The sequence below is a fragment of the Lates calcarifer genome, linkage group LG2, assembly GCF_001640805.2.
Source record: "Lates calcarifer isolate ASB-BC8 linkage group LG2, TLL_Latcal_v3, whole genome shotgun sequence".
Classification (NCBI taxonomy): domain Eukaryota; kingdom Metazoa; phylum Chordata; class Actinopteri; family Centropomidae; genus Lates; species Lates calcarifer.
The window spans coordinates 1,140,600-1,211,068 of NC_066834.1; the positions used below are offsets into that span (position 1 = coordinate 1,140,600).

Consider the following 70,469-nt stretch of genomic DNA (forward strand, 5'->3'; position numbering starts at 1 on the left):
AACCTCTATATGTTTGTTATTGATTTGTGCTGAGGCCTCAGAACAGGAGAGACTATCAGATATTATCCATGTCCTCCAGTACTGTCACTGCTCTTTCTGCATGTGAACACTTGTGCTTGATAATGTTGTGCTTTTCTGAAACTGTGGATTCTGCAGGAATAATTCCTTCTGATTTTTTTGCATCATTGAGTAGATCCAGCTATTTTTTTGCCAGATGGCAGAAATTCGATGGTGCACTGATTCCCTTTGATGGCAGGACATAAAGCTCTGCTCTAAAAACATGCATCTGTGTGATATCACAAAATCCTCAGCCTCAGATACAATCTGCCTGCACATCTGGTCATAATCACATTTTAAACACTGGTTATACAATAATCTGTCTTTAATGTCTGTGTCCTTCTGGCAGAACCTTCCACTGAACAGGAGAGTGAGCTGCCAAAGTGATAAAGAGATTTGTCGACAACTCGCAGGTATGCAAACTGTTAAATACAGTGAGAAAAACAAAGGACTGCAGCAGCGTATTGAAACATGAAACTGTATTTGTGAGGATTTTGTTAAAATTCATTTCTCTCATATCGTCCTTCATTATCTCCACGTACACTTGTGCTGAGTGTATAGTAAAGTGTGGATGTAGTTTATGTAACATACAGTATTTTCTGCGTCTGGACTCGTCACTGGAGCTTCACAGCCTGTCACGATGCAACGGGTAATTTCACTTGATGTCCTATGAGTAACACATAATGTCAGTTGTCCCAAAATAAAATGATGATGAATACCTTTTCATTTCGTTGCAAGTAAAGTAATCCCACACAGACACACGCTGGAGCCCAAACAGCTTCTTATGGCATCTGTAAAAACAAACCAATTACCTGCAACAACAGCAGATTTGAATAAGGTGTAAACATGTAATAATTAATTGGAAAAGATGAGAATCCAAATTTCTATATTCACATTTTAGAAATGAAACTTATCACTGATAGGTCAGTTCCTCTGCTGTGACAAACACAGCAGCAACATGTCATTTCATTATTGTGTCGTGTTCAACAGGTGTGCAGTGATTGGCCACAATGACCAGTCACTCATGTTCACTCTGCAACAGCCATTTTCATCCATTAGGACTATTGATGGTCAACTACAGACCTACTGCTATTTAATGGAGTCCTGTTTAATGGCCAGAGTGGCTGCAGCGATTTATTTTATCTTATGGTGAAATAAATAATCATGGGCAGAGGAGTGACGCTCTGAAAGCCTGGCATCCTGCCAACAAGCTTCCAGTCTATTAATTCTGTTTTAGCTCACCTCGCTCATTACTCTTCACTTGGATTTGAAGGCAGCCATTTTGTCCGTATTAGGGCCGTGAAGGAATGGTTGTTTAATATTTCCAGAGATGGCTGGTTTGGACGTTTCCATCGAGAGCAAAGTGAAGCAGCTTCATGAGACCAGGAAAAGTTGGTGCGCTCCAACATCTCTCTGAAAAAGTTTAATCAGCAACACAGAGCTCTGACTGTCAGAGGCAGCCTCAGTTTGACCGGTGTGGATCACCATGGTAACCTTCACTGGGTGGTTAGCCTGCTTCAGAGCCTGTGTAGAGCATCAGATAAAAAACTGCCTGCATCCAAACCAGGCTCTCTGCAAAACCAGTTCGAATTTCATCCAACAGGTGACTGTGGTCACGGAGCTTTAGAAGAACTTTATTTTCCACTGCTACGTATTATAAAAGTCTGAACAAAGACCTGCTGAACACTGGCAAAAACTGGACTCAGATTTCTGCTCTATGATAATTGAACTTAATTTCCTTCATGGGACAACAATTTGTTCAAAGTCTGCTGTTTCCTAAAGACTATCAGGACCTGGCACTATGTGTGAAGAGCAGACCAAATATGAAAGGTGTATAATAATAATAAAGTGTTGAAGAGGTGTAAATGTGTCACTTTTAACTGTAATAATGTCCTGGTTGTTGTATTGTTTTTTTTAGATCTCAAATATGTTGTCAGTTGGTTATAGAGGTAAAGATCCATATCCATATCATTCCTTTTACATCAAAGAGGCTTTAGTTTACAGACAGAATACAAAGACTGCACGTGGTTCAGATCAGTGAGACAGCGATGAAAAAAGACCCAAACATGGACAAGAAATGAGCTGTTGTGTCCCTGTGGGCCTGTTCAGACGCCCTCAGGTGAAACAGAAAACAGGTTTTGAAGTTGCCACAAGGGGGCCTCCCCAGACTCCTCTGTTTTCATCAGTTCCTAAATGACCTTTAATTTAACTGTGGCAAACTGACAGGGTGGCTCCATGTTAGAACATACAGGAAATCCAGACTACTGCAGTTTACTTCCTTGATATTTGTTCATTCAGGAAGATAAATTCCTCAGGCTGTGCTGAATCACGTCGTGTTGTAAAGTGAAACACAAACATGGATATGAAATAATCAGAAGCTCTGCTGATTGGGATGTGGGCTCCTCCACTCCTATTCATTTAAACAGTAAGTGGCCCTCACTAGTCCTTCTCTTATCTCTGAATAAAGTGAATCAGTGAGGCCAGCTGAGCAGTCAGAGCACAGAGCCATGGAAGCACCTGGCTTTACACAGCTATCTGATTAGAGGACGTTGCAGGTCATGCTGAACCAGGCCAGGCCAGGCCAGGCCAGGCAGCAGGGCAGATCTGGAGTAAAATGAACTAATCCAGGCTAATTCTATTGCACCATGGTCTCCCTTAGAGGCTTAGAGCAGCAGGTTCAAATCAAAGCAATGCCGTAGCACAGACCAACCTTATCAAGTCGGGAGTCAGGACTGAGGACTGCAGCGAAGAAACTACAGCTTCACTGGTTCAGAACAGCTGATTGGTGTTCTCTGAAGCATGCATTTAATGATTAAGCTGTTATTATCTACGGTGTCCCTGAGCTACCAAATTGGCTTATGAAAAAGAGTCCTCTGAATGTTGAGAGCGACACAGTAGAGTGAAGGCATTAGTGAGAGAGTTGTGCACACAAAAAATAAAGATTACGAAAGGGTTTGGAATTTGTTCTGCTTTTAGCTGTTTTCATTTTTCAAACAGGATGGACCATACACACCTGTAAACACTGCACACACTGCATGATAGTTAAAAATTGTTTGGTAACACACAGGAATTGGCATGCAGCTGTTATTGAAACACCAGTACAGGTGATCTTTGCTGAGGTTTGGATGCAGACTACTTGGAAGCAGCAACATGGATCGTAAATCACTCGTCAGGGAATGTAACCCAGTGAACCAGTTTGACTAGGAATGGAAGAAATATGTGCAGACACATACTGTAGGCTGTCACTAATAGAGAAATGAGCATGACCTGGTGTTGGGCCCTTCGTACTCATTAGTTATTTATAGTAAAGGACAGGTACAAAAAGGCCTGAGAACTGCAGCCTGTTGTGCAGATACAAAGTGTTTTACTGTGAGGCTGTTTCGTGACAGGGTCAGTCCCATTAGCCTGTTTTTGTTCCGTTTTTTGGGGGAAAATTGACCATTTCTGGGCAGAGTGAACACACAGCAGAATGAGTGCAGTACAGGAGAGTGCAGGTCACAGTAATGTGGGAGCAGTCTGAGCATGCGTGGCCTAGGTTTCACTTTTACTTTGGTATGAAAGCCATGGCAAAATAACCACATCATAGTTGTCATTTTTCACCTCCAACTATTAGTAAAACTGATTGAGTGCAGGGAAACAGTTAGGTGAAGAATGTATTCAGGTTCTTTTTAGATAAAACAGGTAATACTTGGAGTTTTTTCACTTAACAAGTTTAGAGAAAGTGTCTGAACTATGTTTAACGGACGTTTGGCCTTGAAGTTCAGTAGAGGACAAAGTCTAAAAGGCAGGCCCTGCGGTCAGGCCTTTCAGATTTGCACTGTGTCGAGTAGTCTTTTAAAAAGATAATAGTAATAATCCAAGTGAAAACCTTCCTGTTAGGAAACATCTTCTGTTTGATTTCTGGACTGACTGTATATTTTGTGTATTCTTGAATGAATTTGTTTAATCAGTGATGCACAGTAAATCAAGGAGCAGCTGGTGTTCCTGCAGACAAAATCTGTCCTTACTGTACTGAGAGCAGGAGGTATAAAGGTTAACAAATGCTTCAAACTCAACCCCTGACCTGGGACACAGTAGAACAGTAGACTTCAAATATTCAAGTGGATTCATGGCTACAAAATGAAGTTAATGTGATAAAATTAATTATATGTATTTTTTGACAAGACCTGGGCAAAGTTTCAAAGTGACACGGTGTCTCTTTTGCTTTGTATCAAGGTAAAAAGCTCAGTCTCCGATTCATTCGTTTATTCTCAGCTGACACATATATCACCACCTACCACCACCTGTCCTGGAGCCTGCTCACGTGGCCCCACCCCGTTACTGTACACAAGTGGTGCTGTGTTAATAGGAGACTGTCCTGTAAGAAACGAGCCCATAGCGTCTTTTTACGACCCACAGTTACGTTTTACTGTTAGGCCCTGTGTGGCGGCAGCAAACAAACAAGTCAAGTGGAGACTGTCCTGTAAAAAACGACCATACATGTCGTTTGTAACACAACGTAACGTCTCTTTGTTAAACCTCAGTTATTGTTGTTTCTTTGCTAAGCTGTCTTAGCCATAGCCACGATCTTTTCCTTATCCTAACCACGTACTTTTATGCCTAAACCTAATCAAACAGAGACCGTTTAATAAACATGTTTATTACTGTTACCATGGCGACGGAGCTCCGGTACGCCTGTCGCCTCAGCTGGCATGCTGCCACACTGCAATACGTCCTGCCGCCGGTAGGGGCGGAGCTTCAGGAAACGGTCTTATCAGTCGTATTTTACCTTGACTGTCTATTTATTATCGTAACCATGACGACGAAGGTCCTCAAACCGTATTTAAACCTAACCAAGTAGTTTTTGTGCCTAAACCTAACCAAAGGTGACCACGTGTTTATTAATGTTACCATGACGACGGAGGTCTGGCATGCTCTTTGTATGGTTGTTGAGTGGACTTGTTGTTGAATGGTGGTGGTGTAGGTTTGGCTCAGTGGTTGAGCTGTTTGTTTGGGCATTAACAGTTTCTCCTTCACCACAGGCAGCACTGATGAAATACAATAACTGCACAAAGACAAGGACATCAGGACTTAGATATCTATACCATATATTATGTCATATATCTCTAATAATAATAATAATAACCAAGATCATGTTTAACAAAGACATCCTGCTGCCTTTTGATGGTTACTCATTTGTTATAGAGGCAACAGAACAATCAGAAAAATAGACATCTGCTTTGAAAGTGGTGACTGGTAAATATATATATATATGATCCTGTATGAAGCACATTTAAATCTCACACTCCCTGTGTTTCTCTCTGAGCTGAGCGTGTACAGACAGGTGTTAAAAGGTGTTGATGGATGTCCTCAGAGGGGCAGTCGTTCATCTTCATAGATCCCTCTTCTTTTGAAGGATCGGTGTCAAAACACTGGTGTGTAATGGATGACTTGTTCAGACAGGACCACAGTTGTGTCTTTGGGTTTTCTGTCTATAACTGTTTGAACTCGCACTCGTACGTCTGGCCAACTCTATATGTGTGTGTGTATGAAAATATAACACGGAGCTCAGGAGATTTAGACTTTTAAAGTGAAAAACACAAAAACAAAATAATGTAAAATCTGTTTATATCTGTGTGCTCACACAGTTTGTTTAGGCTGGTGATTTTAACTGCACAAGTTTCTCCACACCCAATCTGCATGAGGGCCTGCCTTCAACACTCCCCTCCTCTCTCCTGTTTGAATTCGGCCAGTCCCGTGAAGTCAACTGCTGCCTTTAAGTCCTGTAGGAAATACTGCCCCTCTGGACTGAGCAATAATGAATGAACTGAGGATGTGAGTAAGAACAAAGTCACATGGTTCTACATGAAGTGTCTGTTGAGTGTGAATGGCCTTTGTCAAATTAAACGCACACCATGTCGCTCCATGGTAACTCATTCATCTGAGTTTTAAGGTAGAATTGATTAAATCTTTCCAGTCACTGCCTCTGTCACAGGTGATGCAAATGTGCCAGTAGTGTGTGTTTATTTAAAACACAACTGTGGTCATTTACTGTCTCTATATGGTAGTTTTTCATATCTTTGCTGTAGTTTTGTGTCTCTTTAAAGTTGTTTTATATGTATTTAAGATACATTTTGTATCTTTGTTGGAATTTTCCATCTTTGTGGTGATTTTGTGTTACATTGTGGATATTTTGTGTCTTCTTGTGTCTCTTTGAAGACATTTTCAGTCTATTTGTAGTAATTTTGTGTCTTTGCAGTCTATTTGTTGTAGTTTTGCGTCTGTTTTAGTCACTTTGCATCTCTTCCTTGTCATTTTGTGTCACTTTAAAGTCGTCGTGTATGTATTTAAGGTAAGTTTTGTATCTTTATTGGAATTTTGCATCTTTAACGATATTTTGTGTCTCTATATGGTAATTTTAGTTGTTTTTTTTGTCTGTGAAGTCTCTTTGTTGTAGTTTTGCTCCTCTTTGTTGTCATTTTGTGTCTCTCTTCAGTCACTTTGCTTCCCTTTGTGTTTGCTTTGCCTCTCCTTGTGGTCGTTTTGTGACTTTCAAACCAGAAATATTAACAATAATCCACGCGGGCTTGACGAGGTGATCTGAGGGGGACTTTGTTCCTGTATCGATAGCTGTAGTCGGATCGATACTGTCAGAGGGAGGCTTCACGGCTGCGGAGCTGTAAATTCTGAGGTTGTTGGTGGCCCTGAAGGCGTCAGTTCCCGGGATGTTTAGTACCCTCCCAGTCCCCGCCGCTGCCTGCTCTCTGCTGCCCAGGCTGGCTGCTGGGGCTCGGGATGACGCCACCTCTCGCTCCGCCCCGGCGCAAACTCGCTCTTTGCGTTCATTTCATTCCTCTTCTCATTCCGAGCATTCTTCGCATCTCTGTCAGTGCGCGAAGCGATTCACCTACACCTTCCTGGCTGGCTCAGAAACACCAGAATAACTTGACATAGTATTAAAAATACCCAGTAACATCACATTACCAAAAGAAAGGGACATTTTATATGAGATATCAATAACGAGGTAAGTTTCATTGGTAGTTGCAGGTATTCAAACTGGTTGTAGACTTCTGCTCGTGGGGGTTTAGTTTACGTGTTTGGGGAAATTCTGTGCAATTGATAAAATGTCGCCTTAATCCAGGTGTTTACTATGTATCCCATGGCGTGAAGTAACGTTAGGTCGTGTGTTTGCAGCGCTCAGATAGATGGCCGATTCTGGTCGCTGTTGCAACAGGATGCTCACTTTGAACACTCACTGTTGTAGCCTATGGCTTTGACATAGCAGCGAAAAATCTTTGACATTTTTCACATTTTTTTGAAAAGAAGCCCGATCATACGCCCCTATAAAAGCCTCAGATGCCGTTTGCCCGGTGTCAGATCCTCAGAAACTCCCGGTGGGATTCGGGATGAAGTGAAAATGTTGCACTGAACGAATAGCCTAACAATTTTTGGACAAGATGACGGTTGAAAACGTTGCTGTTTTCCTCTCCGTAGTTGGCTCAGCCGGGAGTTGTTGGAGGTTTCACCGGAGCATTTTTCGGACCACCTCGAAGAAGAAAACACTGGAGAGACTTGTTGCTTCAACACGTTTGACGGTGCTTTTTTTCAATCGACATCGAAGTTTTGTGTAAGTATAAAGATTTTTTTTTCATGTTAGTTGTTACTTGTTCTCTCAGCAGCCTGTCTCCATGTTGTTACTGTAACTCTACCGACACCGACTGAACCGGAGGGAAAGGTTAGATCAAACTCCTTTTATTGTTTCATGTTGCGGGGAGGATTAAAGCTCCTCTCTGTCCCTCCCTGAACAACTTTAGTCCAAAAAACTACCAGTTTGACAAAGGCAGAGCTCTAGATTGTAAAGATTTGCAGGTTCTTGTGTTACTTTGGAGGTTTTAAACAGCGTTAAAGGGGCCTATCGTGATCCTCTGGTTGTCGTTGAGGAGGAAAACGAGCTCAAATTCATGTTGCGATTCTCTAGTTTTTAAAATCGATTATCCCGCATTAAATGGAAATGTAGCCGGTAATGTAACAGGACAGCGCGCTCGTTTATATAAATTAAGAGCTGCTTGGTGGAGTTTGTGGAGCTTTTCTTTGGGGGGTTTCCTTCATTGTTTTCCTTTTCCTCCCTCCACTTTGGGAAATGCCTGCTCAGCTAAAAAAACTCTAGTCCCCCAACTGTAGGCCAGCAGGAGCAGCACTGTGTGAGTGTCAGAGTTTTACTCCTTACAACCACCTCACCCACACACCTTTTTGTGGAGTTTAAATTACACGGGCTTTTATGCAAAGGGAGGGATGAGAAGAGGCCAAAGGCTTTCATTAGCTTCAGTAAAGTTAGCTTTAAAAAGTGGGTGTAAACCCTGTTGCTCCAAACACTCAGAGATTTCCCCCTTTGTGTCAGACTTTGGTTTCTCTCTGTTTTTCTGCCCCTCTCCTTCTCTGACTCTTCGCTGGATGTTTGCTGCATTAAAATTTTTTTGGTTTGCTTTGAACAAACAGCCCAGTCAGGTCATCAGGCCACAGTTTGCACAGCTCAGATACGCTGCTGTGATTCAATCAAACTGTCTATATACCTCCATTTTTTTAGCCAAGCATTATAAAATACACGTCCACGTCTCTGGATTTATTAAGTTCTGTCTCTCCATTCACACTCATCTGTCATCACCAGCTTCAGGAAAAGAACTAATTGCCTCTCCACAATCTGATTTTTGTGAAAGTTGCTGTTTTGCATTATAATAAACTGGAGCAGAAGAAACACAGTGGGCTGAAAAAAGACCTGTGCAAGCTTTAAACAGAGGTTCTTGAACAAAATCCACTTTTCTGTCTCTACTACTACCAGAAGTTTTTGCCCCCCCCCCCCCCCCACACACCCCTGTATGTTTTTAATGTGAAAGCTGCTGCTTCTCTGCACTCCTCTGTCTTCACAGCATTAAAATATGCTCTTTCTTACACTTAGAAAATAAAGAGACAAAAAGAAAATGCAAAAACCTTTTAATTTAATTAATGTGAAGGAGCTTTTATCATTTCCAGGAAACAGTGTGAATGCAGTCAGGCGTAACTCCAGACATGTCACAGTGTAAATCTGCTTGCTTGGAAGGGGAAAAAAAAGTAGGGGTAGAAATAGATGCTTTGTTTTCGGCTTATGCAACCAGTGGACCTGTTGGACGGAAGCCTGCATAACATTTGTGCAAGAATAGGATGTTGTCTTTGTTTGACCGAATGAGACTTTACTCCTGAAATTAGGAGTTTCCAAACTCCCCCTGTTTCTTAACGCAGCATATTCAGCATTACCTATTGTCGTCATAATTAGTCTGTTTCTTTACATAATGTAAAATAAGTAATGAGCAAAAAAAGAACTCAGATTCTGATAAATATGTGAGTGACAGAGGGCCGTGCTGTTGTGGGTACAGAAGCTACACAGGCAATGTGTAACTTTAATGCGCTGTTGGTTCAGGTTTTGTTCCTTTATGTTCCCTGGTTGAGGTCTGAGGGCAGGACTACACAGAGTGCAGTCTATCTGTTGTGAAGTGTGGACAGAATAATGTGCTTTTGTGAAGCCCTCAGTGGACTGTGTTACTTCTTAGAGTAAAATGAGACTGTTCTTTTCTTTGGCCGTCCACGCTGAATATTGTTTGAGGGTTGTTTTGTGTAGCGGTTGTCATGTATTTGCTGGTTTTGTGCTTTTCAAAGACACATGGCATCAAGAATTGCTTTCTCCTGCCAGGGACGGGGTCTCGTGAGCCTGGCTTTATGTGAACATACACACATCAGTCCTTACCAGAATCATTTTCAGCAATTTAAAACAGACAGAATATGACCATTTACCTTTGGCACTTGCAGATAAACTTCCTCATTTCGTATTGTACAGGGATGATTTCTGGGCCTTACCTGGACTGTCAGGGAAACACTCAGAGATGCTAAAATCTCAGAATGAAGACACCTTTTTATCTCCCAAAGAAGGAATTCAGACTGCGCATTTAACCACTCATATTATCGTCATTAGTTTAGATTTTAGACAAACCTCTAATGGTTCCTGACCGGTTTGATTAATAGCACATTTAGAGGTTCAGTCTCCAGCAGGAAGCACCTGCGTACTCTGCGCTCCATGCAACAGGTGCCATAGAGCAGTGATGTGTTTATTTTCTCAGGATTAAATCTCATTAAAAAAAAAGCTTTTTAATTCCACTAGTATTAGTTTGATGCTGAGTTTGGGCTTCAGGTTTTATTTAAGTGTAGATTTTATACAAATGTCTTGTGAGATAGAAATCACACTGTCAGTCGTCGTTTGTGTTAAAGGCTTTGTGTGCACAGCAGAGGAGAGATGTGCTGATTCAAACGGAGAAAGTCTGTTTATGTCTTGGTTTTTGGTTTGTGGGTTGCACCTTTGTTAAAACACACTGTAGATTCTTCAAGGCTCAGCTTTGATATTTTTGGACGCTAATCCAAATCATACATGAATGATCAGACAAGTGATGTTAGAAATAAAGGTTTGTCCGGACTGAAAATACAAATGCATGTGTAGCAAAAGCATGTGCTCTATTAATAGTAAGGGCCTGTTAAATTCCTCATGGGAATGTGAACACATTATGTCCCACATTTTAATTGAAATGATAATACACGATATTATTATTTTTGTTCTGAAAATTTCAGGCTAGAAAAAGATCTGTGATGTGTAATTGAATCTGGACAGCGAGTCATTAATTGTGTAATTAGATGTGATGTGTGGCAGGAGCAGAATCACATCAAAACATCAGTGTTCTCCACGGTCAAAGCGAGCTTTAAAAAAGAGGACACTCCTGCAGGCTTCCAGACTGTGTGTGCCCTGAGGTAAACCCTGGTCTAGAAAGGGAATTTTAGAGTATGCGCTGCTGCTCAGCAGTTTGAGCAGGGCCCACTGAGGCCAGCGGAGAGTGCCACCAAAAAGGAAAAGCTGGCTCAAAGCCACTGACGTCATCTAAGTAAATCTGCTTCAGTACTGCAGCCATAAAATGACTGCCAGCTACCGAATGCACTTTGGCCCTGTCAACCACCTTAGTGGTGCAACACAGTTTTTTCTCTGTGTGCATACTTATGGAAGACAGCCTGTGTTTGAGTCCAGTCCATAGTAGTAGCACACTTTTCCTTTTCATTCAGAAGGAACCAGTCATGTTTGAGCCTCTCCAGGTTTACATAAAGCACCGAATGATTGAGCTTCTCTCACCCTTTGAAGTCATACCACTTTAATATTACAGTCTTATAATTTTTACCATATGGCAGCCTCAATCATTTGCACTGGAAAAAAGAGCATTTCATACATAATGTCCTGACCGCTTATTATTGACGTGCCTGAGAAGTTATTTAGACGCTGTGTACGCGGTTCTTCCTATTTTTATTTGAACAAAAAGACAAAGAAATGAGCTGCCTCATGATCACTCACAGATGAAAAGCAATACGGACTCCATGAATCATTAGATGAGTCAGTTTCTGAAACCACTATAAACATTTTGAGTTCTTAACCACAATGAAAGCAGGAAATCTCGGCTTCAACAACTTCCTGTCTCAGTGGTGGCCATAGTAGCGGTGGTGGTGTTCAGCTTCCCACTAGTGAAAAGAAACCCATGAACAAAGGCACACAGTCACTTCATTTGCTGAAACTGTGTATAATTTGCGGCTTGTATTCAAATGTGGGTTATTCAGTCTCCCTGGCACCGTATTCCCCAGTCCTTGCTTGTAATAAATTCCCACAAGACCTTTCATCAATGGTTGTTGTGTTGTTATCATGGCTGACACAGATCAGGCCGGCTCTCTCTGCCCTGAAGGTGCCCTGGATTCAGAGGAGGCACAGTTAGACTGGAGGGTAAGCTCCCAACATTAATATGCAGGCTGTGCCCGGTAAATTAGTTTGGAATCCGAGCCGGGACTCGGCAGTGGAGAGCGGTATTGTCCAAACTTTTTTTTTCTCTCTCTCTCTGTTTAGTCTGTTTAATAGACCCAGACTGTAGACATTTACAACGAAGAGTCTTGTCATTATCTTTTGTTTTCTCATACGTCGTCAGTTATTCTCGATTAATCTACTGACTCCAGATGTGTCGTCACGTCTTGCTTTCCAAAACCCAAACATGATCAGTTTAAAATCATAGAAGATTCTGTTCACACTGGAGAAGCTGGGTCAGGACAGTTTGGTGTGTTTTCTGGAAAAAAAAAAGAAATGATTGATTTCTGTCAATTGACTAATTGATCGACCGACTGTTGCAGCAGTTGTGCGAGTGTTACACTTTCTGCTGCTTGAGTACGCTACGCTCCGAGGGTTTACATAAGGCTGTGTGTGGATCTGTGTACCCTGCAATCTGTTGTGATGGTGTGGGCTTCACTACAGGGGAACCAACTGTGATCCAGACCAGAACTAACTGTATGTGTGTGTGTGCATCTACAGGGAAACAAAAACTGCATCTTATAGTTTCTGACCTCAGCGTCTTCATCCCTGCTGTAGACGCAAATGTCTAAATACAGATGTATTTTTCAGCCAAACTGAATACAGTGCATTTGTTGGTCTATCTTCAGCTGTGGGTTAATATTCATTTGGTAATCCTGGGAGTATTTTAGGCGGCAGGCCGTTGAATGTTGGACTGACTCAGAGCCACAGTGTGTGTGTTCAGCAGTGCGACTCTTTGAAGTGTTTTTGATTTTGTCCAATATTAGAGGTCAGTGGCACAGAGGAGGAAGATATCAGAGGCTGGCCACGCAGACAGAACTATAGATTTGGTGAAGTATTATCATCATCATGTTGATATTTTATTACAAATCATAGTGATTGACTTTTCAGTTTCTCAGTTTTCAGTGTTGGCCACAGTGAGGACCGAGCGTAGCGTCTTAGTAGAGTCTAACGTAATAACAACTCACTCAGTGTCTCACAGAATTATCAGCCTTGGATCTTTATTTCTCATTACCCAACGAATGTCCCAAAAATTCCAATTACAGTAAGCTATACAAGTCAAGAGAACTGTTTGTGTTTGGTTTGTGCACTGATCTCAGAATTGATTTTTTTTTTTTAGATTAACTAGAAGAAGTCATAAAAATAGAAAATTCATTTTTTGCAGTTCTGTAACTGTTGTGGGAATCTTGTGTCCTGCTCCCACGTGGAGAGGAATTTGGAAAAATATCTTTGTTGCTACATTAAACAAAAGATTTTCATTTAGTTTTAGCTTCGCTCATGGTTTACTGATCATGTCAATACTGTGGTGTAGTAAACAGGACAGCTGTAATACAAGCAAGTCACAGGTTTTCATTCAATAGTTTGAGCACAGAATTGTTGTTTGTTTTGGACAAAAACACATTTAATATTTTCACTTTGTTCACTTTCTTTAGTCACCAGTAACACTTATTATTAAAGAGTTTAAATAGTCTTTTTAGGAAGATTTATGTTGTAACTTGGTCTGTACTGAACAAGATTAATGAGGACTTTTCTCAACAGTAACCAGATTTTTTTTTTGTGCGGTCGACCTTTTACCTAAAACTAAATGAATAAATGATAATAAGAAACTGCTCCTCTTCTCAGAGCTAGGTGCAGTATGTTGGTATAAAATCAAACCTTCATATCTCAGAAATATTTGTATGTAAATATGTTCTCAGTGCACCCACAGTCAAAGCCAAAATAATGTCACATTATACATAATTAGTAAATAAGAAAAAAGATGTATTTGCTTTAGTTAATTTCACCTGGCTGCACAGCATCAGGAGGCTGTTTTATGGCAGATGAGTCCAGTGTGAAATGCAGGAGTAGCCAGGGGAAAAAAGAAAGGAGAGGAAAAAGAAGAATGAGACGAGACCAGAAAGAAAGAAGTATATAAGAGGATAAATGACGGCAGCAGAAGCAGAAGAACAGAGATGGAAGTCGGTGTGAATTGGCAGAGCCAAATGCAAATGGTGGCCTTCATGCTCATCACTGTGATTTGTTTTTTCATGCCCATCCGCACGCGTCCTGAATGAGCCAGTGGCCAGCCCTCGGCCTGCTCTGCTCTCATAACTGTCAGGAGATCCTTTATCTGACGGACCTTTATTTACAGCTTTAATTTCCTGAGCTTTATGTGTTCCGCTCGCACTCCACGCCACCGTGACATGGGCGTATGCTGTCTGGAATGCACTGCAAATTTTTTGATAGGCAAATGTCCTCTGAGCTTTCATTACATTTCATGTTTGAATGGTAAATTGTATTTTTTTTCTATATATTTTGGTGCTGCTGGCAGGGCAGGGATGTATCCTGATGGAGAGATTTTTGTCTCTCATATTTACAGTCAGTTTTCCCTCTCAGACCTTCAGCTGCTGCTGACAGATCTGATGTTGTCCAGGTCATGTTGTTGCTACCTGTTTCTCAGTCTCAGGCAGGTAGAAAGGGCTGCTTTGACAGAACCTGTAAATCAATCCCATTCTCTGGCAAACAAAGATTGATCCCACGGTGGCCTGATGGTTGCTGGGTGGTGGGATCCAGGCCTCTCGGATTTGAGTGGGATGATATCAGACAGATTCATGGCACCTAAGCCTCCTGGCTCAAAGAGGCATGAAATAAACACTAGACCTCTGCCAATAAAAGAAACAGCATAAGCAAGCTTTCTAGCCTCTGCAGTGGGCCTTCGGAAATTGGTATTGAAAATCTTGTTTATTCATTCATCTGTGCTCCAAAGCTGTAGATTTATTCATGAAACTTAAAGGAAAAATCCAATACAGAATCAATAGTTTTTTCCAGAAATTCTTGCGTAGTTCAGTGACATACTGTAGTCTGCCTGTAAATGTTTTTGACGTGACAGGTAATTCAGATTTCCCCTGCTATCCACCGTATTTTCTTTTCTTAAATGAAACTGTGGCAGTTTAAGTGTGTTCTTCAGGTTTTTTTAATTAAAGGCTGTGATTCACGCTCAGTTCTCGTTCCTGTTTTGTTGATTTTAATTTATTTTAAACCGAGGCTGCATGCCTCAGCTTTACCTTGAGTGGTAAAGCTTTCTAAATAAACTAATTTCTTTTTTTTTTTGTATTCACTGTAACTGCATTACAAGGTCCTCAGAGACCTGCTGTCAAAGACTTCATTCCATAAACATGCTTTTCCTGAGGTAATTAATTTGTTTTAATGACAGGAACTAAATGGAATTTCAGAAATGTCTGTCATTGTGAATGTTCATAGTTGGTTATGTGTTGCTCAAAATGGAATACTTTTGACATTGCTGTTACAATTATGCAGGGGCCAGGATATGTCTTTATAACACGCAGAAAATGTTGAGTTTTGAAATCACATGGTAATTATAGTTTTACACACTGTGGCCTTAACTACTGTGGGCCATTATGGGGTGCACAAAAGTCAGTCACAGAATCATTATTGCACCCTCTGAGATAACGGCACAAAAGAACTCCACATGGAAAATTACATTTGAGACCTCTCATCTGCTGTTTCATTACCTTGCTCTGTCTGATGGGTGAAATGGGTTCTCTTAATTTAAGGAGCTGGATTCCAGCTTGGTGAGTGGTTTATGTAATCTCACGGTAAGTGTAATTTCCCATAATGCCATGTCACAGCTACTACTCTGCTTGGCGACCACATTCACTTATTGCTTTGCGGGCGTCTTTACCCCGCATCTCACAAATAAGACCATTTCTATGGTGTACACCCTACAAAGACAGAAGTATGCAATTATCTGTAAGCCACAAGTGTTTCTGTGGGTGACATTCGTTCCTTCTTTTGACAGAAATAATTAGTCCGCAGATTCTAAGGCACTAAGAGACCGTCTTCATTGACAACTCTGCTCGGTTATTCACACGTTGCACATGGCAAAAGCATCCAATTGATGTCATGGGATACAAAGAAACTAATCTATTGAGGACTGGGATGACTTTTACCTTGAGGACAAGTCAACAAACACCATCTTCAGGTGATAAAGGATATTGATAACAGTGTTATCTGTTCAACAGATCAATGCATACGTTGAATTTCTGTTTACTCATACTGGTGTTTAAAAGCAGAGCTATGCACTCTCTTTGTCTGAGCACACATGAACAGCCCACATCCTTTTCTTTCTCCAGTGCAGACACTCATTTCCTTCAATATTCCACCACATCCCTCATTAGATGTTGCTAATAGTTTAGCATTTTCTACACAACACTGACAATGAAGGAGAGCTGCATGAGATAGTTTCTCTCTAAAATATATTGGATTTCTTGCAGTTTTCATTCAGTGTAATGGAATTCTACAGATGTATTAAAGACCGTTTCTATAGGTTTAATTTGGGCGTTTTAATAGATTCCTCTGGTGACTTTTATTGGTTAATGGTGCATTTAATGGCAATAAAAAGAATCCTTCATCTACTTCAGTGATTCATTGTTGGTAAAGACATTTGCTTTGTTGTCAAATTCTATGAAGGAGTATCTTTCATTGATCATCTAATGCGAACACATACTACAACCTGTTAACACATAATGTTTCTATCTGTCGCTGATGATATCTGGATTCACTGAGAGTGTTTTCCCAAAGAGATTAAGATCAGGATGCAGTGGAACAATAGATGTGAACGAGCGTGACAGACAGTTTGATTAAATCATAAGAAAAGACAAACAAACACATTAAAACCAGTAAAATCAAACATGCTTGTTAGGAACAAACTAAACCAGAAGCATGCGTTACGTCTTCTGAGGTTTTGGAGCTCCAGGAGTTGATGCAGAGTTTACAGTGGTTGATTCAGAGGCTTTGTGTTTCCTGTAGGCTCCGTGTAACTTTCACTACTTCACATGTGAGTTAAACTAAACTGGAAACTCTGATTCCCTCAGGAGTTGTGCAGTGATACCTCATCATCTCGACTGCTCTGACTGTCATGGATAATTATGAGAAATGATGTGATGGTGCACAACATTTCTTTAAAGATCGTTGACTTGGTTGATCTTTGCACAGATAACTGATTTCTGATCAGAGAAAAAGCCTCTGCAGAAACATAGTTTATGGAGTAAAAGATGTAGAGGAGAAGTTTTGATGTTGACCTGTTGCAGAGTGATGTGAGATGTTCTCAGTGATCTACTTCAGTTTCAGTTTTACATCGAGTAAACACTGTATCTGTCTTTTCAGACTCTCAGCAGTGTGTTTCAGCAGCAGTTATTTAACACTGATGTAGTTCTTGCGTGTTTGTTGTCAGATAGGACAGTGAGTGGAGTTGAGGTTTATATAATTCATTGCATATTTTCCTGGTGTGGGAGGAAGCACCTGCAGACAGACTAAGTCACTGAGGGCGACTTCAGGTATCACTTTATCAACTTTAACAAACCATAACAAGAAAACTGAGCCAGTGCTCCTGGAAAATAGAAAGCTGATAGAAATGAGATCATTTTTAGAAGAAGTTTAGAAGGACTTAAAAAAGTATCTGTGCATTTTTAAACATAAGCTTTTACACTCCACTGTGAGTCAGTGTTTGGACCTGATGAGGACAGAAACAAATATTTTCTTCAGAACCTCATCATGCCGTGGAAATGTAAGCTGGAAGTGATTACCAGCTCCATCGTTTGGTTGGGATGAGAGGAGCACGTCTAGAAAGAGTCCCAGGCTTTTAGTGGTTGAAATGGGAATTTTTTTCCCCTCCCTCATCAGTTTGTGAGTTCGTTCTGCAGTGTCAGCAGTCAGCACACAAAAACGGAATTCAGTAAAGGCTCCCTCTGCTCTCTGGGAGCTTTTTTTCCCCCAACAGCTTGCTCCCATCCCCCCCTTTCCCCCTCATGAACTGACATGCTGGAAGAAACATATGCTACTATTCCCACTTCCTGACAGCTTGTGCTGCTTGAATAGGATCTTGCTCAGGGAGGAAGCAGTTGTCTGGAAAGAGTGGAGAGATTAAGAAGACAGAAAAACCTCAGTGATTTTTTTTTCTCTCTAAAGGAAGTAAAACATTAAAGTATGTTAAATAGTGAGTTAAGGGGAGCAGCTTTAAAGTCCAGTCTGTTTCTGGGTTTGGTCCAGAGCTGACAGACCAAACGTCCTACACTGTGGACGTGTTACTCAGTGAAATAAAACTAATAATGATGAATAATTTTACACCAGAGGAGCAGTGAAGTCGTCTTTCATCTTGTGTTTGCGGTGACGGCAGCAGCACATCAGCAACAGCTGGAGTCCTCCGTCAGTGTAGATACATTCAGCCACCGTACAGTCGTGCACGCTGAAATGTTTGACAGAGCTCACAACCCAAACCTACAATCATGTTCTTACTTTGTTCATGTGAAAGAAATAAACCCAACAGAGCACATGTGAGGGAGCAGTTACAGCCGACACATAAAAACAAGTCCAGTTTAAACAGCCCATCAGTGTATTTCCTCTTCAGCGCCTCATGGGTTTCTTCACCACTTGTTACCTTGAGTATCCTCTCTGGGAACTTGCTTTTGAGAAGATGTGTCTCTGCTCTGTGTATCGTTGCTGTGCTTTGCAGCAAGGTCAGGACAGTTCTGTGTTTTGACTTTACCTGTTTGTCTGAGCTGTGTTTGCCTCCTTTGACACTCTTTCTATTTTTATGGTATTTTTTCCTTGTAAAGGTCAATTAATAGTTTCTCTCTCTGCCTGGTTGTGAGGTTCAAAGACCTGTCTGATTGAAGTCTTGTCACCTGTACGTTCTCCTGAGGCTCTGCACAGCCCAAAAACACGTCCATTGTTTTCCGTACAGATCATAAACGACCTATGGTCTCAACACAGAATCTACAAAGCCAGTTCTTATGTAATTTAACCACGTTAATAAAAGTCTCTTGAAGTCCTGGGTTGGACTCTGTGGCTGCTCATGCTACTACATGCAGAATGCTCTCCATTCATGAAGACCACACAGTGTATACTGACCGCAGCGCTGCTCAGTCTCATTTTACCACACACATGCTTCACTGGTGCCCAGTAAAATGCAATGATTAGTCTCATCTGTACATTCATGAAGTTGCATTGTGTAACAGTCATTTCCCATTTTATGTGGGATAATTTGCTGGTTTATGTTGTTGGACATGCTGCGCTCTCTGCTCCCGATGCCGTCACTGCATAATGATACAGTCCTCAGTTTATTAGCTGCAGATTCACCCAGGAGCTGGTTGGTCTTGTCAGCAGCTGCTGGTGAGATGAGACTTTCTCCAGTTGTGTGAGCAGCTCGGTACGGCACACAAAGTGGGGCTGGTCCTTGGATTGTGCCGCAGCCTGTAAACGTCTGTCTTCTTTCTCCAGCCCTCTTTAAAAACCCTCCTGGCTTCTCAGTGTGGTTTGAGTGTGTGATGTCTGTATACCATCACATGGTGACGGCTGTGGCCGACTGATGACGTGACCTCCACAGATTAGTGGCCACAGTTGCAGCAGAAAACATTTTTCTCTACTTTCATTTTGCAGCATTGTTTTATTTAAGTCTTTGCTCAAGGGCACCTCAGCAGTGGTGGTAATGAACGAGTGCCAGATACTGCTCTCTCATTTCCTGTCCCAGATTTATCGATCCAAGAATCAAAGTAGCACATTTATGGTGTGGTTCTTGTTGCAGCTTGTAAAAATGCAGAATGACATTAGAAGAATGCGTTTCAAAAACAAGTCAGACGAAGCTTTATTCACGTTTTATTTAAAAGTTATAGTGGACCATCTGGTAATCACCACATGACCTTTTAAAACTGTGTAGTGTTTTCATTTTTCAGGCATCTTTCCATCATGGTCTGAGGCATTTATCTGAGCCCTAACCATGTTTTAACCTCTGTGTCCTGTCATTTAGTAAGAAGGAAGTGCTAGAAGTCTACCAGAGAAACTGTTTCAATTGTTTAAACCCATAACATCCATTGTAAATCCAGTCAACAACATTCTTGCTGATGTCCAAGTTTGTTTGGCTGCTTCTGCTCCATATTGTGCTCTCGGCTAACAGCGTGCGCTGTGCTGTTTTATTTAGAAGCAGATGTCTGCTGTTCTGTTGTGGAGAGTGACAGTTTGGTTGTGTTTGTTTATTTGGGAATTCCAGGTCTCTCCCTAGTCTGCTCCAGGCTTCAGCTTGGAGAGCCCAACCGCCACGATTGATCCCAGCAGCTGGAGCGGCAGCGAGAGCCCTGCCGAGGACCTGGAGAGGATGAGCGACTCGGCAGACAAGCCTGTAGACAATGATGCCGAGGGGGTGTGGAGTCCTGACATTGAACAGAGCTTCCAGGAGGCCCTGGCCATCTATCCTCCATGTGGACGCAGGAAGATCATCCTCTCTGATGAGGGGAAGATGTATGGTGAGTACAGATGTGTGTGTGTGTGTGTGTGTGTGTGTGTGAGTTATCTGTGTCGCATAATTTTCTAATAAGTGAGAACCGAAGGAGCTTAAAGGAGTAGTTTGACATTTGGTGGAATATTTGCTTTCTCACTATGAGCTACATGATGTCTGTTCTCAAATATGAACCTACAGGCAGCAGCTGGTTAGCTTAGCGTAGCATAAAGACTGGAAACAGAGCTAGTCTGGCTCTGTCCAGAGCTGACAACGGTGACCTGTGAAGCTCACTAACTGACTTTTTACATCTTGTTTGTTTAATCTGTACAAAAAAAAGTGTAAAAATTTCAACTCTCAGTTTTACAGGTGTAATTTCTTGGCCTCCAGGAAGTAACTGTGCCTGGCCAGGAAATATACTCCCCCCGTCACCTCCGCCTGTGAAGACCACAGCCTGCCATTTCTCTTCTCTTAGGCATTTGCACAGATTCACTGCTGGCTGTAGTTTCATATGAAATAAACAGACATGACAGTGGTGTTCAGTGAATAAACAGATTTTCCAAAATGAAGAAGATGAATCAGCTCATGGTTGTAACATTGTACGACTGTCAGACTTAGAGTTATCTGTGATGTGTGATGGTGGCCGTACAGCCACTACTCTGGTTCACAGAAGTGCAAGTTTATAAGTAAAGCAGCATGAACTATTAGTCAGTAGCAGATGGTACTGCGGCTGCCACCAGCTGTGCCCCCGCTCCTCCCTCCACTTCCCCCCCATTCCTGGCTGGGTGATGTCATGGAAAGAGGGAATATTTTCTCTCTGTGGTGTTGGACCGTCTCGCAGCCTGTCAGTGTCAAGTGAAAGCAGAAAGCCCCTCGGAGCATTCGCTTGCAGCTGTCATGTGACCCCTCTGGCCAAACAAAATGTAAATTCTAGGAGTTGCAGTGAAACCCCTCAGCTGCCACTACAAAGATGTGGGCTCAGACAACAGGACCCTCCCCACCGTCTCTTCCTCCAATTCCCCCCGTCCCCATACAGAGCGAAGCTGCCAGAGAAGCTGCCCCTCTGCTGTGGATTAAAGCATGACAATTCGGTTTTTCTACAGCTATAAATGAGCAGTGCTAAATGCAGGCCTCGCTGTTGGTCAGCGGACATTCTCCGAATGATGCAAATCCTCCATTTCCTGGTAGATTTTAACATTAAACATGTTAGATATTCTCACGGAGCAAGTAGAAATACTTGTTGATTTACATTTACTGCAGACACCAAAATGTACGACCTTAAACGCAGGTTGTAGATGCTTCTCTTTAAAATCTTACAGCCAAATTAGATAAGCAGGTAACAATTATTGTCACTGGAATAAGCTGAAGCAAAAGGCAAACCACCATACCCTGCCTCCTGAAAATGGCCTCTAAACAGAAAGATATAACTCACAGATTGAAAAATGTCTTTCACGTTTTCTCTCTCTCTCTACTCTGAAAAGATTATTATTTTAGAGAAATTCAAAACCCTAATAACAAACCCAAAGAAATGTTTTGTTTCTGTGGTGTTGAATCCACCTCAAAATCTGCTGAAGAGACGACTGCGGACGTTCGTCCTGCCAGATGTGCTCTGTATCTGGTTACACGTCGTCTCTTCAGTAGCAGAATCCTTCGTCTGTGTGTCCTTGTCTCACTGAATCAGAGCTGTAAGATATGGGGTGAATAGTAAATTGATTTTCATACATTTTCAAGTGTAGAAACTGAACATATACAGCAGAGAAAGCTCATATGTGGTTACATGTTGTGGCAGAGCACAGAGAGCTGTGGATGTGTTTTTTTTTTTTCCTTGATATTTTTTGGAGATTAAAGGCAGAGTCGTGGATGCACTCCTCGTCCTGAACATGTGAGAGTTTGGTGGGACTGGACTGCGATCAGTCTCATGTACGAGTGCTTTTTCTGGTTACAGCACTCGTTGTTCAGCCCTGCAACTGTTGCTGCATCCCAGTGCCAGTTCCATCGTGCCATGAACTGTGACAATCCCCCAGAGCCGGGAAGGTGCCATGGGCCCTTCTTAGAGGAAAAAGAGCAGCCATGCTTTATTTTTGATAAATGTAAACGGTTTAAATGGAAATGTTATTTGTGTACAGTTCCACAGTATGCACAGTGTGGACACTGATAGAGGCGCGGCTTGGTCATTTTATCTCTAGAAATAATGGCATTTATAAGCAACAGGATGATGTTGACGCCTGCATTCAAACTGAGGCTGATTTTTGAATTTTGTAGCCATATCCAAAGAACAATAGACAATAAGACCATAGCTGAAGGAGACAGCCAGTTTGATCACCTCAGCGTTGAAACGGACAATGAACTCAGTGTGTGAATCTTTTGAGGAATGCTTGGAATGTGAATCAATTTGTTTTTTTCCCTCATTCCTCAGACATTTTTACAGTTTTTGTGCTTACTGATGTTGCTTTTGACTCTTGTGTACAAATGGTTTTTGTTTGTCCTGTTTAACCCGAAGCCACCTCCCTGTGACGATGACAAGTGTGATCGATCGACTGTGAAATACTAATATTATAAAAATCCGTATTTAGTTGCAGTATACATTTTAGCAGTTTGACATAAATCCTATCCTGCAGGAGTATAAGATACATACAGGCAGTTTTACTATTCATCTGGAAAAATAGTAAATGAAATGCAAACCCCATTAAAAACAAAGATGCTCTCTTTGCCATGTGAATGTTTGTAGGATGCCTCAGATTTCCATTTGTGTTAGCAGTGCACTTCTTTGAAATGCCATCAGAGATAAGTAACAAATGAAGTGGTCCTCCACGCTGCTACAGGGGATGGATTCATCTGAAACATCCACTGATTTGTCTTTTTAAGAGGAGAGGGGTTCATCTAAAATGGTGAGGCTGTGGTGCTGCGACACAGACAGACAGCACACAAAACCTCTCATGGCATCTGAGATGAAAGTTGGCCACAAGGAGACAGGTATTTTGTAGTTGAGAGACCCTGGGGACGGCATAGTGTTCCATACACAGAGCTCATCACAAGAGGAGCCGCCCTGAGTGCCCTTAAGCCCTTTGTTATCCTGGGGTAGAGTGCAGTTAATTAGCAACAGTCTCTATAGCAACTGTGTTGCGGTACAAAACAATTTCTAATTTCTGCTTCTTAGCTTATTGTGGTGTTTACCTGAAGTGGTTCGGATGTGCTGAGACCAGTGCTGGCTGGCGCTGTGCCCATTCTCTGAGGCTAATTGTGACTGCAACGGAAGATACTACATCTGCATATACCGTATCACCAGGCACTCACTTTGGCCCCGGAGTTTACTTAGGAGAATATTTTAAAAAGTAAAGGGAAATGGAGGGCACTGGCCCCTAGCCAAAGGCCTAAGATTCTGCACTTGCATAATTCACCTGCTGTGCTAGGCTGCATTCATTTATCCCAGAAATAGAGTTGATAAATGAAACAACACGCTTCACTCAAATTGTATGTTTATTCATTGAGTTATGTATTTGCACTTGCCCTGCAAGCTAAATGACAGTGGTGAATTTTTCGCAGTTACTGTTTAAAAAAAAAGGAAGAACAGGTTTTTATTCCATCCACTGACAAATAAATATGTAAATACCCACTGTACTTAGGCTCCACCACACCCATATCATGTTTTTGTTGTTTTTGCAGTTGTATTTGAATCCTGAGCTTGGAAGTCTTTTCGAAGGTGCTTTTTTTAATTCCTGTGTCAGTTCATCAGTCAGTCTGCTGCTGATCACACCATTCATCCCACATATTTAACCTGAAAATATCAAACGTTAGAATATTCCTGTGGCCTTTGTCCACACGTGACTTTTGATGTAAAGCTCTTCCTGTTACCATTCTGCTGTTTGCTCTGCCATCTCGTCAGTGATCCAGCCCAGACCCCTCCTGTGGGAACTAAGTGGCACTTGGTTTGCAGAGATGCCAAGGATGAGTTAGATATAATGAGCAGACCTGGCTTGCCCCCGATGGCCCAGCACTGTGCTCCTCTGGGTCTCGTCTCACCGGGCCGAGCATGCTCGGAGACAGAGCGAGCGGATCTGATCCTCCCTGCTGGGCGGATAATGAGGAATTCTGGGATCAGCTCAGGCTCCCCGAGTCACCTGCATTCACTCAGAATGGAGTGTGAGGAACTTCATTGCAGGAGAGGCATCACACACCTCCAGAATAATCCCTCATTTGTTCCCTCGCCATTGTCAGTGTAAGGCTACCGTGTTTTCACACACGTGGTAGTGAAAAAAGTCCAATTATTTTATGTCTTCCTCAAAAGGTGGAACTGTTAAAAGTGTTGTATTGATGCAGGTATGATGAGGGAAGGAAGAATCCATTTTGAGTTAAGATTTTAAGGCTGGTTTTTTATTCATCACAGGTCGCTATGGAGATGCCGTGCACGTCTTTCTGTTTGATACAGGGATCAAACGAACGGGTCAACAAGCACGAATCGACCTGGTTCTGTGACTCCTCTCCCGAACATGGCGGACCACGTGTCACACACTGCTCCACTCAGGGGTTTCTATTACAAAAAGAAGTTTTGGTCAGTGTTGTTGATTTAATACAGTATTTATTATGGGCTGTTGGAAATAATCGTTTCTACGATGCAGGCGAGTTTATTTACTTTGGTTTATAATGTAAAGACATTTCATAGACAGTTCATATTTATCTGACTGCTTTTATTTCGTGATGAAAAAGTAGCCTTATATCATGCATCGTGATGTCGAATCAAATCGTTGACAGGATAATCGAATCAAATCATCAGATCAATAAAGGTGCACAGCACCAGTGTTTATGTAACCGACTACCTGGCTAATCTAAAAATGAGACCAAGCAGGTGTGAGTAAGAGAACAAGAGAGAGATGGAAACATAGACTGCAGACGTCCAGAGATTAGCCTGTGACAGCAGTCGCATGTAACTGGACCAGTAGAGAGCGTCATATACGAGTTATGGAAGGTGATGCACAGGCTCAGAGGCATGTGCACATGCATAATTAGCAAATGGTATATGTTTTAATGTGATCTCTTCGTGTGTGTTGAACAGCCTGATGGTCTTTCTGCACCTGTTGTTTTGTTCTGCGATGAGACGCACCCGCGGGACTAATATGCCCAGTAGACTCCAGTCAGACAAAAACATCCAGATAACAGACGAGATCAAGTAGATTTCACTGCGCTGGTTTTCCATCATCCAGTTCCTACATATCTTAAGCTTTATCATCCATGTGTGTTTCTGTGGCTCCGAGAACGAGCAATTAATGAGACTCAGCCCCAAAATGGATCTACATTTAGAGCTCCCCCGTTGCTGAGCAGCAGAATTGATTTTGAAGTGCATATTATTTCATGGCGGTCTGTTCAGGGGGCCAGATTTCAGCTCTAACTCTCGTCCATGTTGGGGTGACCAAGCATAACGTGTTGTGGCTCGTGTGAGATTCCAGCCTCGTGTTGTCGGGGGTTCATGGCTCACAGGGCTGAACCGTGAGCAGCACTGATGCTGACCAGACTGAAGAGATGTTACAGAGTCTGTTTTTACCTTAAATACTGGATATATTTAGATTTATCAAATGAGTCAAACTACAACAAGTGGCAAGTTCCCAGAGTCAACAGAGCACCTAATGGTGGATTCAGTTTTTAGATCAGAGGTGGTGAAAATGCTGCTGAACGCTCTGTTTGTGTTTCATTCTCAGCAGATGTCTGATTTTTACTGCTTGTATTTCCAGATCTGAGGCTAAACAAACTGATGTGTGAGTCTGTGTTTGTCATTTCCAGGCTGTGTGGAAGTGTGTGCACTGAATGGTTGGACAGCAGGCCGTGGTTCTCTGCCTGCCTGAATCAGGAGCACACGGGGTGTGTCCCTGCTCTGAGGACTGTGTGAGGCCCTCTGAGCCGGGCTTCTGGTTTCAGGTTGCATGTTCCCAATTGGCTGCTTTTGTTTGACTAAAACACAGGGAGACTCTGGGCTTCTTAAAGATGCAGTGTCACTTTTCGTGCTCTCTTCAGGAAAAAGATGGTTCGGTTTCGTGCTGATTACATCATATTCCATTGATGAAACACTTTTATTCTGACGAGATCATCTCGCACTGATGGGACCATTTTGTGTAATCAACATATGAATGGAATCTGAATGCCAGTGTTATTCTCTCATCCAGAGCACAGGGACTACACTCCAGCGTTAACACAGACTCATCTCTTTCTGTGCTGTTTGTGGAAAAGAGAAAGGCCTCTCAGCACCGAGCAGCATTACCTGGGAACAAAGGAAGACTGTACCCGTGGCCATAAAATGATCATACTCAAGGCTGTGGTCTGACCCTAATATGCTATGTATATGATAGTGCCTATTATTATCCTTGTAATCTAACAGGAAGTGCATGTTTATTATGTCCTGGCTGTTCGGTGTATTTCCATGAACATCTGGGGCGCTGCCTCTCTCCAAAAACTTGGATTCAGTTACAACTTTGAGTCCAGACTCCCTCAGCTTGTGCTCATGATTATAAAAGATGGCGAGACAGAGGCGCCCATCAGGACCACAAAGTTTGACTTTTCATTTATACATATTGGTCACAGCCAACATGTCTTCCTTTGTGCTCAGATGCTGAATTGATCCTGAGAGATTGAAAATATTGATTTGACTCAGTGTCTTACTTTGTTGTGGAGAAGGGGGGCAGTGCACCTTCCTGACTGTTAGCGCCATGTTCACACATTGGACTCGCCGTGCAGCCAGTTCCTCGGGAGACTCATAATTACAGCCGTCCTTTCAGATTAGTCCAGCAGCCTGTCCAACTGTGGCTTCACTCCCTGGTCATTTATTTCATCCGTTTCCCTCTCCTGAGAGGCACACCTCAGCACAATGACCAGGCCAGCCTCTACAATAATGTATGTGATGATAAACACAGTGGCTCCTAATTGATAGAGTGATTCAGACAAGGGCTGGCTGTGCAAATTGGTCCCCTGTGAGTGTGCTGCACAGAGTCGGGACTAACGGGTTTCAGCTCTGGCCCTGTTTGAGACACGTCGAGTGGGGAGAGAGGAAATAGAATGGGCTGGACCTGCTGAGTGATAAAGAGGCTGTCTTTGCCTCCTCAGCCCCGTCTGAATACAGGCACAGTTCAGCAGAGGTTGGCTGCTGTAATCCTCTCAGTGTCTCCAGGAAGGCTCAGGTTAGTGACCTGCTGCTTTGTGATGTCTTGTAAGATTTTGAGAGAACACCTCACCTTTAATCCCCCACTGTTCAACTAACACATTAGCTCAACCGCTCCTGACCCAGCCCCTGCGATAAAGCCTTTTATCCAGCTCAATAAGGTCATTTGAAGTTAAGTATTGATTTCTTTTGGTGTCCAGAGAAAAAATGGATTTTTAAAGAGCTGTTAATTACAGTTGTCCACTGCATTATATAGAGAACTTAATTTTGCCAGGGCTGGATTTTTAAACCTTGACTGATACCTACATTCAGAGCTTAGCAGAGCTTCAGTCGACTCGGTCATATATTTGGTTTATATGTGTATATATTTGAGATGTACACTGTGTATCTATGCTGCGTAGTGTTTCTGCAGGTCACAGGAAATGCACTGTCATTTTCAATTTGTGCACAAAAAATGAGCAGAAATTGAAATAAAAAAGATTGTACACTTGGTTTAGGTGGAAAATAAGGAGAGATAAAAAGTGCAGGTTGATGTGGAGCGATGAGGAGACTGGAAACAGAAACAGAACTGTCAGTGTTTGTTCTGAATTTCATGGAAAATAGTTGAAATGAGATTTGTGTTAAATCTGGATGGAAACTGATCAGATTTGTGTTGTATTGAATAGTTTTGAGTTTGAGCACAAATATAAACCGATGCAATTAAAATGGCTGGTTGGTCACCAGAAACATGTTGCTCTCTTCAACAGTTTAGTGCCATTAAACCCACAGACGTCGGCCTTCTGTGTGAATACACACTCTTATGACAAAGAATAAAAACCCTAAGCTGTGCTGTCGTCAGCATAAAATAGATCCATGTTTTACAAAATAGATTCACACCAAACAGAAACCAGTCTGTGCTCAGCTCAGAAACTCTCAGGCTTTGAAATAAATGAACTGCTCTTAATTGCAGGCCTTCTTGTTTTTATGTCCCTGCTTTTCTTGTCTAAATGAGGACTGAATAGAGCTGTTTCCTGTGGATATGGGAGGAACACCCATGTTCATGTGAGGCCAGAGCTGAAAGAGCCTGTGAGAATTTAACGAGACATTAAAAGACCTGCTGAATGTAAATGTTCCCCTGAATTAAACAAGTTAAAAATCTGACACACATCAGAACTACGTCACCACACTCAGCGATGAAAAGTTCTGTTTCTGTGTGTGCAGAACACTTTCTGTTTATTATTATTATTGTTGTCAAACACGAACACAGAGCCGGTTTAATGACAAGATACATGAGCTGGAACTTTTCCGTTTTAGCCTGCAGGCATCGGGATGGCATGTGTGTGTCTGTGTGTAGGAGTGTGTAGGAGGAGGAGGGATTTCTATTGTGTGGCAGAGAATAGCTTTAGTGTTTGTGATCATCGTGGCGTCACGCACACGCCGTCTGGCCTTGAAGTCTTTCTTATGGACCCACGCTCCCAGTGCGAGGGCTAAACAATACAGGAAGTCAAAGGCACTTGTAACAAGCAGCTGGTGGACTGGAGTCAGATGTTACGATCAGCAGATATTATCTTCTGACTTCCACAAGAGATTTCACTGCTGAAGGGGCCTGAGCGCCGAGCGTCTCTGACGGAGAGAAAAGGCTCGTAAATGTTGGAGCTGCACCTTCCTCGGGAAACACCTGCCGGCTCTGGCCAGCTGCAGACCTTTTATATTTAGTTGTAATTGTTTAAGCTTACATAACTGACATATTGTGTTCTGGCCCCAGCGGTCGTGCATGATTTTAGTCCTGTGAAATTATTCGTCACACAGGAACCCAGTCATCAGCACAGTCCTCGGCCTCTCAGCCAGAGCTAGCATAACGCTGCACTGATAGCGCGGCGTTTTCCTTCCACTGTCAGTTTTCTTTCAAGTCACAAGTCACACAGCTTCTCCTCCACTTGGCAAGCAGTGGTTTCCCATTGATATTGCAAGTAAAAGGCTTCCTGCCCCTGCCTGCTATTCCCAAAACCTGGGACGAATGCCTTCATATTGTTGGTTTAGCCCATTGTGATGCTAATGTCTGCCTGAGACCCTTGAGTCATCTATCACGGATGACAGGAAAGCTGGGGCCATTGTGTTGGCCTGCTACACACACACACACACACACAGAGAGAGAGAAACAAACACACAATGGGCTGTGGTCTACACAACTTTAAAGTTAGAGACAGGTTTACACCAACAGACTGGATCAAATATGTGTTTAAAAAATGTAGAAATGATCTTAGAAGCAGAAATATTCTTTGTGTTGTTACAAACATTTAGAGGTGATTTGATTTAGACTGCAACTATTTTCATTATTGAAAAATTTGGTGCTTATTTTTTGATAAATTGATTAATTTAATCTATAAATAAAAGTGAAAAACAGCTATCACACGTTTGGAAGGCTCAAGGTAACATTTTCAGATTGCCTCTTTTGTCCGACCAACAGTCTAAAACTGGAAAACATTCAATTTACAATGATATAAAAGAAACTATGCCAAAAAAATCACATTGGAGAAGCTTGAGCCAACAAATATTTTCCTGTCGAAATTGTTGAATTTTCTGTCAATTGACTGAAGCATTGATTGATTGTTTCAGCAGCGTATCAGATATGAGCTGCTTACTTTAGAAGTGAGTGCTAATTGCGACGTAGCGATGTCAACAAGGGCTGCAACTAATGACTTCTTACATAATTGATTAATGTGCTATTCATCCTCTTGATTAATTGCTTTGTCTATAAAATGTTAGAAAACAATGAAATATCCTCGACGCAGTTTCTGAGATTCTCGTTTTGTCAAGTCAGTCGTCTGAAACCCAAAGACGCTCAGTTTTCAGCATCACAGAGGGAGAAGCTGCAAACTGCCACATTTGAAGCAGGAACCATGAAATGTTTGGCTTTTCTGCCTGAAAAAGGACTTAAACGATTAACTTATGTTAATTTCCAGCCTGTTTAACCACAGTTTAATCACGGTGTAATGTGTCCATTAAACAATAAAGAATGAAGGGTTAATGATAGATCTGTCCTAATGTGCTGGGCAGCGCCACATGTGTGCTCTCACTTCTCTCAGGCCCTGCACACACACACACACACACACACACACACACACACACACACACACACACACACACACACACACACAGGCAATCTGCCGACTGATTCTTGGCCAGGCCCGGCGCTGTCTCATGGCAGAGTGCTGGGCCAGATGTGACTGTGGTCGTGCCTGCATTAGAAAAAAGTGCTGTTACAGGAAATGGATGCTTTTAAAAAGAGGAAAACGGGAAAAAAAAAAACCCGAGCAGAGCAGTAAAGTATTGTTGTTGCTGCTCAAAGGACGTAACCAAAGCCATTTAAATAGTTTAATATGCCATTACTTAAATTAGCCTCAGTGTTTATGTTACACAGGTGCATAAAGGCTTCGGTAGTGAAGTCAGTGATGCTGAAGCGCTGCTCTATTTAGCATTTCCTCTGTGGCATGGAAATGAAAAAGATGATCCCATGTAAAGTTTATTTGTGGTGTTACTGTCTGGTGTAACCCTCTTCTATTTTATATTATATTGATTTTGAAAAACTCGTTTGAATGTCCTCGCTAGATTAAAACACAGTTCTAAGGACGACGTGTGGACGCTCACTAAAGATCTGATCAGATTATCTTTTTAATCTCTTTTTATTCATTTCAGCACATTTGAGATGTCAGAAGCCAGGAGATGTTAAAAAACTGTGTCACTTAAATCAAATTACAGATAAATTATCGATTTCAATAATCAGTTAAACCGGTGAGCTCAGACAAACAGCTCATGTTGAACCACACTACTGACAGAGACGGGTTTTCAGGACATTTCTACAGTTCCAGCTCAGCTCCAGTTTGATAACAGAGCGTTTCTCGGCAGTCTAAATCATGAACTGTAAAGGTCAGGTTTGGGTGTCCGTCCCTCAGAACTGAAGAACAAAGGCTTCTGTCCTCACTCAGCATTTAAACTGATGTTCATACAGGGTGTAATCCATCATCAGTCATCATCAATCATCAGGATATACCAGTTTATCCACTGGGAGAAGCTTTAAAAACCAGAATGCAATAAAATATGTTGTGTTCATTTAACAAGGAGCCCTGTATTTGCTCTTCTTCTTCTTTAGGCATGAAAAGAAAACTTTTTCAAAGATAGAATCAGTACTTTAACAGTAGTATTACTCCGTAGATGTTACTTGATGTCACCTGCAGGGGTCTCCTTCTACAGAAAGATATTCCTGAGCTGCTCAGCATTTCTGGCCATCTGTCGGCCATCTTGGTTTTGAGAAATTAGACTTACATCTTCATACTTTGTGTGGACTTACATCGACTGGTCAGTGGGTGGAAGTGTATGGAACAACAGTCTAGCGTCTAGCGATGTGCAACTATACCATCAAAACCCATGCATATACAAGAGAACAGCTGTTTAATAGCTGTCCACTGCACTGACCACTGTGCTTGAAAGGGTTAATTTATCAGCAGAGTCTAATTTTTGTGTTTTGGATGGCTGTGAACCAACTCCATAAAACACAGACAGAAAATTCATCCGCAACCATTTTTGATCAATTAATCTTTTAAGTCATTTTTAAAGCAGAAATATCAAGAGATACCAAGAATTTGCAGCTTTCACTTGTCTTTTTTGTAAAGTGAGTATCGTTGGGTTTTAGACCCGACCGGTCCTTTGGTTCCAGCCTCTCATTAATTCAGTATGTTTGGATCTTTCTTAAATCTTGGGCCTTAAGAAAGTGTAGCTGGTGCTATTTTCTGACAGTTCATAGACCAGATGATTGATAAATTAAGAAAATAATCACAAGCCTAACTGATGAAGAAGTTACATGTTAGCTCAGCTGCCAACACATATTTGAATATTGACTTTGTTTGGCTTTTGCAAGTTGAAGAAGCCGAATTGAAGGAACAGGAGCTGTGCAAAATACATGCAAATGTCTATGCTATGTGTTTTTATGGCTGCAGAGTTCAGGTCTTCAGATGATGATTTAGACACTGAAGGTCTTACGGGAGGTTTGGGGAAGTTATTTCTGGGTGTGGTGTCTCTGAGGTTGGTCCACACTGAAGTGTGACAATACACTCCATTGTTATTCACAACAGAGGGAGCCTGTCCCAGGTTCCTGGGAGAAAGGATGCTGAGGGCCAAATTGGATTTCTGACTGAATGAGGAATCGGCTTCTCGGGGATGGTCTAGAGAAAGCTGAGCCACCGTCTCTTTGTGGGGCTGCTGCTGGAGTGCCATTCATACGTCGCAGATCCTCCAGAGTCATTGAGATTCAGAGGAGAGGTCACTCTGGCCAGGTGGAGGGTTCCTCCAGCTGCTGAACAGCACAAATCTGCTCAGGGGTCACACTATAAATATTTAATCCTTTTCCTGCTGCTTTGAGTGACAGGAACACCCCATAAAGAGTTAATTTTCTCCACCCCCTCCCAGCCCTCGCTACAACTGCACCACTTCATTTAACACAGTTGTAGAAGCACAGATCTCCTGAAATGTTTTCAGTGGTATAAACTGCATTTCCTCTGTTTCAGGTGTGAAAATGTTTCTATTTCTTTCTATTTTACTATTTCTTTTTCTACAGTGATATGTGTAAGTTAACAAACTGGCTTTAGATTGTACAGAAGCTCATAGATCTCATCAGGAACTAAACTAAAATCTCCCAGAATGTCCAAGAGCTGCATTTTTAAACTTGTAAACACAGAACTTTGTGTTGATGTTATTGTCCTTGTGGTTTTTACTTTGTGTGTTTGTTGTGTTGTTGACATTAAAATGTTGGAGAACTTTCGCTACCGGCACGTTTTTGTTCAAACGTCAGAGGTTTAATATCGCGGTGAAAGCAAACTCTTCAAGGTTAAAAGGTTAATTACGTTTTGTGTCACATCAGGGCTCAGTATGATCTGATGGTCTCCCTCTGGGATGATGGTCTTGGTTCCTGTTGTTTGCCTCCTAACGAGGAGAGTGTGAGATGTTAAATGAGTTTCAAACGTCAGCAGCAGCTCACACTTCTGTTACAGTGGCTTTATTGAAAGTATCTTCATGAGAAGCTTTCACAGTTACAGTACAGTATGTGCCTCCTGCGCTGCACCTTCAAGGAGGAATCTGGAGGATTTGATAGATAATGAACGTGATCTCTCTTTAATGATGAATGAACATCGTTGTAAAAAAAATCAGCATATCATGACTTTTTATTTGCCACAAAGACAAACAGTATCTGCTGCATATTGTTTGTGGCAGAGTTGTATCTGCAGCATTTTTAGTCCTGAATGTGGACAGTCACATTTTTTTCAGCGATTGTTGTTTTGCAGTGCAAACACAGGCAAGAAAAAAAAAGAATGCAGGCCAGCCAGGACCCACTGAGCTTTTTTTCCAGCCTGGTGAAAAGAATGAATTATTCAACAGTAAGCAAGCTTTCAGCTGGCCATTTGTGTGCTTTGATCTACGAATCAGGAGTTTGCATGAATGCCTGTATTGTCATGTTATGTTTCCACAGTGGTTGAATTATTGAAAATAGTGCAGGCTCCCGCTTCATCTGGTAAAGTTTACACTGCAGGCGCACTGGATGGGCTGGTTGGAATTGTAAATCCCCAGATGTTGTTTATTTGTCCAGCGAGGTCACATGACCGAGTTCACTGGGGCTGGCCTCGCCTAAATGTTCAGTGTGAAAAGAGCTCCGGGGGCAACCTTCAGCAAACCTGACGTCAAACCCCTCCCCTCCCCCCTCTGCTCCGCTCAGTGGAACAACAAAATGTGTAGGTGTGGCACGCAGCCAGGTGCTACAGGTATCAAAGATCTCATGTTGCTGACAGATGTACACTCTGTATTTTTATTTAGACTCACAGAGAAAAAATCTGACCATCAGTGGCAGAGTGTTTTCGTATTCTGTGACATCTGAAGTCATGGTGGACGCTGTCACTGTCTGATATGTGATGTTTTATGGAATTAATCAGGAGGTCAGTCAGTGGGTTTTAAAGGTTGTAAATGAAGCTGCTCACAAGATGAAGCTTCATGCTTCCAGCTACTTTTTGTTTCTGTCATTTAAACAACACATCTATGGATCCATCCAAACCTCTGTTCTTTATAGTCACAGTGTGTGATCTCTGACGCGCAACTATAGAAAATGCCTTTTCTCCTAATTACCTGAGATACAGCTTATTAGCACATGTGCGTTGCGTTGTGGTCCCTTTGTGTCTCAATGGAAGTAAGACCTTTAATTGATAATGATGTGAATGTAGAAAAATGTTTCATTATATTGAGGGTTTGTTGCATTTCATAGAGGACGAGAGCAGATCCATGGCATTGGTTGGCTACAGCTGGACACATAATTAGAGTGCCTCCTTACCTATAATTTGTGTAATAGTTTTGGTTGGCGGCATGTTATTACCATATGAAAGGGCTAAGCAGGGGTCATGTGCATTGCTACAGCAATTAGAGCAGAGCTGAGGGCAGAAGAATGTTTGGAGCCGTTGTTAATTGGAAATCTCTACAAAGCTATGCTTTAATTATAATTTAGTCAGAGCTGCACTGTTTTAAACCCAATATATTCAGTTGCCATTATTTTCTGTAATAGTATGAACAGCTAGGTCTGTTTCCTTTCAAAGCGTCAGGCTTTGAAGAGAATGAGATTGAATTAGATTAATTTGAAAGGCTGTGCTGCTGCTGCCAGTTTTTTTTTTCATGTTAATGTCACATGGTGTTTTCACAGGAAAATTGGATCTGGTTTGTTTAGGAGATGTACATACCTTCTGTTTACAAGGTTACAGACCTTATGGTTGAGAATCAAGCTGCACGTTAGCTTTACATGTTCATACGGTCAAAAGTATTGGACAGTTTCTAACTTTATTATTACTTAACTGTGGCTAATTTTCTACATTTGACTTTGAATGGAGCTCAGCAGCGTTAATGAACTATCAGAATTTGATTTGGATGTTAAAGTCCAGTCAAATACTCAACATCCACAAAACACTGACTAACTGATGGACATACACCTGTAAACCTGCTCCCAGGATGTGCCTCCTCTGTATGTCTGATATCTGAGTCTGTCTCTAAATGTTATTTGCTGGATATATTTATTTCTTCAAACACACTTCCCTCCACGTTCTTGTTCCACGCAGGTCGGAATGAGCTGATAGCGAGATACATCAAGCTGCGCACCGGGAAGACGAGGACTCGGAAGCAGGTAAGACGAGAGGGGGGGAAGTCTCTGTTGCACGAGTGTCAGAGGGCTGTCAGTTCTGGATGTGTGCAGGCTCTTGCCTTTGTTTCTGCAGGAGGGAAACAAAGCTAAGCAGAGAATAACACAATGCTGAGCTGTCGAGGGGACTTCTGAGGCTGACACGTCCCCCGTCACTGCTCTGCTGCACGAACACGTCCTGGATTATGACATTTCTAAAATTATCCATCTTACTTGTACATTTATGAGAACTGTAGTTTCAGTAGGATTGTACAGGAGACATTTATTCTACAATGTCCCCTTCTAAAAGCTTCTAAATCCAGCACATCAGCCTTGTGTTTAAAGTGCAGCCTTTCATTTTCCACATTAAAACAGCTACTGTACATACAACAGACTACACTGTTGTCATTTAAAAAGAGAGCAGCCACTGTGGCTCATTAATGCAAGTATTCCTCCTGATGACTCCATCATGGAGGTTGTGCAGTAAAGGCCTTTATTAATAGGAAGGTCGAAACCTTTAATATTGTATTATTGTATTTACTGTATTTATATTATTTGATATTATTTGAAGTCATAAGATCAAAAGTCCGTCTAGTTAATAGATCGGTACCGTCTCTGATCAAAGAGCCTGTTTGCTGTAGTTAGTGTTGGAGAGTGCATCCTGCCTCCTGTGGACTCACCGGTCATACCACAGATAAATCAGCGCTGTAATATGTAAAAGAAATAAGATGTAAATAAAACAGAGTTCTTCTTCGTTCTGTTGATTCTGAATGAGCCGAGCAACGAGCAGCTGTGCTGCTGCTTCAGTAACAGACTGAAACTGACTGATCGTCCCTCTGAACAGGAAACTCCCTGTATGACCGCTGAGTTGAATGATCATGATAAACAAGCCGGTGTCTACAGTGACATTCGATCAGTGTGTGTGTGAATTGATCAGTCTGGACCAGAAAGGCCGTGTGGTTTCTCTCTCTGTGACAGAGTCAGGATCAGAGGGAGAGTTGTTTACCTGCAGCTACAAACACACGTGTTTCTACTGTTTTAATGTATGATGCCTGTGAAATGCTTTTTATGTTGAGGCTGCAGCTATCAGTTGTTTTCATTAGAGCTGAAGTTAAATTTATCTGCACTGTTGATAATTGAATATGTTTACTGATGTTTACCGTCTACAATCGGTTCATGGGAGATGAAACTGTCCATTTAATCTAAAATGAAAGTAACTGATAGTAGCAGCCTTAAGTTTTATTATGTAGATTATTTCCTTGATTGTTTTGTCTTTAAAAAGTCAGAACGTGCTTCAAATTTAAAGTATAATTTCTTTAAATGTCCTGAAATATCAGCAGTCCAAAGCGAAAGAAACTTGATTATTTATTGATTATTTAAATAGCCCCTGATTATTTTTCTGTTGATCAATTAAGCAGTCGTTTATTTTTGAGTAGATCATGTGGCCATCCCTCCATCACCTCAGGTGTGAGTCAGAGGAGAAACTACAAACCCGTCATCGACACACATTACTTCCACTCGCACTGCTGAATGTTACATGTGAGAATATTAGATCGTTTTGAACTGTGAACGTCAGGGGTAAACTTGGCCGGTGAAATGTCTCGCCCAGCTCCCGAAAGAATACTAGACCAGCCGATTCTCATTCAGCACACAGCAGATCACATCTGTGTGCTGGTAATGTGTGTAAAGGGGCCTGCATCCTCCTTAATCAGCTCACTTAAGTGACGACAACACACAGGATAAGGCTTTATTGGCTGTTAGCTTTGTGTGTGGTTTGGACATGCTTCTGTTATGCACCTCAGAGAAATGTGTAATCCACTTTGTATTTTTTTGGTTTTTCTTGTTTTTTATTTTCCCCTCTTCTCTTTTTTTAATGGAGGTGTCTAGTCACATACAGGTCTTAGCAAGAAAGAAAGTTCGAGAAATCCAAGCTGCCATTAAGGTACGTCTGGCTTTGCCCAGTTGTAGGGGGCTTTTCATTGCCATGGTTACAGGCTCTTCCTTTGTTTTCCTCCCCTCCCCTACCCCGCAGGTGTCTAGTCACATTCAGGTTCTTGCCAGAAGGAAATCTCGTGAGTTTCATTCCAAGCTAAAGGTATGCGCTTTTCTGCTTTTGGGCTTGTTGGTTGCTGTGCGTCTTAACTTCCTGTTTCCCGTGGTGACAGAGTGAATGCCTGGTGCTCTGATTCCCCCCCCCCAACCCTAATCCTCTCCTGACTGTAGTCTGTCAGATTTCCTAACCCCCTCCACCCTCTCACTCCATCTCTCACCCATACTCACCGTCTCCGTCCTGTCTCCTCCGTTTCATCCACATTTATTCACTTTTCTTTACGGGCCTTTGCTTTGAGAGCGGCTGCTCCTCATATCCATCACTTCCTGTCAAAATAGAGAAGACATTTAGTTTTTTATTTCCATAAACAAAAACAACACATTTGATTAACAGCAAACACTCCAAAGCAAATGGTTCAGTTCTTGATTATACGAGAGCCTGACCAACACTGAGACAGTAACACAGAGCTTCCTTTACATCTGTTTGTGACCAACACACAGTCAAACAGCAGTAAGGCTTTACAGCCATGCTAGCATCCCTGTGAGGGTTTTGACCTGATGGTGGCGCTAAATGAAAAGTCAGGGGAGTAAATACAGTTGAAATGTATGGATAAATATAAGCATAAAATATGTTGAGTCTGAACTAGGCATGGGCCAGTGTATTTTTAAACAACGCAGAATGTTTGGATCAACAGTAAAAATGTTAATAAAATAAATGAATTTCTTTTTAAATAGATGCAGTCACTCAGAACATAAATCAAAGTCAAATAATCAAATAAGCCTGTAGTATTTATTTCACTGATGCTAGACATGACCTATACCACAGGACTCTTTCAAACCGAGGTGTACTTTGAAACCGGTAACTGGCCCAGGCCTGGTCTGAACCACAGTGGTGGACAGACTGATGCTAGCATGGCTATAAAAAAGCTAAACCTGGAGAAAAAGCAATAATAACAATTTCTCATTTCATATCACCTGACATATATTCACCTGCACTGGTCATAATAAGGTTTATTAACTGGTCAGACTCGAGTTTATCTCTCCACATAAACAGTGAGTAAAACCATTTCTAAAGGGAAAGCATGCTGGCATTGGCTGCTGGTGAGTGGCTGAGAGCTGAACGTCAGAGGAAGTCGGTCTGCTTACATCTCTTACTAAGCAGAGTTCATAAAAAAGGGGTGGGGTGGGGTGGGGCATGGGGGTCTGTGTTTAAAAGATGAAGAGGCGATTACACCTCGACCTCCTTTGACAATGTGACCCAACTTTTCCCCGCTGTCAAAGGCTCAGTGGTGCACATTCAGAGCGGAGAATGGCCGTGGAGCTGCCTGTTTCTGAAATGCCCTCTCTGCTTTCTTGTTCTCCCTTCAATCTGTTGATAACTCCAGGCTCTCACAATGCCGTGGCTGTCAGTCGCTTTCCTTCTTCCCGGTTCAGATGTCGTCATTTCAGAGCGTTCCTGTCAGTTATTTCAGCAATACTGAAATCTGTTCAAATCACTGAGGAAAGCTTTTCAGAATGGCTTATTAAAATGGGAGAAAAGCATTGTGAAAGAAGTAATCTGGAATAATTTAAGGTATTTCATGAAGTAGTGCTTGTATATCAAAGCACACTCCACCCATTTACCATTTTCTTCTTTTCTTGGGGAGCCTGCTATACGTTTTGACTTTCACACTTTTCTCCACTCCCAGTATTCAACACGAATTAATGACCCCCTCATTAATCTGTGTGTGTGTGTGTGTGTGTGTGTGTGTGTGTGTGTGTGTGTGTGTGTGTGTGTGTGAGAGACAGTCAGTCAGACAGGCAGCTAGCCACATGAATGCCTGGTCTTTCAGGGCACAGGCGGCAGTCTGAAGAAAAACAGACAGCTTTTGTATGAATCTCTGTCTTTTCTCATTTAAAGCAAATTAGAGTTCAGTGGCAAAGAGAAGTACAAGCGTGCCCTTCATTTTAAGGGGCATCAATGAAAACCTGCTGTTTCTGGTCTTGTCTATGGCATTTCAGTGAAATTACAGTCATTATGTTACTGTTCTGTTGTTTTGTCTCGAGTGAAGACCACAGATCAGATTGTGAAAATTATAGAGAGCAAGACATTTGCCACAGAGTCCAGGGATAATTTGTAAATACAAATTTTATAAACCTTTGTTATTAAGTGTTCATTACACGTCTGTGTTTGTTGTACTGTGTGAAGAAGGCTGGATAAATCAATGTAGAATGTGTGTTTTCATGCACAGGTCAGACTTTAAGAGTTCAGTTTAAAAATGCTTAATTACACAACTTTACACGTTTACATTGACGCCCTGTTTGTTTGCATTCAGGTTACAAGCATGGTGAGTATCCATCTTCTGTTTGTGACGCTGTCTGTGCTTTAATTAGGCCTCGTTCCTCAGCTGCTAGTTTTGCATCTGTGCTCCTGTCGTAGTGACACAGTAGCTGCTGCCCAGTGTTTCCCAGTTTATTGGTGTCTCTGTGAAGCCTCAGTCTTCTCGTACTGTAGCTGCTCCACCAGCATCTGTTGCCAGCATGCTCACCTTTAGCTTCTGCCACCAGTGAGTCTGCATGAGTTTGCTACTGTGTATGGTGTGTGTGTGTGTGTGTGTGTGTGAGCTGCAGCTTCAGTTTGACTTTAAATGACTTTGTTAATGCACATTAACAAAAGACTGTGTTCTAAACAACACACAGTGTGTAGCACGCTTCTGCTTCTCTGTGAGTCCCTGTTGCATTTATTAAGCATGAATGTAGATTTATCCTGATGATTGAAAAACCTCCACCTGCAGCTGCGACACTCAAACAAACACGATTCATGTTTTTCAGTTTTACTTGAGAAATTCTCTGCAGCCTTGATAGAACTGAAGTTTTTTCTATAGTACACTAGTGGTAGATTAATCAGGGAGTAAACTTTCCTTTAAGTGCATACCACTGCTAACCATTGTATCATGGAATTCAGTGCTAATTGTTTGGCACATTCCTTTAAAAAAAAGCCTACACTTAAATAGCAACGCTGATGCATCTTCTTTTAACCTGCTCGCTGTTTATTGTTGTGAGAGAGGTCAGTGGTGCTTTCAGTGTGTTGTTTAGAGTCTGGTTGTTGCAACATGCTCCACCTCCCCCCTCTGTGTGAGCACTAAGCCTTTTGTGACTGCTGTTAAAGGACCAAGCAGTGAAGGACAAAGCCCTCCAGAGCATGGCCTCCATGTCCTCGGCTCAGATCGTCTCCGCCACGGCTATTCACAACAAGCTCGGCCTGCCAGGCATCCCGCGCCCAGCCTTCCCCGGAGCAGGGGTAAGAGCCTCGTCTGCACGCCACTTTTTGATCCGTCCGGTCCAGCTTCACCCAGGCCAGACACGGGTCCAAACACACTGACACCCGGGCCAAATCACATTACACACCGCAGCTTATCTGGCCCTATCAGATAAGCACATGATCAAAAGGACTGGTAGTCAAGATAGCTACACCCACTGAACACGGAGCTAAGAGCCATTTTGATCTTGTCGCTCACAGCTGCTCACAGTTGGATGTTCTTTGTTGTTTGTTCTTTGTTGTCTATTTATACATCTGATTCTCCAGTTATGGCAGGGAATGATATCAGCTGGTCAGCCAGGATCCTCACAAGAGTAAGTATCACACTTTGGTGTCAGAAAAGAAAAGTCAAAGCTGTAAGTTGAATATGTTTGTATGTTGTTTCCTAATGGCTCTCTCTCTCTGCTCCAGTATTAAGCCTTTCACCCAGCAAGCCTATCCCATCCAGCCAGCAGTCACCACAGCCATTTCAAGTAAGAATCCAAAATGAACATCATTTTAATCTGAAACACGTCAGCGTCTTTGTTCAGTAACTGACACGATGTCTCAGGGCTGTTTGGTGAAAGTCAAAATGGCGACCACTGAGCTCCTTCTTGATCTTGGGGTAGAGGTAGTCTGAGAGCGCCAGGTGAACAGGGCGGGAGCTGACTGCACGAAGGACAATGTCAGTTCTCTGAAGACATCGCTGACCTGAAACAGAAATACTACAAAAGTTATTAAGTTCAAACAAATTCACCCAAAGAGTTGAACTGTTAAACTCTCATCCTTCTGCCTCAGGCCACAAACTCATCAATCAGCCCTCGTAATAAATGTTCACTGTAGGAAACTCTGTCAGACTCCCTCTACGCTGGTTGAAGGAGGTTGGAAAACAAACCTGCTGATAGAGGAGGTCTGCTGAGAGGTATCAGTAACAACAAAGGTGGTTTTGATACTTTGAACCTCTTGACTTTTCCCTCAGAGCATCTTATCTGCTGTGCAGCTGCAGGAGGGAGGGCGCGGAGTGAAACTAGAATCAAATCTGGTTCAGTGGATCCAGTTTTTTAGTCTCAGTCATTTAGTCTCATTCAGGAATTATTAGTTTAGTATTAGTATTAAAACCCAGCATCTAAAGACATGTATTCTCACCCATTTAAAGCTCTTTGTGTTTTAGGATGATGGACCTGTGTCAAAGTAAAAATACAGAATCAGAAACTAAAACCATCTGTTGCCTGTTGAGACTTCTTCTTTCTTCTGTGACGTCTTACATCAGATAAATCACTGGGTTCTGTTTTGTTGTCACACTACACCACACTGTGTGAAGTTTGATGTTTTCCCTCCATGTCACATGTTCTACATGTTCTGAGAGAGAAATAACAAATAAGCACAAGTGGCATCTTTGGAATCAAGTGAATACTGATGACAGATGCTGCTCTGAGCTGATGAGCTGCTTTCAGGTTCAGCTACACCTGTAATTTACACATGAATAATGTAAAAGTAATGAAGTAATGAGCGACATTACACAGGACAGCATAAACACACCTGACTCCCAGCTGATAACCTCAGGAAAAATAAATAGATATGAAATGACAGAAAGGTTTTACTGGTTTGGAACTGAACATATTATATAAGTGTTGGTTTTCGTCCAGGTTACGAGCCCACAGCAGCTCCAGCTCCCACAGCACCAGCATGGCAGGGCCGCTCCATCGGTACATCCAAACTCCGACTGGTGGAGTTCTCCGCCTTCCTAGAGCAACAGAGAGACCCGGACTCAGTGAGTAGAGCGTCTTACTAAAGCATGAAATGTCACTGTCTCTTATCGTCCAGTCCTCTCCTCTTTGAAAACACTGGGACGTTTTCCCAGGCAGACGTTCAGCTGAGCAGAGGCCAAAACAAGCTGCGCAGGGAGAAGTGTGGTGTGTGGGGAAGCACGGCAGGAAAACCTGCAGCAATAATGAACGACTGCATATTAATCAGCTCCTTAAAAGGCAAACGCCAAAACTATATTTAAAGTGCAGACTTCAGCTCAGCAGCACTGTGCAGTGTGAGCTGACAAATCAGCAGCACACGTTCACTTCAGCATTTTAAAAAAATGTTTGTCCACATTTTGCTGTGCACTCTCTTCTGGTATTGACATGGAAGAACAACAGCCATTAACACTCAGCACTGCCCTACAGGCTGCAGCACACGACCCGGTTTCATACGGTCACGACGAGGGCAACAACCCTCTGAAAATCTAATGTTACTCTCTGATTTGCTGCTTCTCTTTCTGCTTTTGGCAAAGCATCGTGGGTTTTAGGTTTAACATTAAATCCAAATATTCTCAGTTGAAAAGTTGAAAGGAACCTGAGTTCTCACTTTTTATTACATGTCGTCAGTTTAGGTTGATTGTAGTTTGTTTCCATGTGAATGAAAACTGACTTGTTCTCATCTTCGATAAGCTCTTGAGAAGATGAATTGTGTTGCTGCTTTTACCTAATTTAATGAGATTTCTGTCATTTGTGGTTTCACAACTTTCTCAAATCTGGAGCTTATAGAATTTGGGTGAAGCAGTCGGGCGTTCCCGGCTCAGTTTAATAGAAATGAGAGGATCAGTTTGTTTTTGTGTTTTAGTGGAGCAGAATGATTTCGTCTAACTTAGAAAAGACGCCTTAAAGCAGACAGACGAATAAAAAGCAATGTAGCGATAGAGTTATTTCTCATCATGAGCGTGTTGTTACCAATCTAACTCTGGATACCACTGGATTATTATGGTGCTTATTTGTCAGATTTAGTCTATTTGACCTCGGCAAACCTTTCTCAATATTAATATGTAACACTGTTATAAATGTTCAGACAGGTTGGACTTGATTTTACTCTCCTAAATCACAAAACCACCTGAAATAGAGTGTGGCCTTTTTAAACTTCACGTTTTTAAAATATGCCTCTAATACTGTTGATTTACTTTTTCAGTACAACAAGCACCTATTTGTACATATCGGGCAGACGAATCATTCCTACAGCGACGCCCTGCTGGAGTCCGTGGACATTCGTCAGATTTACGATAAATTTCCAGAAAAGAAAGGAGGACTGAAGGAACTGTACGGAAAAGGCCCCCAGAATTCCTTCTTCCTTATTAAGTTTTGGGTAAGAGCCTGGATTAATGTCTGACATGTCTGAATCCTGCTCAGGTTTGTCTTCAGTAGGATCAGTGGACACAGAGAAGACACTTCTCTTAATGTTTGCAGAATGCACTCAGCTATATTTGGACGTGCATAGCAGGAGAGCTTTTGATCAAAGCACTCACTAATTCAGTGTAATATCTCCAAACAATGGGCTGACCCGGTTGCACTCCTAATAGCTGTTTAAACATTGCATGTATTTCCTCCTTGATGCAAAATGCTAACTAGCGGCAGCCAACAAAGTAGGGAGCGTATGCACTTGGACCAAGTCCCCTCAAATTCCTTTTGAAGTGACCGACCAATCTAAATTTCAAATGAAAGACAGAATCTGCACAATAATGAATGTATAACTGCTTTGCTTAATGAAGGAGGAGAATGTTGTAGGAGGACTGTCTCCTCTTTTTGTATCCATAATGAACAGGATGTTCAGGGCATAGAAAGGCTGCCCTCTGTGAGCAGACCCGCTCAGCCTTATAAATCAGTCTTTTCACGTAACTTCATTTCATCCTCTTTAGAATCTTGTTTCCAGTATGGAGACATTAACATGCTGAGACCAGGGGCCACGTACTCGTGTGATCAGAGATTCTCGATGATTAATTCTTCATTCATCACCTTTTTCAGTTTCCACATTTAAACCAGATTCTGCCTTCTCCTCTAAAGTACAGTTCAGTACAGCTCTGTGTATCTACATGCTTCTTAATCAACATACTTACACTGATTTATACTGACACTGATACAGCTGCTAGAATCAAGATTTTTATCACAACAGTGTGATGTGATGTGTGTCGCTCTAACAGAGTTTATTTAGAAACTGTGTCACAGTTACATAGTTTGTCCACTAGAGAGCGCCGACACTTTGGTAAATGTTCTGTTTTTAATGCGTCTTGGTGACAGTTCTCTGAAAAAATAAGTCTCCAGTTTAAGTCCAGGTGACGTGTTCTCCCAGATATCACAATCAGTATCAGCCTGGCTCTTTTTAAACAGACTCATTCTTCCAAAATAATGTCTGATTAAACTGCTTCCTTAGTTTTAGGATCTTCTGTGTTCTGGGTCCTGATCTGATTCAGTTTTTGTCTCCAGCTTTTTTTTTGTTTAAATGGTTATGATGAAGAAAAGTCACCAGACAGTCTGACTCATCACTAAACATCTGTCTGTATCCAGGTGTGTAAGGACTCCACAGGTGTTTCAGGCCAGAGAGTCCAGTGTTTCTCTAATAAACTAAAATGAGCCGTTTGTGTTGTTTGTTCCTCAGATGTTCGTTGATGTTGATGTGGTTTTTCTCTGCTCTCCAGGCCGACCTGAACTGCAACATTCAGGATGATACTGGCTCTTTCTACGGAGTGACCAGTCAGTACGAGAGCTCAGAGAACATGACCATCACGTGCTCGACGAAGGTCTGCTCCTTTGGGAAGCAGGTGGTGGAGAAAGTTGAGGTAAACTCTCAGACCTTTCCTGTGAATCAGTGAACGAAACCTTTTTACTTCACCTTTCTGCTTCATGTTAACGTTTGTCTTTCTCCTTCTCAGACTGAATATGCACGGTTTGAGAATGGACGCTTCGTCTACCGAATAAGCCGGTCTCCCATGTGTGAATACATGATCAACTTCATCCATAAGCTAAAGCATCTACCAGAGAAATATATGATGAACAGTGTGCTGGAGAACTTCACTATCTTATTGGTAATCACCTCACTGACCTGAGTGGGCGAGGTCCCTCTCCAGGACTCTCATTCTTCTCTCTGCTGTCACGGTGTGTTGGTGGCTCCAGCTGGCTTTAAAAAAGAGGGGGGGGGTTGGTGTTTGGCTGAGTCTTGAGATGAGTTCCTCTCTCTGGTCTCACATTCCTCACATTCCTCAGGGGATGAAACGCTGTGTGAGGAGCCTCATTATCTGCAGGGGAAGAGAGGGCAGGACAAACCCCTGTTATTAGCCCTCACATGGGGTCATTCACCAGCACTGACAAAGCAAAAAATAAAGAAAAACACACATGGATCCATATGTGGGGGGGTGTGCAGTCAAGATGGCAACCAGGTCTGCATTCACCATAAACATGGGATGATTAGAAAATCCACCAGACAAACCTTAGCAAGGCTTTTAGCATCTGAGAAATAGAAGCAGAACTGAAGTGTTTCATTCTTATTTATTTTACTTTAAAGTAACTCGCTCAGTCATTGTCCTCTGCCTCTGTTCTGTGAAACACAGTCCTCATGTTTTCAGCTTCTTCTCTGTTTCTGCTGTTCTTTAGGAAACATCTTGTTTAGGATTTCTATAGATTAGATGAGCTGGTTTAGAAAAGGCCTGTGAGTGAGACAGAGAGCACAACACTCAGACTGTTTGATGCTTGTAGTTTTTAAACTCTCTGAGGTTAAGAAGCTCTGCTCGCTCTCAAGTACCACCTTGGGAAACAATGTTAAAATATATATTTTTTTGATCCAGCAGCATTCAGAGAAAGACTTTAGTGAAACACATTTACACTCAGAGAAATCGAGTGATATCAGGAATCAGGGTCAAGGAGACAAATGTTCAACAATCCATAGATAAAAACTGTTTCCCTGCGTTTCTAAGAACTGAATGCTCTGAAGGTCGGGCATGAAGCCAGGGGAGATTCGATGAGGTGAAAATGAAACGTGTGTTAATATATAATACATAGTTTTTCACAGAACAGAGACAAAAAACAGCACAAACTTCATTTTGATTTATCAGTTTTATCTTTCTCTTTATCAAAGGCAGAATTCATTTCATCTTGTTTATGATCTTTCTTAACATGTGGTTAGAGATGGTTCCTGGAGTATCTGTCTGATGTTTAGTAATGATGATAAATGAATGATACAGATGCTGTAAATAGCCTCAGCTAGCTGCACGGTGTTTTAATATGCAAACAGATGAAGGTTGTGTGACATCCTGTGATGGAGACTTAGGAAGCAGACTCCTGTGTGGACACCGTGAGAAGAATCCTGTGTCTTTAGTTTGAAACGTCGGGTCTTTGGTTTCTGTTCTGACTCTGGTTTGTTTTGCAGGTGGTGACGAACAGGGACACCCAGGAGACGCTGCTATGTATGGCGTGTGTTTTTGAAGTTTCAAACAGTGAGCACGGCGCCCAGCATCATATCTACAGACTGGTAAAGGAATGAGAAGCTCCCGAGCCCCCCCCCTCCTTCTTTTCATAGACTTACCAACCTCAAAACAAGTGGCAGTGCCTCTACCTGAAAGTCACACCTACAATGCTTTTTGGTCATGGTATCGGGTGAAGTCAGTTGTTATAAATCTGTTTTTAATATAAGTGTTTGTTATTTGACTGCAGCTGTGAATTGCGGTACAGTTGTTTTATGTTTAAATACGGGAATTCACGTTTAAAATATGTTGAGTTGGTCTCTGTTGGTATAAATGTGGCCGTTCTTAAAGAATTTACTAGATTCATTTGGTAAATGTAAATATGTGTCGTCTTCTTCTGCTTTGTTACGTAGACTAAGGAAAAAAAAGTGGATGCTGGCCTTTTCTACCAGCAGCCCTGATGTGGTCTGTGTAATATGTTTGAGTGTGTTTTGTATGTCAGTAGTTCATCATTTGTGAGCATACATACTGTAGATACACAGACACACACCCACAGCCAATAGATTTTCCAAAGAAACAAAACTAACAACACTACATATACAGAAGCTGAAAGCAAGTGGTTATAAATATCACAAAAATTACTGCTATTAAAAAAGAAATCTGCTTTCAGAAGTATATTTATCCCCGTTGAAGCACTCCAAGTCTTAGACACTAAGAGCAGATTGAATGCACTGTGAAAATTTGCCTGCCTCTGCTCCATTAATGTGGGGAAGTCTTACCACCTGTCGAGTATTTCTGTGCTGAAAATGAGTCTTTCCTCTGTGAGCGCTGATGAAGAGAACATGTAGGTTTCAGACAGGTGAACGTTCTGCTAATCTGACTCGAACCGGACTCTCGTTTTGTCCAAAAGCACTTTGTTTCCTTCCTGGATTCGCCTTAGATCTGTGGTTGTAGAAGAGTTTGAATAATCATAACACTATAAATCACTTGTACACAGCAGGGCCTTGTTCAGTATGCTGTGCCCCCCCCATCTTTCCCCTCTGGGATGGCGGTGTAAGAACTCCCAGGCTGGAGAGTTGCTGCCTTCATGTTCACGCTGTGTTCACATGTTTCCGTGGCCTACACCGATCCTGAGCCTTAAACATGTTCGAGCCGTGTGAACTCCAAAAGATGCCACTAAAACTGTGATCTCTCTGCGTGGGAAGACTCTTTATACGTTTGCATTGTGTAAGGAATTCACAATACAATCTGCCAAAGTGTAAGTGTTCAGTGCCTTAGAATATATTCTAACATTTTCTGACGTTACCCTTCGCTTCGTTTTAAAGCCTGAATCAGAGACTCACTGCTCTATCGCTCGGTACATCTGAGAAATTCTGTTTCTTCTAATTGGTACACTCCTAAAAATACAGTTTGTGTTGTTGGTTTTTCAGAGGCAGCATACTTTAAGTTTGCAAATCAAAGAAAACAGTCATAGTACAGGTTCTATTTTTCTCTTGACTCTGTAACATGTGGATAAAATATCAGCCTTTTTCTGAGAGTGTACTATGAAACAGACCGACTGCCTTTCCTGTTGTAAAAGACCAAAAATCCAGAGATACAGTCGATGGTTTGTCAGGTCCTGCTCGGTAGCAAGGAAGTGCCTTTGGTTTTAAAAGTTCCAGCTTCAAAAAGATCAAACACAAACGAAAAAATTCAGTGTTGCTAGACCAAAAAAAGAGACATAAGTGAAACCAATCACCACATTGCCTTTTCAAAGGACTGACAAATGACAGCAGGGGAAAGCCGGTCACTGGTAGAATAAATAAATGATATATTCATTTTATTACTGATTTCACAAATGATGTATTTGAAGAAAACCTATTTCTTTGCTTGAGGTCAAAGACTGAACGACCTGCTGATGACGTACAGCCGCTGACTGCATGCAGGATGTCAACTCACAAACACTGCAGCTGTCTGCTTCGTGCACACTTGCAGGTTCAAGTGTTTTTTTTTTTTAAGGTTTTTGGAAACGTCACAGTTTCCTCTTTCCCGCGACCACGCGCTCGCACGATGTGAAAACCACAGAAAACATCAGACTCTCTCAACGTTACCTTTGACGACGCAGACACAGCTGTGATGTCGACGAGGCAGGGACCGACCGAGCTTTTATCACTTATTATCTCTGACGACAAAGAGTCAAAGGTTTATTTAATACGACGTCTATACAACAGTTTGTAGAACGAGACTTTAATGTGGTGAAATCTGAAATCGTTTCCACAGACTAACGTTTCACAGCTGCTGGTGTGGACGAGGCCGTCGAGGTTAATACACTTTTCACCATGAGGACCATAGATACTCAGACATTTACTGTTTCTTAGAAAAACCATTATAATCAAAAGTATTTTAATCGAAGAAGCTCTAAATAATTGCAGACAATGTCTCTGGTGGATGCAGATAAAGTTCAATCATTCAGTATTTTTGCCACAGTCCTGTGGACACTGTGGAGTTTAATAGGCTTTTTTCTTCTGTTTACCCTGTGTATCTGTTCACATTTATTGATTACTTAGTGAGATGTTCCTGTTTCCTTCTTGTACTTGTATACAGTTGTACTTGGTTTCGTGATGACATTGTCTGTATATTGCAAGCCCAATAAGATGGTAATGATGTTACTGCTGCACTGCTGGTACATTTTAACATGTTATCGTTTCAACACTTTTAAAAAACAGCAGGGCTGGTGCCTTCAATGGCCTGAATGTTTGGTGGACCATTTGAAGAGAAAATGGACACACACTCACAACATAAAAAAAATCAGCTAAGTGGAGGAATCATGCTACAAACATATCAGCAGTTTAGCTCTTGTTCTTTGTAATTCTGTCGAAGAGTAGGTACTGGTACCTTTTTGTTTTTATGACCATTTTACAGATGGTGGCTTTAAAGTGATTCTTCACATAGCTCACAAATAGTTGTCATACACACATTTGGGTTTTGTGTGCAGACTTTTTTTTTGTAAAAAGGTGCTTTGTACAAAATGATATCTTAGCTTTTCTTGGTACAGATGTGTGATATCTTTTCATATCCATGACGGTAAAGTGTTGGAGCGAAGGAGAGAAAAGAAGCTCTGCTCTGTTTCTGTGTTCTGCATATGGTCGTGTCTTTGCTCCGTAACATTATGATGCCTTCTTGATAATAGTAGTTATTTTGTAGCTTTCTAGATACTTTGTATGTATGCAATATTGAAGTTAAATAAATCTGGAAAATATTCCCTCCTTTTTGTCGCCGCTTGAGTCAAACTTTTATCAGCATTACGGTGCAGAAGCTGAAAGAATCTCCTCTGCTCTGTTGGTCCTGTGTCTGGTCTGTTTAACTGCAGAAACCTCTCATCAGCAGCAGATGGAGCCTGTCGCCTGCTTCATGTTTAACTGCCCCTGTTTCACAGAGACATGAGCATAATGTGCTGTGGACCGCTGCAGTAACAGAAGCCATCACCAGAGTGAGACACTGTCAAATTAAAATCCAGTAAACATGCTGCTTTCTGCTGCGTTCACAAACATCACTGATAAAAACAACTACAATCATCAGTGAAGTCTCTGTCCCACTTCAGAGATATGAAGGCGATTGTGGATCAGATTATTTGGGTCAAACGCAGCAGCAGCTCAGTTCAGTCCTGTCGACCGTCTGGAGACTAAAGATTTGTTTCTCTGCAGATTTTCAGCCGTGATCGTCTCAGTGCAGGATTTTACTTTTAATTTACAGTCCACAACCTGATGAGTGTGAGCAGAGCACTCTGCCACCATGTGGACATTTACAGCACAGTGCAGCGACACTGATGTGCAGTGGATGATTGTACATTCAAACACACCAGAGGAATAGCCCATAACATTTTAGATATTCATCATCACAGTGCACAGTCCTAACATTTCATTTTACTGAAATAACTCGAGCACTTTTGGTTCTTTCTAGATTCAGAGAAGAGACTCTGTGGTGTAAAGTGACCAAAGCAAAGACTCATTAAATCACATACAGTCACCACATGACTGTTAAACACTGGCACAGGCTTAAAGCACAAGTGACGGACAAACTAACCTGAGGTGAAGTGTGTCAGACTCACAGAGGAGCACTGACATCAGGCACAGCTTCAACTAACACCTGTACATGAGATGAACACTCAGCTGTTCTCCTCTACTCTGCTCACACTGTTTCTAATCTGCAGGTCTCATCAGTGGAAAACAACAGAATCAGAGAAAATAAGAGTGGGTGTCAGTGGTGGTGTCTTTCTGTCCCTCACAGCCATGATCATTCATTTCACTGTGCTTTAAATGCTGGATATTCACACAGACATTAACCTCACCGGGGACAATAGGTCTCCCAGAGACAGAGCTGTTGGTGAACTGGTTTTTAATCCTCAGGTCGTCATGGCTTCAGCCTGTGGCTCCACAGTATCAGGTCCTCTGCACTGACACTCGCTGGTGGCAGTCATGTGATCCCAGCAGAGGCAGGTCCCGTGAGGGAGAAGGGTTTCCTTGACTTGGCCCGTGGAAAGTGCACGAGAGGACACATGGAGCTCCTCGAGCCCCGTCTGCAGCCGCTCAGATGAGTCTGAGACGCAGCGCGCGCGCACACACAGGGACTGAGTATGGACGCGCTCCCCTCCACACACACGGATCTACATGTGTTTTAATGACTTTTTAACAGTGTCTCAGTTGAACACGCGTCCAGGATGGAGTCTGAGGAGGCTCAGGTCTCAGTGTGGGTCTGCCGGGAGGAGAAACTCGTCTTCGGTTTGTCAAAGCGCACAACCTGCGCTGATGTGGTCAAAGTGCTGCTGGAGGAGCAGGACTGTCCGCGCGGGCTCTGCGCCGCTCGGTCCTACTGCATCGTGGAGAAGTGGAGGGGCTTCGAGAGGATTCTGCCGAACAGCACCCGGATCTTACGGCTGTGGGTCGCGTGGGGAGACGAGCAGAGGAACGTGAAGTTTGTGTTGGTGAAGAGCGACGCGTCTCTGGCGAACCACGGAGCCCGGAGCGCGGAGGCGCGCGTGGTGCTCAGCAAACACAGCCCCTGTGTCACCAAGGGCGCCGCGCGCTCCGCCACGGCGGGCATCACGCCCGAGAAACAGCGTCGGATTGTGAGGAAAGCTTTCAGAAAGTTGGAGAAGATGAATAAGAAGAAGGCGCAGGCGGCGCTCAGAGACGCGTCCTCTGCGGAGAGGATGGAAACTCTGGTTCATCTCGTGGTTTCTCAGGATCACACGATCCGCCAGCAGGTCCAGAGGATTACGGAGCTGGACGCGGAGATCGAGAGGTGCGAGGCCAAGGTGCATTCTGACAGAATCAAAAGACACGGGCTGAATTATGTTCAGGACACGTATCTGGTGGAAGCTGCTGCAGCGTCCAGCAGAGAGGAGGACGCGCTGTCCTCAGAACAGACTCTGGACACGTCTGAAGAGTATGTCCGGCAGTGTGAGGAGGTGGTTAGACTACAGGAGGAGCTGTGGGAGCAGGAGGCTCTCTTAGACCTGGTCACGGTGCAGATCCAGGAGGAGCTGAACCACCGCTGGATGCAGCGGAGGAGAGAGCAGCTGCGGGACAGAGACGCTGAACCCGGCGAGGGCGCGCAGTCTGTGGCCTGTCCCGGGGCGGACACGGCCCCGGACAACGAGCTGCTTTTGGAAGAGGAGAGGATCAAAACGCAGCTAGATGCGAGTTTATACATCGGTCTGCGCCTCAGCGCGGATTTAGAAGCTATTAGGAGCGATTTAGAGCTGAGCCAGGAGATTTGCAGCGCGAGGGAGAAGGAGATGAAGGATTTGCTGGAGAAAGTGAACACTCTGGACATCGGGGAAGGGACAGACGATAAGACGGGGATGATGAGCACTTTGGAGAGCAAGAGCGAGTGGGTGGAGCAGGCCAGGGGTCTGTCAAAGGCTCAGAGCGGGAACGACGACGACTCAGACACTGGCTTAAGTTCTCTGCACAGTCAGGACTCAGACAGCCAGCCTGTGTGGGAGTCACTGGTTTAGGATTTGACCTGAAGGCGCTCATCTCCTCATCACTTTCCAACTAGAGAGTCTCAGGGATCATGATCACTCTGAAGGAAATTCACTATATTTAGAACTGAACCCATCTGATTACACTCTGCTTTATATATTTGTACCATCATAATAATCCACATATATTTTTATAAATGTTTCTCAGCAGGAAATCTGTCGTTCTGATGCAAATAAAAAGAAATGATTGTGTTTCCTGACTCTGTGTGTTCCTCTGCTCTCTGGTCAGTGAAATGTGAAAATGTGGTAAAAGCAGATTATTTCCACAACCTCTGAAGGAACATGTTTTCACTGTGACAACAGACAAAGACAGATAAAGAGACGTCTCTGTTGTGAATCATAAAGTCACAATAAGATGTGAAGTCTAAACAGAGGCCAAGGACTCACTGAGCAGAAATGACCTTTCTCTTCACAGATGATAAGAGGTGACATTTTCTCACGCAGACGTGAACAGTACGAGTGCTCCTGCACACTGGTGCTTTACAGTCTGATAAAGCACACTCTAACACTGCGTCCTGTAGGTGAGTTTGATTTATGACCCTGAAACATGGTCTGAGGCCTTTTCCATAAACACTTTCCCTCTGTTTACGTAGAGCAGAGTCGTCCTCCACCTCCTGCTCCGTCCTCAAGTTATTTACTGTTAGAGAAAGTTTCAAGGCTCCACACCAGGGAATAAAAAGAAAACAGTATAGAGTTTCCTCCCTTGATAAATCCGCCCATGTGCTGCTTTATAACTGAATACACAGCGATACGCAACTCAACACAAAGGTATACATTACTACCTGTCGTCAGAGTTATACCTACTTAATAGGTGTATTGAATTATTCCAAACAGCAGGAAGAATAAAAGATGAAGCCAGTGTTTTCTCAGCGTATACAGTGACTGAGTGACAGAGCAGCAAAGACTGTGTTATATAACTGTCATATGTGCTGTAGATTCATGCAGAGAAAAGCCTGTGTTCCCAGTGTACCGTGTTACACAGGGAACTGTCTCTTATCATAATGACATTGTACTCAGATTTGATTTTTATAACCATGGCTGTGCAGGAGTTCAGACGTGTTTCTAAAGGACACAGATGCACAGCTGAGGACAGAGTTTAAGCCTGGAGCAAAAAACAACGACAACTCCTGACAGAAGCTTTTAATGCTCTGTCCAGATGTTTCAAAAACTTTTTACAACTTTGTCCATTTTAGAAAGAAAATTCCAAATATAAAGCAGAGTGCAGATGATGAGACTGAGCAGTTTAAAATGGTGCTGAACATGTTCCAATGTTAATGTTAGATATAAACATTCCTTAAACAGGTTCCATCCTTCATATCAGATCTGTTTTAATCTGACAGTGAGAGGAAGTACTCTGTGTCCTCAGGATCTACATGTCAGATAAACACCAGCTTCTCTCCTCGTGTTGTAAAATGACTGCAGAGTGTGGTGAGGGAAAACTGTGTGTTATTCAAACTAAAAGTTTTTTTTGTGATTGATAGAAAAGCCAACGGAGCAGTGTTAGTGTTGAGTACAGAGCTCCAGGCTGCCTGTGTTTCCTGATGCATCTCCAGCTGCTGATTTTCTGATCTGTCTGTGAGCACTGAGCTGTTTGTGTGAGTTTTCCTTAAAGAGGAGAGAAAAGAAAATGCCCTGAGCACAGACAGAGGATGAGGACACACCTCACACAGCATACACCATATTACACTGTTACACTGAATGATGAAACTTTTAATTACGTTACATGTTATCAACTGGGTACCTTTATCAAACAATGAGCTTGACCAATAAAATTGACTTGCATTGCATTCCCATGGAAACTGCACACAAGCAGATCACTTTCAAAGATGTCTTGCACAGCTACACAGACCTGAAGTGACTGATATGTTCATGTTAGTTCTCCATGGTTTTATGAAGAATAATGTCAAAATAAGTAACATGAATTCTGCAGACAGGACTCTGTATTAAAAAACAGTCCACATATAATATTACTTATTTATTTAGTACTACTCTAAACTGTGTTCCTCATCGTTCATGATTTGACAAAGACACTATATCACGGGATCATAGAAAAAAATTAACTTTTAATGGAGCCAGTTTGAAAATATGTTCACAAATATATTTGACCAATCACAACCAGTTACTAGGCGGAGCACAACGAGCTGACCAATCAGCGTTTGTCTACCGTTGGCTGGCGTGTGACGCCATTGACTGTGACGCACGTCGTCATTGAACGTGACCGGCAGCGGGGAGAGCAGAGCGGAGCAACAGACAAACAAAGTCAGGAAAAGGAGTGAAAATATAGAATGAAAACAACGTTTAGATCGTCGCTTTGCTTTGTGAGAACGCAGAGAAACGTTATTATTGTACAAGCCAGGATGTTAAAAGGAGCTTTGGAGCTGTTTTTGTCCAGCACGAGTGAAGCTGAACCTGAACGCTTAGCACGGGTAAGGCTAACGAGCTAACGAATTAGCGGCTAGCATTAGCATCACCGGCGAGCATTAAGATCCTCTGTAAATGATAAATTTTGGCCTTTTGTTTACATTTTCACTCGCTTTTACTGCGTGGGTAAGAGTGTGTTAATGTGACGTGAGTTGTGGTCCCTTAATGTGGATGGTTGATAGCGCAGTGTGCATCTCTTGGTCGTTTACATTTCTCTGCGGTCACTTTGTGGACATGTTGTGTTCCTTCTTGGTCATTTCGAGTCTATGTGTGGTGGTTTAGCATCTTGCTCTGATCGTTATGCATCTGTTTGTAAGTCTGTACTTGTGTTTTCCAGGTCTACTTGTTCAGCTGCTGCAGCTTGGACAGAGACACCAACATCACCTTACAGACCAACAGGTATGTGTCTGAAACATCTACCCAGTCTGAAAAATATGTGTTGATGAGTTGAACTAAGATAAGATAGACTTTATTTATCCCACTTGTGGGAAATTTACAGATTATTATGAATTATTAGTCAGCAATTACTGTTTCCAGCAACAAACACAGTTGCTTCAGTGATTAGTTGATAGACACACAATTAATGATCATTTTAGCTACTTTTTCCCAAATATTTGTTGTTGGTTCTTCAGGAGGTGATGGCAGTCAGTATTTTCTGAAACAGCCCTCTAATGTTTGTTCAATATTCTGGTTCAGCTGTAATATTGAGTATTTATGTGTGTTTTCATGGTTAAACTGTTGATGAGGAATAGGTAGTAATGTATTGATCATTTTCCTTTGTATGTTTCTCTTTGATTTCCTCCAGGTGTCACCACTTCATCCACAACATCGTCTACGATCGCCGAGACATGGTCCATGGTCGGAGAGACATTGTTGAGGATGAGGGAGACATCGTCCACGATCAGAGACACTGTCCACGATCGCAGAGACCTTGTCAAAGATGAGAGAGACGTTGTCCATGATCAGAGACATTGTCCCATGCCTCGCAGAGCTCTGCGCAAGAATCGGTAGAGACACTGTGGTTCCTCGATTCGACGGCATGACCGCGATCATGGAGATATTTGTCGATGATCACAGAGACACCGTCTATGATCTCAGAGACATCGTCCACGATCACAAAGACATTGTCCATGATCACAGAGACTTTGTCCATAATCTCAGAGACATTGTCCGCGATCACAGAGACGTAGTCCACGATCACAGAGTCTTCGTACAATGAAGAAGTTCTTTGAGACCAGGACAGAGGCCTCCAGGTAATTCACCAGCAGCTTTACATCAACTGTCCAACACAGAGCACTGACATTAAACTGTTCATGTTCAGTATTCAGTATATCAGAAAAACTTAATAATAGAATTAATCTGCTGTATAAAAATAAGGTATAAGTAATCTGTATTAATAGAAGTAATGTAAAAGTAATTAGCAATATCAGAAGTAAGAGGTAATAGTCAAAGTAATGTGTTACTGGATGTAGTTTATAACAGTAAAAGTTACCTGTGAATTTAGAAGTAATATATAACAAGTAATATGTAATGGTAAAAGTAATCTAATATTAGTGGTAACAGTAATTCTGTAATATAAAAGCAATGCAGAAGTAATTGTAATCCAAAAAAGAAGTAAAAATGTCATGTTATAGTAAGAGATCAAAAATGTCATTGTATAATAAGGTGTAAAATTGTCATAGTGTAGGACGGCATGTAAAACCATCAAATGTTGTGGTTCAGCTGTAATGTTGAATATTTCTCTGTGTATTCATGGTTAAACTGTTGATGAGGAATAGGTAGTAATGTATTGATCATTTTCCTTTGTATGTTTCTCTTTGATTTCCTCCAGGTGTCACCACTTCATCCACAACATCGTCTACGATCGCCGAGACATGGTCCATGGTCGGAGAGACATTGTTGAGGATGAGGGAGACATCGTCCACGATCAGAGACACTGTCCACGATCGCAGAGACCTTGTCAAAGACGAGAGAGACGTTGTCCATGATCAGAGACATTGTCCCATGCTTCGCAGAGCTCTGCGCAAGAATCGGTAGAGACACTGTGGTTCCTCGATTCGACGGCATGACCGCGATCATGGAGATATTTGTCGATGATTACAGAGACACTGTCTATGATCTCAGAGACATCGTCCACGATCACAAAGACATCGTCCATGATCACAGAGACTTTGTCCATAATCTCAGAGACATTGTCCGCGATCACAGAGACGTAGTCCACGATCACAGAGTCTTCGTACAATGAAGAAGTTCTTTGAGACCAGGACGGAGGCCTCCAGGTAATTCACCAGCAGCTTTACATCAACTGTCCAACACAGAGCACTGACATTAAACTGTTCATGTTCAGTATTCAGTATATCAGAAAAACTTAATAATAGAATTAATCTGCTGTATAAAAATAATGTATTTGTAATCTGTATCAATAGAAGTAATGTAAAAGTAATTAGCAATATCAGAAGTAAGAGGTAATAGTCAAAGTAATGTGTTACTGGATGTAGTTTACAACAGTAAAAATTAATTGTGAATTTAGAAGTAATATGTAATAAGAAAAGTAATATGTAATGGTAAAAGTAATCTAATAATAGTGGTAACAATGATTCTGTAATATAAAAGCAATGCAGAAATAATCGTAATCCAAAAAAGATGTCATAAAAATGTCATGTTATAATAAGAGATCAAAAATGTCACAGTATAGTATGTGGTCAAAAATGTCCAAAAACGCCACAGTATAGTAAAGCATCAAAAATGTCAGAAAATGTCATTGTATAATAAGGTGTAAAATTGTCATAGTATAGGACGGCATGTAAAACCATCAAATGTTGTGGTTCAGCTATAATATTGAGTATTTATCTGTGTTTTCATGGTTAAACTGTTGATGAGGAATAGGTAGTAATGTATTGATCATTTTACTTTGTATGTTTCTCTTTGATTTCCTCCAGGTGTCACCACTTCATCCACAACATCATCTACGATCGCCGAGACATGGTCCATGGTCGGAGAGACATTGTTGAGGATGAGGGAGACATCGTCCACGATCAGAGACATTGTCCACGATCGCAGAGACCTTGTCAAAGACGAGAGAGACGTTGTCCATGATCAGAGACATTGTCCCATGCTTCGCAGAGCTCTGCGCAAGAATCGGTAGAGACACTGTGGTTCCTCGATTCGACGGCATGACCGCGATCATGGAGATATTTGTCGATGATTACAGAGACACCGTCTATGATCTCAGAGACATCGTCCACGATCACAAAGACATTGTCCATGATCACAGAGACTTTGTCCATAATCTCAGAGACTTTGTCCGCGATCACAGAGACGTAGTCCACGCTCACAGAGTCTTCGTACAATGAAGAAGTTCTTTGAGACCAGGACAGAGGCCTCCAGGTAATTCACCAGCAGCTTTACATCAACTGTCCAACACAGAGCACTGACATCAGACTGTTCATGTTCAGTATTCAGTATATCAGAAAAACTTAATAATAGAATTAATCTGCTGTATAAAAATAATGTATAAGTAATCTGTATTAATAGAAGTAATATAAAAGTAATTAGCAATATCAGAAGTAAGAGGTAATAGTCAAAGTAATGTGTTACTGGATGTAGTTTATAACAGTAAAAGTTACCTGTGAATTTAGAAGTAATATATAACAAGTAATATGTAATGGTAAAAGTAATCTAATATTAGTGGTAACAGTAATTCTGTAATATAAAAGCAATGCAGAAGTAATTGTAATCCAAAAAAGAAGTAAAAATGTCATGTTATAGTAAGAGATCAAAAATGTCATTGTATAATAAGGTGTAAAATTGTCATAGTATAGGACGGCATGTAAAACCATCAAATGTTGTGGTTCAGCTGTAATATTGAGTATTTATCTGTGTTTTCATGGTTAAATTGTTGATGAGGAATAGGTAGTAATGTATTGATCATTTTCCTTTGTATGTTTCTCTTTGATTTCCTCCAGGTGTCACCACTTCATCCACGACATCATCTACGATCGCCGAGACATGGTCCATGGTCGGAGAGACATTGTTGAGGATGAGGGAGACATCGTCCACGATCAGAGACATTGTCCACGATCGCAGAGACCTTGTCAAAGACGAGAGAGACGTTGTCCATGATCAGAGACATTGTCCCATGCTTCGCAGAGCTCTGTGCAAGAATCGGTAGAGACACTGTGGTTCCTCGATTCGACGGCATGACCGCGATCATGGAGATATTTGTTGATGATTACAGAGACATCGTCCACGATCACAAAGACATTGTCCATGGTCGCAGAGACATTGTCCATAATCTCAGAGACTTTGTCCGCGATCACAGAGACGTAGTCCACGATCGCAGAGACATAGTCCACGATTGGAGAGACATTGTCCTCGACTCATGGTGACTTGGTCCCAGATTAGTCAGAGACATTGAAGAATTTCCTTGAGACCAGGACAGAGGCCTCCAGGTAATTCACTAACAGCTTTACATCAACTGTCCAACACAGAGCACTGACATTAAACTGTTTATGTTCAGTATTCAGTATATCAGATAAAAAAAGTTGACACCCGCGTTTTTGATGTCAGCTACCATTTTTGTTGAATGCGACAGGCGTGTCATCATTTGTAGTGAAAAAAGTCAAAATTTCATGGTCACATTTTTCACATCAAGGTCACTCAGGGACATGTTTTATGCCATTTGGAGTGGATTTGGATAAGTTTTAGGTGAATTTGTTGAAAAAGTTGACACCCGTGTTTTTGATGTTGGACAACATTTTTGGCGACTGCGACAGGCAGTTTGTAGTGAAATAATTTCAAAATTTCATGGTCACATTTTTCAGCTCAAAGTCACTCAAGGACATGTTTTATGCCATTTGGAGTGGATTTGGACGAGTTTTAGGTGAATTCGTTGAAAAAGTTGACACCCGCGTTTTCCTTTTGGTTGGCCACCATTTTTGGTGATTGCGACAGGCAGTTTGTAGTGAAAAAATGTCAAAATTTCATGGTCACATTTTTCACATCAAGGTCACTGAGGGACATGTTTTATGCCATTTGGAGTGGATTTGGACAAGTTTTAGGTGAATTCGTTGAAAAAGTTGACACCCGTGTTTTTGATGTTGGACAACATTTTTGGCCACGGCGACAGGCAGTTTGTAGTGGAAAAAAAGTCAAAATTCATGGTCACATTTTTCACCTCAAACTCACTCAGGGACATGTTTTATGCCATTTGGAGTAGATTTGGACAAGTTTTAGGTGAATTCTTTGAAAAAGTTGACACCCGCGTTTTCCTGTTGGCCACCATTTTTGGCGACTGCGACAGGCAGTTTGTAGTGAAATAATGTCAAAATTTCATGGTCACATTTTTCAGCTCAAAGTCACTCAAGGACATGTTTTATGCCATTTGGAGTGGATTTGGACAAGTTTTAGGTGAATTCGTTGAAAAAGTTGACACCCGCGTTTTCCTTTTGGTTACCATTTTTGGTGATTGGGACAGGCAGTTTGTAGTGGAAAAAAAGTCAAAATTTCACGGTCACATTTTTCACATCAAGGTCACTCAGGGACATGTTTTATGGCATTTGGAGTGGATTTGGATAAGTTTTAGGTGAATTTGTTGAAAAAGTTGACACCCGTGTTTTTGATGTTGGACACCATTTTTGGCCACGGCGACAGGCAGTTTGTAGTGAAAAAAAGTCAAAATTTCATGGTCACATTTTTCTCCTCAAAGTCACTCAGGGACATGTTTTATGCCATTTGGAGTTGATTTGGATAAGTTTTAGGTGAATTCTTTGAAAAAGTTGACACCCGCGTTTTCCTGTTGGCCACCATTTTTGGCGACTGCGACAGGCAGTTTGTAGTGAAATAATGTCAAAATTTCATGGTCACATTTTTCAGCTCAAAGTCACTCAGGGACATGTTTTATGCCATTTGGAGTGGATTTGGACAAGTTTTAGGTGAATTCGTTGAAAAAGTTGACACCCGTGTTTTTGATGTTGGACAATATTTTTGGCCACGGCGACAGGCAGTTTGTAGTGGAAAAAAAGTCAAAATTCATGGTCACATTTTTCACCTCAAACTCACTCAGGGACATGTTTTATGCCATTTGGAGTTGATTTGGACAAGTTTTAGGTGAATTCATTGAAAAAGTTGACACCCGCGTTTTCCTGTTGGCCACCATTTTTGGCGACTGCGACAGGCAGTTTGTAGTGAAATAATGTCAAAATTTCATGGTCACATTTTTCATCTCAAAGTCACTCAGGGACATGTTTTATGCCATTTGGAGTGGATTTGGACAAGTTTTAGGTGAATTCGTTGAAAAAGTTGACACCCGTGTTTTTGATGTTGGACAACATTTTTGGCCACGGCGACAGGCAGTTTGTAGTGGAAAAAAAGTCAAAATTCATGGTCACATTTTTCACCTCAAACTCACTCAGGGACATGTTTTATGCCATTTGGAGTGGATTTGGACAAGTTTTAGGTGAATTTGTTGAAAAAGTTGACACCCGCGTTTTCCTGTTGGCCACCATTTTTGGTGATTGCGACAGGCAGTTTGTAGTGAAAAAAGGTCAAAATTTCAAGGTCACAATTTTCATCTCAAAGTTACTCAGGGACATGTTTTATGCCATTTGGAGTGGATTTGGATAAGTTTTAGGTGAATTTGTTGAAAAAGTTGACACCCGTGTTTTTGATGTTGGACACCATTTTTGGCCACGGCGACAGGCAGTTTGTAGGGAAAAAAAGTCAAAATTTCATGGTCACATTTTTCTCCTCAAAGTCACTCAGGGACAAGTTTTATGCCATTTGGAGTTGATTTGGACAAGTTTTAGGTGAATTCGTTGAAAAAGTTGACACCCACGTTCTCCTGTTGGCCACCATTTTTGGCGACAGGCAGCTTGTAGTGAAATAATGTCAAAATTTCATGGTCACATTTTTCATCTCAAAGTCACTCAGGGACATGTTTTATGCCATTTGGAGTAGATTTGGACAAGTTTTAGGTGAATTCATTGAAAAAGTTGACACCCGCGTTTTCCTGTTGGCCACCATTTTTGGTGATTGTGACAGGCAGTTTGTAGTGAAAAAAAGTCAAAATTTCATGGTCACATTTTTCACATCAAGGTCACTCAGGGACATGTTTTATGCCATTTGGAGTTGATTTGGACAAGTTTTAGGTGAATTCATTGAAAAAGTTGACACCCGCGTTTTCCTGTTGGCCACCATTTTTGGTGATTGCGACAGGCGTCATCATTTCTATTGAAAAAATGTCAAAATTTCAAGGTCACAATTTTCATCTCAAAGTTACTCAGGGACATGTTTTATGCCATTTGGAGTAGATTTGGACAAGTTTTAGGTGAATTCTTTGAAAAAGTTGACACCCGCGTTTTCCTGTTGGTCACCATTTTTGGCGACTGCGACAGGCAGTTTGTAGTGAAATAATGTCAAAATTTCATGGTCACATTTTTCAGCTCAAAGTCACTCAAGGGACATGTTTTATGCCATTTGGAGTGGATTTGGACGAGTTTTAGGTGAATTCGTTGAAAAAGTTGACACCCGCGTTTTCCTTTTGGTTACCATTTTTGGTGATTGCGACAGGCAGTTTGTAGTGAAAAAAGGTCAAAATTTCAAGGTCACAATTTTCATCTCAGAGTTACTCAGGGACATGTTTTATGCCATTTGGAGTAGATTTGGACAAGTTTTAGGTGAATTCGTTGAAAAAGTTGACACCCACGTTCTCCTGTTGGCCACCATTTTTGGCGACAGGCAGCTTGTAGTGAAAAAAAGTCAAAATTTCATGGTCACATTTTTCACATCAAGGTCACTCAGGGACATGTTTTATGCCATTTGGAGTTGATTTGGACAAGTTTTAGGTGAATTCATTGAAAAAGTTGACACCCGCGTTTTCCTGTTGGCCACCATTTTTGGTGATTGCGACAGGCGTCATCATTTCTATTGAAAAAATGTCAAAATTTCAAGGTCACAATTTTCATCTCAAAGTTACTCAGGGACATGTTTTATGCCATTTGGAGTAGATTTGGACAAGTTTTAGGTGAATTTGTTGAAAAAGTTGACACCCGCGTTTTCCTGTTGGCCACCATTTTTGGTGATTGCGACAGGCATCATCATTTGGAGTGAAAAAAGGTCAAAATTTCAAGGTCACAATTTTCATCTCAAAGTTACTCAGGGACATGTTTTATGCCATTTGGAGTGGATTTGGACGAGTTTTAGGTGAATTCGTTGAAAAAGTTGACACCCGCGTTTTCCTTTTGGTTGGCCACCATTTTTGGTGATTGCGACAGGCAGTTTGTAGTGAAAAAATTTCAAAATTTCATGGTCATATTTTTCACATCAAGGTCACTCAGGGACATGTTTTATGCCATTTGGAGTTGATTTGGATAAGTTTTAGGTGAATTTGTTGAAAAAGTTGACACCCGTGTTTTTGATGTTGGACACCATTTTTGGCCACGGCGACAGGCAGTTTGTAGTGAAAAAAAGTCAAAATTTCATGGTCACATTTTTCTTCTCAAAGTCACTCAGGGACATGTTTTATGCCATTTGGAGTTGATTTGGACAAGTTTTAGGTGAATTCGTTGAAAAAGTTGACACCCGCGTTCTCCTGTTGGCCACCATTTTTGGCGACAGGCAGCTTGTAGTGAAATAATGTCAAAATTTCATGGTCACATTTTTCATCTCAAAGTCACTCAGGGACATGTTTTATGCCATTTGGAGTAGATTTGGACAAGTTTTAGGTGAATTCATTGAAAAAGTTGACACCCGCGTTCTCCTGTTGGCCACCATTTTTGGCGACAGGCAGCTTGTAGTGAAATAATGTCAAAATTTCATGGTCACATTTTTCATCTCAAAGTCACTCAGGGACATGTTTTATGCCATTTGGAGTAGATTTGGACAAGTTTTAGGTGAATTCTTTGAAAAAGTTGACACCTGCATTTTCCTGTTGGACACCATTTTTGGCCACGGCGACAGGCAGTTTGTAGTGAAAAAAAGTCAAAATTTCATGGTCACATTTTTCTCCTCAGAGTCACTCAGGGACATGTTTTATGCCATTTGGAGTTGATTTGGACAAGTTTTAGGTGAATTCGTTGAAAAAATTGACACCCGCGTTCTCCTGTTGGCCACCATTTTTGGCGACAGGCAGCTTGTAGTGAAATAATGTCAAAATTTCATGGTCACATTTTTCATCTCAAAGTCACTCAGGGACATGTTTTATGCCATTTGGAGTAGATTTGGACAAGTTTTAGGTGAATTCATTGAAAAAGTTGACACCCGCGTTTTCCTGTTGGCCACCATTTTTGGTGATTGTGACAGGCAGTTTGTAGTGGAAAAAAAGTCAAAATTTCATGGTCACATTTTTCACATCAAGGTCACTGAGGGACATGTTTTATGCCATTTGGAGTAGATTTGGACAAGTTTTAGGTGAATTCATTGAAAAAGTTGACACCCGCGTTTTCCTGTTGGCCACCATTTTTGGTGATTGCGACAGGCGTCATCATTTGTATTGAAAAAAGGTCAAAATTTCATGGTCACAATTTTCATCTCAAAGTTACTCAGGGACATGTTTTATGCCATTTGGAGTAGATTTGGACAAGTTTTAGGTGAATTCTTTGAAAAAGTTGACACCCGCGTTTTCCTGTTGGTCACCATTTTTGGCGACTGCGACAGGCAGTTTGTAGTGAAATAATGTCAAAATTTCATGGTCACATTTTTCAGCTCAAAGTCACTCAGGGACATGTTTTATGCCATTTGGAGTGGATTTGGACGAGTTTTAGGTGAATTCATTGAAAAAGTTGACACCCGCGTTTTCCTTTTGGTTACCATTTTTGGTGATTGCGACAGGCAGTTTGTAGTGAAAAAAGTCAAAATTCATGGTCACAATTTTCATCTCAGAGTTACTCAGGGACATGTTTTATGCCATTTGGAGTAGATTTGGACAAGTTTTAGGTGAATTCTTTGAAAAAGTTGACACCCGCGTTTTCCTTTTGGTTACCATTTTTGGTGATTGCGACAGGCAGTTTGTAGTGAAAAAAGGTCAAAATTTCAAGGTCACAATTTTCATCTCAGAGTTACTCAGGGACATGTTTTATGCCATTTGGAGTAGATTTGGACAAGTTTTAGGTGAATTCGTTGAAAAAGTTGACACCCGCGTTCTCCTGTTGGCCACCATTTTTGGCGACAGGCAGCTTGTAGTGAAATAATGTCAAAATTTCATGGTCACATTTTTCATCTCAAAGTCACTCAGGGACATGTTTTATGCCATTTGGAGTAGATTTGGACAAGTTTTAGGTGAATTCTTTGAAAAAGTTGACACCTGCATTTTCCTGTTGGCCACCATTTTTGGTGATTGCGACAGGCGTCATCATTTGTATTGAAAAAAGGTCAAAATTTCAAGGTCACAATTTTCATTTCAAAGTCACTCAGGGACATGTTTTATGCCATTTGGAGTAGATTTGGACAAGTTTTAGGTTAATTCTTTGAAACAGTTGACACCCGCGTTTTCCTTTTGGTTACCACTTTTGGTTACTGCGACAGGCAGTTTGTAGTGAAATAATGTCAAAATTTCATGGTCACATTTTTCAGCTCAAAGTCACTCAGGGACATGTTTTATGCCATTTGGAGTGGATTTGGACAAGTTTTAGGTGAATTCGTTGAAAAAGTTGACACCCGTGTTTTTGATGTTGGACACCATTTTTGGCCACGGCGACAGGCAGTTTGTAGTGAAAAAAAGTCAAAATTTCATGGTCACATTTTTCTCCTCAAAGTCACTCAGGGACATGATTTATGCCATTTGGAGTTGATTTGGACAAGTTTTAGGTGAATTCGTTGAAAAAATTGACACCCGCGTTCTCCTGTTGGCCACCATTTTTGGCGACAGGCAGCTTGTAGTGAAATAATGTCAAAATTTCATGGTCACATTTTTCATCTCAAAGTCACTCAGGGACATGTTTTATGCCATTTGGAGTGGATTTGGACAAGTTTTAGGTGAATTCGTTGAAAAAGTTGACACCCGTGTTTTTGATGTTGGACAACATTTTTGGCCACGGCGACAGGCAGTTTTTAGTGGAAAAAAAGTCAAAATTCATGGTCACATTTTTCATCTCAAAGTCACTCAGGGACATGTTTTATGCCATTTGGAGTAGATTTGGACAAGTTTTAGGTGAATTCATTGAAAAAGTTGACACCCGCGTTTTCCTGTTGGCCACCATTTTTGGCGACAGGCAGCTTGTAGTGAAATAATGTCAAAATTTCATGGTCACATTTTTCATCTCAAAGTCACTCAGGGACATGTTTTATGCCATTTGGAGTAGATTTGGACAAGTTTTAGGTGAATTCTTTGAAAAAGTTGACACCTGCATTTTCCTGTTGGCCACCATTTTTGGTGATTGCGACAGGCGTCATCATTTGTATTGAAAAAAGGTCAAAATTTCAAGGTCACAATTTTCATTTCAAAGTCACTCAGGGACATGTTTTATGCCATTTGGAGTAGATTTGGACAAGTTTTAGGTGAATTCTTTGAAACAGTTGACACCCGCGTTTTCCTGTTGGTCACCATTTTTGGCGACTGCGACAGGCAGTTTGTAGTGAAATAATGTCAAAATTTCATGGTCACATTTTTCAGCTCAAAGTCACTCAAGGACATGTTTTATGCCATTTGGAGTGGATTTGGACGAGTTTTAGGTGAATTTGTTGAAAAAGTTGACACCCGCGTTTTCCTTTTGGTTACCATTTTTGGTGATTGCGACAGGCAGTTTGTAGTGAAAAAAGGTCAAAATTTCAAGGTCACAATTTTCATCTCAAAGTTACTCAGGGACATGTTTTATGCCATTTGGAGTGGATTTGGACAAGTTTTAGGTGAATTCGTTGAAAAAGTTGACACCTGTGTTTTTGATGTTAGACAACATTTTTGGCCACGGCGACAGGCAGTTTGTAGTGGAAAAAAAGTCAAAATTCATGGTCACATTTTTCAGCTCAAAGTCACTCAGGGACATGTTTTATGCCATTTGGAGTGGATTTGGACAAGTTTTAGGTGAATTCTTTGAAAAAGTTGACACCCACGTTTTCCTTTTGGTTACCATTTTTGGTGATTGCGACAGGCAGTTTGTAGTGGAAAAAAAGTCAAAATTTCATGGTCACATTTTTCACATCAAGGTCACTCAGGGACATGTTTTATGGCATTTGGAGTGGATTTGGATAAGTTTTAGGTGAATTTGTTGAAAAAGTTGACACCCGTGTTTTTGATGTTGGACACCATTTTTGGCCACGGCGACAGGCAGTTTGTAGTGAAAAAAAGTCAAAATTTCATGGTCACATTTTTCTTCTTAAAGTCACTCAGGGACATGTTTTATGCCATTTGGAGTAGATTTGGACAAGTTTTAGGTGAATTCGTTGAAAAAGTTGACACCCCGCGTTCTCCTGTTGGCCACCATTTTTGGCGACAGGCAGCTTGTAGTGAAATAATGTCAAAATTTCATGGTCACATTTTTCATCTCAAAGTCACTCAGGGACATGTTTTATGCCATTTGGAGTAGATTTGGACAAGTTTTAGGTGAATTCTTTGAAAAAGTTGACACCTGCATTTTCCTGTTGGCCACCATTTTTGGTGATTGCGACAGGCGTCATCATTTGTATTGAAAAAAGGTCAAAATTTCAAGGTCACAATTTTCATTTCAAAGTCACTCAGGGACATGTTTTATGCCATTTGGAGTAGATTTGGACAAGTTTTAGGTGAATTCTTTGAAACAGTTGACACCCGCGTTTTCCTGTTGGCCACCATTTTTGGCGACTGCGACAGGCAGTTTGTAGTGGAAAAAAAGTCAAAATTTCATGGTCACATTTTTCATCTCAAAGTCACTCAGGGACATGTTTTATGCCATTTGGAGTGGATTTGGACAAGTTTTAGGTGAATTCGTTGAAAAAGTTGACACCCGTGTTTTTGATGTTGGACAATATTTTTGGCCACGGCGACAGGCAGTTTGTAGTGGAAAAAAAGTCAAAATTCATGGTCACATTTTTCACCTCAAACTCACTCAGGGACATGTTTTATGCCATTTGGAGTGGATTTGGACAAGTTTTAGGTGAATTTGTTGAAAAAGTTGACACCCGCGTTTTCCTTTTGGTTACCATTTTTGGTGATTGCGACAGGCCAGTTTGTAGTGAAAAAAGGTCAAAATTTCAAGGTCACAATTTTCATCTCAGAGTTACTCAGGGACATGTTTTATGCCATTTGGAGTAGATTTGGACAAGTTTTAGGTGAATTCGTTGAAAAAGTTGACACCCGCGTTCTCCTGTTGGCCACCATTTTTGGCGACAGGCAGCTTGTAGTGAAATAATGTCAAAATTTCATGGTCACATTTTTCATCTCAAAGTCACTCAGGGACATGTTTTATGCCATTTGGAGTAGATTTGGACAAGTTTTAGGTGAATTCTTTGAAAAAGTTGACACCTGCATTTTCCTGTTGGCCACCATTTTTGGTGATTGCGACAGGCGTCATCATTTGTATTGAAAAAAGGTCAAAATTTCAAGGTCACAATTTTCATTTCAAAGTCACTCAGGGACATGTTTTATGCCATTTGGAGTAGATTTGGACAAGTTTTAGGTGAATTCTTTGAAACAGTTGACACCCGCGTTTTCCTGTTGGTCACCATTTTTGGCGACTGCGACAGGCAGTTTGTATTGAAAAAAGGTCAAAATTTCAAGGTCACAATTTTCATTTCAAAGTCACTCAGGGACATGTTTTATGCCATTTGGAGTAGATTTGGACAAGTTTTAGGTGAATTCTTTGAAACAGTTGACACCCGCGTTTTCCTGTTGGTCACCATTTTTGGCGACTGCGACAGGCAGTTTGTAGTGAAATAATGTCAAAATTTCATGGTCACATTTTTCAGCTCAAAGTCACTCAAGGACATGTTTTATGCCATTTGGAGTGGATTTGGACGAGTTTTAGGTGAATTTGTTGAAAAAGTTGACACCCGCGTTTTCCTTTTGGTTACCATTTTTGGTGATTGCGACAGGCAGTTTGTAGTGAAAAAAGGTCAAAATTTCAAGGTCACAATTTTCATCTCAAGAGTTACTCAGGGACATGTTTTATGCCATTTGGAGTAGATTTGGACAAGTTTTAGGTGAATTCGTTGAAAAAGTTGACACCCGCGTTCTCCTGTTGGCCACCATTTTTGGCGACAGGCAGCTTGTAGTGAAATAATGTCAAAATTTCATGGTCACATTTTTCATCTCAAAGTCACTCAGGGACATGTTTTATGCCATTTGGAGTGGATTTGGACAAGTTTTAGGTGAATTCGTTGAAAAAGTTGACACCCGTGTTTTTGATGTTGGACCAACATTTTTGGCCACGGCGACAGGCAGTTTGTAGTGGAAAAAAAGTCAAATTCATGGTCACATTTTTCACCTCAAACTCACTCAGGGACATGTTTTTATGCCATTTGGAGTGGATTTGGACAAGTTTTAGGTGAATTTGTTGAAAAAGTTGACCACCCGCGTTTTCCTGTTTGGCCACCATTTTGGTGATTGCGACAGGCATCATCATTTGTAGTGAAAAAAAGGTCAAAATTTCAAGGTCACAATTTTCATCTCAAAGTTACTCCAGGGACATGTTTTATGCCATTTGGAGTGAGATTTGGACCAAGTTTTAGGTGAATTCGTTGAAAAAGTTTGACACCTGTGTTTTTGATGTTAGACAACATTTTTGGACGGCGACAGGCAGTTTTGTAGTGGAAAAAAAGTCAAAATTCATGGTCACATTTTTCAGCTCAAAGTCACTCAGGGACATGTTTTATGCCATTTGGAGTGGATTTGGACAAGTTTTAGGTGAATTCTTTGAAAAAGTTGACACCCGCGTTTTCCTTTTGGTTACCATTTTGGTGATTGCGACAGGCAGTTTGTAGTGGAAAAAAAGTCAAAATTTCATGGTCACATTTTTCACATCAAGGTCACTCAGGGACATGTTTTATG

General features: G+C 41.6%; 2 protein-coding genes across 14 annotated transcripts; both read left to right on the top strand.

Annotated features, from left to right (window-relative positions):
- The first annotated feature begins 6,724 nt into the window (after window positions 1–6,724).
- Window positions 6,725–59,672, top strand: tead1b (TEA domain family member 1b). Of its 13 annotated transcripts, none has more exons than XM_051073608.1 (17): window positions 6,725–7,060; window positions 7,531–7,663; window positions 15,744–15,926; window positions 19,989–20,241; window positions 35,475–35,539; window positions 37,413–37,628; window positions 39,898–39,909; window positions 40,731–40,862; window positions 41,148–41,194; window positions 41,292–41,353; window positions 42,506–42,630; window positions 43,809–43,982; window positions 45,310–45,450; window positions 45,544–45,696; window positions 47,034–47,135; window positions 55,851–55,912; window positions 57,345–57,788. In XM_051073608.1, the coding sequence occupies exons 4-17, from the start codon at window positions 20,094–20,096 to the stop codon at window positions 57,499–57,501; spliced, it is 1,596 nt and encodes a 531-aa protein (XP_050929565.1). In that variant the 5' UTR covers window positions 6,725–7,060; window positions 7,531–7,663; window positions 15,744–15,926; window positions 19,989–20,093; the 3' UTR covers window positions 57,502–57,788. The 13 variants fall into 13 exon arrangements, with proteins under 13 accessions (XP_050929565.1, XP_050929560.1, XP_050929564.1 ...); XM_051073615.1 differs by lacking the exon at window positions 15,744–15,926 and having other exon boundaries at window positions 6,727–7,060; window positions 37,413–37,475; window positions 37,566–37,628; XM_051073603.1 differs by lacking the exons at window positions 15,744–15,926; window positions 57,345–57,788 and adding an exon at window positions 59,479–59,672 and having other exon boundaries at window positions 6,726–7,060.
- On the top strand, window positions 51,170–53,596 carry rassf10b (Ras association domain family member 10b). The gene has a single exon (XM_018687581.2). It carries the CDS (start codon window positions 51,764–51,766, stop codon window positions 53,063–53,065), a length of 1,302 nt encoding a protein of 433 aa, XP_018543097.1. The 5' UTR covers window positions 51,170–51,763; the 3' UTR covers window positions 53,066–53,596.
- Window positions 59,673–70,469: the final 10,797 nt, after the last annotated feature.

What these genes read in the sequence shown, in the direction of transcription:
- tead1b (XM_051073608.1), top strand. Translation starts at nt 20,094, where the DNA reads ATGAGCGACTCGGCAGACAAGCCTGTAGACAATGATGCCGAGGGGGTG. An exon ending in AGACGAGGACTCGGAAGCAG is followed by an intron (nt 35,540 to 37,412) that starts GTAAGACGAGAG and finishes TTTTTAATGGAG; the next exon opens with GTGTCTAGTCACATACAGGT. An exon ending in TCTTCCTTATTAAGTTTTGG is followed by an intron (nt 43,983 to 45,309) that starts GTAAGAGCCTGG and finishes TCTGCTCTCCAG; the next exon opens with GCCGACCTGAACTGCAACAT.
- rassf10b (XM_018687581.2), top strand. Translation starts at nt 51,764, where the DNA reads ATGGAGTCTGAGGAGGCTCAGGTCTCAGTGTGGGTCTGCCGGGAGGAG.